This window comes from Gobio gobio (assembly GCF_949357685.1).
Source record: "Gobio gobio genome assembly, chromosome: 9".
Taxonomy (NCBI): Eukaryota; Metazoa; Chordata; class Actinopteri; order Cypriniformes; family Gobionidae; genus Gobio; species Gobio gobio.
In genome coordinates this window covers 40,568,871-40,640,959 of record NC_137115.1, presented here as the reverse complement: position 1 = coordinate 40,640,959, position 72,089 = coordinate 40,568,871, and the positions used below count along the sequence as shown (strand labels likewise).

At 39.2% G+C, this 72,089-nt stretch overlaps 2 protein-coding genes across 4 annotated transcripts in view; both read right to left on the bottom strand.

The window, feature by feature from the left end:
• Positions 1-9,284, bottom strand: part of LOC307132021 (chitin synthase chs-2-like) — a gene marked incomplete at both ends in the record, with an annotated part of 13,822 nt that extends 4,538 nt beyond the window's left edge. The window contains 7 exons of the mRNA XM_079826155.1: positions 106-280; positions 367-525; positions 609-698; positions 7,463-8,472; positions 8,572-8,760; positions 8,879-9,014; positions 9,256-9,284. Of these exons, the coding sequence (XP_079682281.1) occupies positions 106-280; positions 367-525; positions 609-698; positions 7,463-8,472; positions 8,572-8,760; positions 8,879-9,014; positions 9,256-9,284 (1,788 nt within the window). The remainder of the gene's footprint in view (positions 1-105; positions 281-366; positions 526-608; positions 699-7,462; positions 8,473-8,571; positions 8,761-8,878; positions 9,015-9,255) is intronic.
• A 36,464-nt stretch (positions 9,285-45,748) lies between these two features.
• On the bottom strand, positions 45,749-70,115 carry nr1h4 (nuclear receptor subfamily 1, group H, member 4). Of its 3 annotated transcripts, XM_079825092.1 has the most exons (11): positions 69,896-70,005; positions 65,791-65,972; positions 65,320-65,496; positions 61,642-62,019; positions 57,746-57,886; positions 57,132-57,268; positions 55,865-55,963; positions 55,539-55,638; positions 55,276-55,422; positions 51,856-51,969; positions 45,749-47,999 (listed from the first exon to the last, which is right to left on the bottom strand). In XM_079825092.1, exons 3-11 carry the CDS (start codon positions 65,345-65,347, stop codon positions 47,761-47,763), a joined length of 1,383 nt encoding a protein of 460 aa, XP_079681218.1. In that variant the 5' UTR covers positions 65,348-65,496; positions 65,791-65,972; positions 69,896-70,005; the 3' UTR covers positions 45,749-47,760. The 3 variants fall into 3 exon arrangements, with proteins under 3 accessions (XP_079681218.1, XP_079681216.1, XP_079681217.1); XM_079825090.1 differs by lacking the exon at positions 65,320-65,496 and having other exon boundaries at positions 69,896-70,115; XM_079825091.1 differs by lacking the exon at positions 65,320-65,496 and having other exon boundaries at positions 65,791-65,967; positions 69,896-70,009.
• Positions 70,116-72,089: the final 1,974 nt, after the last annotated feature.

Below are 72,089 nucleotides of genomic sequence, written 5' to 3'. Positions count from 1 at the left end.
GCTGAATGGATTCGAAAACATTAAAACTCAATTGTTTAACTCTAGGGGAGTTGGAAAAGGAGCCTATTTTAAAAAATAGTGGAGTGTTCCTTTAATGACTCTTACCTGAGACCATCTTTTTTTGTGACGGATAAGTTGCTTGTCTTTGAGGTGAACCATCATCACATTGCCTTTAGGGAGGGTGTATTCCAGCCGACCTCCATAGGGGGTGTTTATGATCTTCTGCCACGGTAGTGGTGGCGCCTGCTTGAATATACATGGATCCTCCTCACTGAAAATGCTAATGCATGTGAAGTATTAGTAGATTAGTTTTTGCATACAAATTCTCAGTACGCATAAACAGATCAAATGAAGGTGGATTCTTACGTGTAAACTTCTTTAATTACATCCACAAGAATTTCAGCGTATTCGTTCGCATGCCGCTGCCTTCCATTATCAACATCCATGAAAGCATCATCAAAATAAACATGGAATTCAAACTCGACATCGCTGTGTTTGTCGGTCTTGGGCCTGTATTTATCAAGCCTGGTAGTAAAATAAATAGCATTGCAGTTGCAATTCAATTGAGACTGAATTTTACAAGTTGAGTAAGTGTAGCCTATGTTTACCTGAACATAGAGATGATTATCTTCATCATTTCATCGTAGGTTTCATGCCACATCGTAGCACAGAGAAACACTCTGATGGTTTCTTTTGCACTGAGGATTACATATTTTAAAATTAGAATTTCTCAGAGGTTACTCTCAGATATCATTTAATTACTAACTTTGTCACATATGTAAAATTGGAAGCTAGTTATTAATCAATTGTTGACATACAGTAAGAGTATAAAGCTATAAAGGTACTGTGCGTGGCATGGTCGAGATAAATTTGGAAGAATGTGATGAGATGTGTTTGAGTTCATATTGAAATTCTATTGAAATAGAGTTTTATTGCAAACTTTGGAATTTTGGTAAATGCAAGCACAGTTTCAAATGCTGAAACTCTTTTAAAACTATAGAGGGGATACATGTGAGATTACAGCCTTTTTGTCAGACGAAACATTTGAGAAGGAAGGAGACTTTAGCAAAATCTCCATTTGCCCTCCTTTTAATCTCACTGACGTTTTGACATTAAAGAGATTTCGGCAACACTTAACAATAAGGTTTCATTTGTTAACATTAGGTAACAAACATGAACTACTCATGAGCAATACATTTGTGATAGTATTTATTGATCTTTGTTAATGTTAGTTTATAAAAATACAGCTGTTCATTGTTTGTTCATGCTAGTTCACAGAGCATTAACCAATGTTAACAAATACAACTTTTGATTTTAATTATGTATTAGTAAATGTTGAAATTAACATTAACAAAGATTAATAAATGTTGTAGAAGTGCAGTTCATGTAGTTCCCCTTCGAGGGAACTCGAACTGCGTCATCGTGACGACACCTCGGGGAACGCCCCTCGCGTAAAGCGTCTGAAGAAACTGTAAAATCAGCCCAATCCGATTGGTGTTGCGTGATGACGTCGTATGTGACGGCATACCCGGAAGATACAAAGAGACGTCTGAACGAAACAGAGATAGCTTTTTTTTGCTCTTCAGCGTTAGCGCTCTGTGTTACCAGTCTGAGAGTATTTGGTGTTGTTATCTACCAACGTTGTTTTCACAAGCATACAGGGCTCGCGAATTCCATGGCCGGTCCCGTGCTGTTGAGGCAGCACGGTTGATCTATCATGGACTCGCAGATGGGTCTGTCAGGGGAACTTGAGAGTGCTTATGCATCTTCTCCTTCCCGGTGACAGCTCCATTGTTCTCCTTCCCCGCGTGGAAGCCCGCGCTGCGGCTTCTTCCCCCGGGGTGGAGGACCCGATGCGTGAGCTGTCTGATTCTGAGGAATTAGATGGGCTCCGTATCGAGGCTCGCCTTTCCTAATGCAGATTCAACCTCGAGTTACCGAGGCGGCGCGCAGGTTTGGGTCTGTTATTAGAGTGATACAACGTGACACGGTGAGAAGGGATACTGTGGGTGCGAGGCATGCAGTCAGCTCCTGAGGGGGCGGGCTGTTTTCATTCAGAAATATCTCGACGCAGACTGCCGTGCGCCTTCGGGTGTTTCAGCCTCGCGCCCTTTGGCTTTTTTCTCGAGGGATGAAAGCCAGTTGTATTATAGCGGCTTGAACCGCGTTGCTGAGGCAACGTGTGGTTTACGAGCCGTATATAATACAATTAAGCAGTATTGTCTGATAATTGTGGCTGCGTTTTATTCTGAGGAATTAAATGAAATATGATCTGACTTTGAGGAGTTAGATATTCAGCCTATTATTCAGACCATGTTCACCGTATTTGTGAAATGTGATACTGTTTGGCTTTCTTCTCGAGGGAGGAAGGCCAATTGTATTATAACTGCTTGAGCCGCGTTGCTGAGGCAACGTGTGATTTTCGAGCCGTATATAATATAATCGAACAGTATTCGCTTTCACCTTACTATGGCTGCATTTAATTCCGAGGAATTAAATTAAAATATTATCTGACTATGAGGAGTTAGATGTATTTTTTACTCAGCCTATCATTCAGACCAGGTTGCACGGTTTGGGTGATTATGATGACATTTAATTCTGAGGAATTGAGTGTCATGTTATCTGACTTTGTTAAGTTAGATACTTAATCAGTCTGTCGCCCAAGCCTGTTTGACTTGTCTGGATATCCATCTAAGATTGGAGGTTGCGGCCCTGTTGAGCTGCTCCCTTAGATGAGGCCCCTGCTGGCCGGCCCCCTCTCCCGGGTAGGAGCGATCGAGGTCGCCTCCCCTGTGGAGCTTTTGGGAATCGATGTTGTGCTCCCGCCGTCTAGTACGTTTCGGGCCACATCGTTTCTCAGCGCACGCGCGCTGCACCAGCCGCCTCTAGCAAAGACCTGCGGCGGTCCAGCAAACGCGTACGCACACCGAAAATCTTCCTCGATTTCGCCCTGCCGGTTAGCCGCTTCAGGGGGTCGGGGAGGAGGCTCGGTTGACACCCGAGGCCGGCCTCGAGAGGCTGGTTCCCTTAGCAGATTATCTCGGCGCATGGTTATGCCTCCGAATATATCTGCATGGGCCCTGCGTACTGTAGAACGGGGTTACAGGCCGCAGTTCAGTTCCCTCCCCCGAAGTCTAACGGGGTGGTCTGGATTGTGGTCGGCCCAGAGCAGGTGCGGGTAATGGAACAGGAAGTACACTCCCTGTCGGTTAAGGAGGCTTTGAACGTATTCCTCCGCCAGTCAGGGAGTCCGGGTCCTACAGCCGGTACTTCATAGTTCCTAAGAAGGATGGCCAGTTGCGTCCAACTTTAGATCGGAGGTACTTGGATCGTTCTCCGAGGAGATTCAGATTCAAGATGCTTGAGTGTCGTGGTTCAGATCCAGTCTGAGGACTGGTCTGTCACGGTGGATCTAAAGAGGACACATACTTCCATGTTCCATCCTTCTGTGTCACGGGGGATTCCTGAGGTTCGCTTTCGGGGGCGAAGCATATCATTATCAGGTTCCTCCATTCGGGCATCACTGTACAGCAGTTTAGGACTGCTGGGACTTGCGGCAGCTGCGTCCAACAGAATTTCTCTTGGCCTGCTGCACGAGACCCCTACAGTGGTGGCTGGGAACCAGGGAGGTTTTCCTTGAGGGGAAGACCATTCTGTATGATCAGGGTAACGCGCAGATGCCTTCGTTCTCTCGTCATATGGAAGAGACCTTGGTTCCTGTCCCGGGGGCCAGTGCTGGGAGCTTCATGTTGCCGGGAAACCGTTTCAACAGACGCATCCCTCACTGGTTGGGACACGGTCATGGAAGGCCGCTTTTTCAGAGGTCTGTGGGAGACCCGGCATTCTTCCTGGCACATCTACTGCCTGGAAATGCTGGCGGTCTACGAAGCTCTGAGGAGCTTCCTCCCGGACCTCCGCGGCCACCATGTCCTGATGCAGAAGTGAACCAGGGGGTTTTCCTTGAGGGGAAATTCATTCTGTATGATCAGGGTAACGCGCAGCTGCCTTCGTTCCCTCGTCATATGGAAGAGACCTGGGTTCCTGTCCCAGGGGCCAGTGCTGGGAGCATCATGTTGCCGGGAAACCGTTTCAACAGACGCATCCCTCACTGGTTGGGACACGGTTATGGAAGGCCGCTTTTTCAGAGGTCTGTGGGAGACCCGGCATTCTTCCTGGCACATCAACTGCCTGGGAATGCTGGCGGTCTACTAAGCTCTGAGGAGCTTCCTCCCGGACCTCCGCGGCCACCATGTCCTGATGCGTAAGTGAACCAGGGGGCTTTCCTTGAGGGGAAATTCATTCTGTATGATCAGGGTAACGCGCAGATGCCTTCGTTCCCTTGTCATATGGAAGAGACCTTGGTTCCTGTCCCGGGGGCCAGTGCTGGGAGCATCATGTTGTCAGGAAACCGTTTCAACAGACACATCCCTCACTGGTTGGGACACGGTCATGGAAGGCCGCTTTTTCAGAGGTCTGTGGGAGACCCGGCATTTTTCCTGGCACATCAACTGCCTGGAAATGCTGGTGGTCTACAAAGCTCTGAGTAGCTTTCTCCCGGACCTCCGCGGCCATCATGTCCTGATACGATCCGACAATATGTCGGCAGTATCGTATCTAAACCACCAGGGGGGCCTGAGGTCGCGCCCTCTTTGCAGACTGGCGCATCAGGTTCTCCTGTGGTCCCAGGGGAGGTTGTCATCCCTCAGGGCGATGTACATCCCCGGGGACCAAAACTAGGGAGCAGACATCCTGTCGAGGCAGGGGCTGAGGCCCGGGGAATGGCGACTCCACCCCGAGGTGGTGGAGGCTATGTGCGAGCGGTTGGGCCCGGTGGAAGTGGATCTATTCGCGTCTCAAGAGACGTCCCACTGCCCGCTGTGGTTCTCCCTCACTCATCCGGCCCTGCTGGGGCTGGATGCCATGGCACAGATGTGGCCGAGGCTACGTCTGTACGCTTTTCCCCGATCACTCTGCTCCCGGGAGTACTGGAGCGTGTCCGTCGGGAGGGCATCAGCCTTCTCTTAGTAGCACCCCGGTGGCCCACTTTAGTATGGTTATCCGACATCATCTACCTGCGGGACGGTCCCCCATGGCAGGTCTCTCTGAGGAGGGACCTGCTATCTCAGGCCGAGGGCACGATTTAAGCTTACCCCCGGCCAGAGGTGTGGGGTCACTGGGTCTGGCCCTTGAGGGGGCCCAGTACCTAGTAGAGGGCCTGTCTGCGGGTGTCGTAGAGACCCTACTCAGCTCCAGAGCTCCTTCCAGCAGGAGGTTGTACAGCCTGAAGTGGAAGGTTTTCCACTTGGCGTAGAGAGCGGGAGGTGAACCCAGTTATCTGCCCGGTGGCTTCAGTGCTGGAGTTCCGTCAAGACCGCTTCTCCGCCGGTCTTTCCCCGTCCACACTTAAGGCGTATGTGGCTGCCATTTGGGCTTTCCACGCACCTCTAAGTGATGGGCCGTTGGGAAGGCACTATCTGGTTGTACGATTCCTCCGTGGGGCTCGGAGGATGAGGCCTGCGGCTCATTCCAGGGTCCCAACCTGGGACCTGGCGGTGGTGCTCGAGGGTTTGGCTGAGGCCCCCTTTGAGCCGCCGGAGTCGGCTGAGGCGAGAATACTGACCTTCAAGGTGGCTTTTTTTCCTTGCTATCACTTCTCTGAGGAGAGTGGGGGACCTCCAGGCCTTGGCTATCACGCCGACTTGCCTGGAGTTTGCCCCTGGCATGGTTAAAGCCATCTTGCATCCCAGCCAGGGCTACGTGCCCAAGGTGCCATCTAACAGGGCAAGGTCAGTGGTTCTCCAGGCATTCCATCCTCCACCTCACGTGACGGCGGAAGAGAGCAGACTTCACCTCCTCTGCCCCGTGCGGGCATTGAGGATTTATCTGGAGAAGTCTGCTCAGTGGAGAAAGTCAGACCAGCTGTTGGTGTGTTTTGGTTCACCCAAGAAAGGGCTGCCTGCGTCAAAGCAGACGATTAGTAACTGGATTGTCCAGGCTATAGCCATGGCTTATCGGGTGCGCAACCTGCCTTCACCCTTAGCCGTGGGGGCCCATTCTACCAGGAGCATGGCCTCCTCGGTAGCCCTCCTTTCTGGGGCCTCTATGCTAGACATCTGCGAGGCAGCTGGGTGGGCCACTCCTCACACCTTCATTCGTTTTTATAGTCTGCATCTCCCTGAGACGCCTGGCGCGAGAGTGCTCGCCCCCTAGTTGTGCCTGGTTCCAGCTTCACACTGGGGTGGGTATGATTGGTGCGGGATAGTTGGTACTCGTTCCCCAAAGTGTCGTCACGATGACGCAGTTCGAGTTCCCTCGAAGGGGAACGTCTCGGGTTATGACTATAACCCTTGTTCCCCGAGAAGGGGAACGAGACACTGCGTCTCGTGTCCACCCAATCATCAGAGCGCTCGCTTCATCGCAAAGAACGCTATCTCTGTTTCGTTCAGACGTCTCTTTGTATCTTCCGGGTATGCCGTCACATACGACGTCATCACGCAACACCAATCGGATTGGGCTGATTTTACAGTTTCTTCAGACGCTTTACGCGAGGGGCGTTCCCCGAAGTGTCGTCACGATGACGCAGTGTCTCGTTCCCCTTCTCGGGGAACAAGGGTTATAGTCATAACCCGAGACGTTAACTAATGTTAACTAATGAAACCTTATTATAAAGTGTTACAAAGATCTCATTTGTCATTTTTAATGGGAACACATTTAATGTAAAATGCTTTGATTAAGATAATTTTGTCTAATTTGCCTAAATATATAAAAATTAAAGCAAAATAAAAGAATATATAAAATTCTTTAAAATATAAAAAAACAAAATGAATCATTTTAAATGACACAAGTGAAATTAGCCATCGCAACATTAATGTACAGTATGTAAATGGATATTTAATTACTTTACATTTAGCAGTGTTATTAAATTATTCATGTTTTTATAGACTGACATGAAGAGTCAGATAATACACTATAAAAAAAAATCAGGTTTCTAATTGAAAATTTTCAAGTGACCGATCACATCAAAATTTTTTAGTTGGCCAAATTGAATTTCTGTGAATTAAATTGCATCAATTCACAGAAATTCAATTTGGCCAACTGAAAAATGTAGATGTGATCGGTCACTTGAAAATTTTCAATTGGAAACCTGATTTTTTTTTTACAGTGTATAAATGTAAAAAACAATGAGAATGCACCATTAAATAGTCAATATCGATACAGATAATTTAAAAAATCTCTAATATTGGCTGATGTATTAAAGGAATAGTTCCTTGCTAATTTTCCAAAAATTTAATTCTGTCATCATTTAGTCACGCTCAAGTTGTTCCAAACCTGTATACATTTCTGTATGAAAGAAATTCAAGCAGGTTTGGAACAACTTGAGGGTGAGTAAATGATGACATTTTTGGGTGAACTATCCCTTTAACAATATATGCAGCCATACTTAGAAAGTTGAAACGCTCACCCCTTTTTCTCCTTGATTCTCTTTCTGATTTCAAAACGGGTGTTCAGCAACATGGACTGCTCCAGAAACGCTCCTTCATACATGCGTCGCACAAACAGATCTTGGGTTCTCTCAATTCGATGGATCTTCAGAAACCAGATGTAAAATGTACTGAGCATGAGTCCCAACCACCAGCTCAGAGCAGAGCAGATCAAACACGCCAGTCCTCCTGTACTCCTGGTTACAACAATGTCCCTGGCGTGTAGAGTTTTTAAAGCATCAGTCAACATCAAATGCAACAATGTGTCACTGGGTTTCGCCTGAATGTTCTCAAAACAGGTAGAATGATTAGACTCTGTGAGTGTGACTGCAAGTGGGGAAAAAAACACTGCCAAAACTGAAATCGAGGCCAGGCACATGGGCAAGGCGAAGCTGCGGTGCAGGGCGTGCATCTTGCAAGCCACAACTACAAACCAGCGGCACAGCGCAGAGGATGCAATCTGGATCGCCACCAATGAAATAACAACCACTTCGAAGACGATTTTGACCGATTTCCAGTTCTGACCTGACAGAGTAATGCAAGCTCCAACCACAGCTGAAGTAATCAGGATTCTCATCAAACTGGAGATGATGCACACCACATTACGGGACTGAGCAATGTCTTTGGAAATGTCCTCTAGAGATGAGATGGAGAAGAGCGTGCTGTAGTTCTCCCACCAGTTCACAGAAACCAAGATGGTCCCCACGATGGCAAGGCCAATTGATACTTTCATCTGAGGGGAATGTTCGAATACCAGATAACTGACTGCCAAAAGGACATAACCCAGGACGATTAAGAAAATGGAGCATACGGGGAGCATTATAAGCCGTTTTCTCTCTTTGGCGAGGCACTCAGCGACAACCTGGAACACTGCTGACAGGATGCTCACGCTGTTTAGGATCATCACATTAGTGACAATGTCAAAGTGTGGCATGGCTACTATTGTTAGAATTGCAGCTCCCAATGCTACCAGGAACTCAACACACAGGACCTAGAGCAAAGGTCAAATCAAAGTCAGAAAGGTTATGGCAGTAACAATCAGGTTCATCGCCTACTATACATCTGTTAATCAAAAACTCTGTTTGCTTACCCAAAAAACTGTTTTTTTAGAGGGCATGGTCGCACTCTTGAAAATGAACTTCCATGTGCTTTTTAGCAGAAGGAGAACACTCGGCCCAACCAGAACGAAGCCAATGCCAAGTAGGGCGGTTGGCTTTTTTTCTGGACATATAATCTGAGTTTGATTGTTCCCAAATGTTATCAAAAGCAGAAATGATGTCTGTAAAGAAAGAAAAAAATTCAGTCTAACCGAGCCTTTTGTTTAATATTAAATAGATAAGTTAAATGTTATCCTATCATCCCAAAATGATTAGCCAATGATTAACAAAGCAGCTCACTTTACTGAGCAGCGCAAGGACAAAGACGAGTACACCAACAATGGCACACGAGAACCATTTCAAACACTGCACTCGTTTCTTTGGTGTCTGTTCATCTTGAATGATTGGCACTTCCCTGCACGCATCCCAAGATCGCCTGTTTTGAAGGGAAAAAAAAGGGAATAGCTTAATGGAAAATTTGAAAACACACACACGCACACGCACACACACACACACACACACACACACACACACACACACACACACACACACACACACACACACACACACACACACACACACACACACACACACACACACATTTAATGTTTGTGGCAATCTAGATTTTAATTATTTAATATAAGTTTGATAAATGAAAAAAAAAAAAAAAAGCTTACCTGAATTCATGTCTCTGCTGCTTTTCCATAGTGATGTTTGCAAAGCAACAAAAACCTCTGATTAACCATCTGTAAAACAGACCAGAGCCTTATAACCAGATGGGAGGGAGCACAACGCTATCATTCAACACGTTTTCTATTTCTACAGAAATCAACTACCTGTCCAAGTTCAGTCTAATTTACCACTCCCTTTGATGAATGAAAGGGTTTTTCACATATTTTAAGCGACTTATTTAAGTGTTTATTCAAGTATGCTATTAGTATACTGTATACATCTTTTAAATTAAAAATAAGAAAATATAGTTTCAGTGTCTTTTTATGTACTTTTCATATATATTCTTAAAATTATAGTTAAGTATACTTGACTTATACTGACAGAAAAGTCTAAGTATATTTGGCCTATCTTTTGATCGAGATATACTTAAAAGTATAATTAAGTATTCTAAGTATACTTGGCTTGATAGTTGTGTTTACTCTTTTGATGAATTAGCCTATTAAATATCTTTTTCACATAGTTTTACATACTGTCTTATAAACATTGTTTGAAAATATTGATTTATAAAAAAACAGTTATGTTCCTAATTGCTTACACAAAATGTAAAAACATGATTATCAAACATCTTATAAGCATATAAGTTCAAAGCTGCCTAACGTTACCGAATTAAAGGGTTAGTTCACCCAAAAAATGAAAATAATGTAATTTATTACTCACCCTCATGCCGTTCCACACCCGTAAGACCTCCGTTCATTTTCAGAAAACAAATGAGGAAATTTTTGTTGAAATCTGAAGGCTCAGTGAGGCCTCCATAGAGAGCAAAGCAATTTACACTCTCAAGATCCATTAATGTACTAAAAACATATTTAAAGCAGTCCATGTGAGTACAGTGGTTCAATATTAATATTATAAAGCGATGATAATATTTTTCGTGGGCCAAAAAAAACAACGAAATAACGACTTCTATACACTCTAAAAAAAAAGGCTCGTAATCATAGGGGAACCTTTTTTAGTGCTATATAGCACCAATTTTGGTGCTTCAGTGGTTCTTCAGCGGTTCTTCAGAGGTGCTATATAGCACCTTAGTCAAAGAACCGGTGAAGAACCTCTGAAGAACCGCTGAAGAACCTCTGAAGAACCGCTGAAGAACCACTGAAGCACCAAAATTGGTGCTATATAGCACTAAAAAAAGGTTCCCCTATGATTACGAGCCAAGAACCATTTTTGGTGCAATATAGAACCTTTTTTTTTTTAGAGTGTAGTGATAACCGATTTCAAAACAATGCTTCATGAAGCTTTGGAGCATATCGAATCAGTGAGTCGATTCAGGGGTTCGGAGCGCCAAAGTCACGTGATTTCAGCAGTTTTGCGGTTTGACACGCGTTATTTAGTTTTTTTTTTGGCACACCAAAAATATTCTCGTCGCTTTATAATATTAATATTGAGCCACTGTACTCACATGGGCTGCTTTAAATGTGTTTTTAGTACATTAATGGATCTTGAGAGTGTAAATTGCTTTGCTCTCTATGGAGACCTCACTGAGCCTTCGGATTTCAACAAAAATATCTTCATTTGTCTTCCGAAGATGAACGGAGGTCTTACTGGTGTGGAACGGCATGAGGGTGAGTAATAAATTACATTATTTTCATTTTTTTTGTGAACTTACCCTTTAAATGTCGACCCAGGAAGGGTTAATGATTATGAAGTTTTGGGGATGTTGATAGAGTTGATCTGTTTTGATCATCGTTCTGAATCCGATCCGGACGTAGTTTTTACAATTTTTTTGTTTAAAATGCCTTTTTATGAAACTGACCCACATTTAAGTGTTGCTAAAAAAAAGGATACATGAAGCTAAAATGTTTTTAAAATGGAAAGAGTTAAGTACAGTTAAAGCTAGCCTATAGTTCAAGTATAAACTAAATTACTAGTTTATAGGGAGTATACTTCAAAGTGTACTTTCATAAACTAAAAAATGTGCTACAAGTATTTGAGAGACGCGCGCCCGGACGCGCCACGCGCGCAGCCCTGTCCGCGCGTCTTTCAAAGTATACTACACAACGGATGCGCGCGGAGGATCGCGTTCGACACATGCGCAGTAAAAAAGTGTCTATGCTCTACCAGACATCGGAGGGCAGCACTGAGTCCTGTCATCAACGGGACATTCGCTGGGCAGAACTGTAGTACATCCACCATTGCAACATAGTTTGGAAGAAACAGAAGAATCAAAAATTCTCGCAATTCACAAGCGCGTATTGAACCGTGAAAGCCGTACCGAACGGTTCAATATTATATTGAGAATTGTGGCATCCCTAATACATATATGTTTAAGCAGGAAAAAAAAAAAAAAAAAATATATATATATATATATATATATATATATATATATATATATATATATATATATATATATATATTTTTTTTTTTTTTTTTTTTTTCCTGCTTAAACTGGATATTACCTCTCAACAACTCTCAATAAGAACCGGACAATATTTGCTCTACCTTTTCCGACGGCCACCTCTTCATTCTGGACACTATGCCATCTGAACCCAGCAAGAAACGCACCCGCGACGGGTCAACTGAGACTGAACCAGAATCACCTCCCGCTCTCGCAACTTCTACAATCACCATCGAGGTCAGTTTACTACAATCCATAAACAGCAAACTTTCTATACTGGAACATCTTCATGCAGACATTAAGGATTTAAAAGCCAGCCAATTTTCTCAATCACAGATCGACACACTCGCATTAGAAAACCGTGAGCTAAAAGGAAATGTCACAAACTTATCCAACCAGGTTAATCATCTCACCAGCGAAAACCGAATCATGAAAGAAAAATTACTATACCTCCAATGCCGCAGCATGCGCAAAAACCTAATTTTTTCAGGAATCTCTCTACCAACATCTACACCTGACGACCCGGAGAAAGCAGTTAAAGAATTCATGCAATCATCCCTGAAAATTCCACCAGAGACAGTTAACAGGATTACCTTCCACCGAGTACACCGTCTCACTTCCAAAGACAATAAAAAGCCACCTCTGATAATAGCGAAATTCTTCTAATGCTTCGAATTCGACCACTCTCCTCTCTCTTCCTATATCTCGATCTCCCCCCTGTCCACTCTTTCTCTCTTTTTCTCTCAATGTTCAGTGTTCATTATGTTTTGTCTATACATGTTGGTTTGTATGTCCTGTTTGTTTTTGTTCATTATGCCTGTTGGCTGAACTTCAATTGTGATCCTTGTGTTTTGAATGCTAAACAGGAAATGCTGACGCCACTCCAGAACCAGATTTCCTATCTATCTAGAACCCCCTATCCTGTACAACTCATTAGTGGGGTTGGATCTCAGGCAAAGAGGATCAAAGTCTTTAAACATTTGGATAATTTAAAAGCTGACATATGCCTCCTACAAGAAACTCACCTCTCAGAATCAGACTACACCCGCATCAAATCAACACAATTCAGTCACCTATTTTCAGCACCTTACAACACAAAACAAAGGGGAGTTTGTATTTTGATTAGAAAAAGTATCTCATTCACTCATAACACCACCATCACAGACCCAGAAGAACGTTTTATCATCATAAACATCTCAATTAACAGCACCCCTGTTACAATTGCTAATGTTTATGGTCCTAATACAGATGATCCAGGTTTCTTTCAGAACCTCTTTGCCTCCATCTCAACTCTATCTGACTGTCCGACTTCAATACAGTTTTAGACCCCACAATAGACAGATCTGATCACTCAAAAAACAAACGAATCTGGCAATCCACAAAAACAATAAATTTTGGCCTTGTCGATGGTTGGCGGCTTCAGCACCCGAACTCCAAAGACTACTCTTTTTTTTCTCCAGTCCACCACTCTTATTCCCGTATTGATTATTCTCTAACCAGCAACTCTATCATGCCGAATATTTCTGATTCAACAATACATCCCATAGTCATTAGTGACCATGCTCCGGTTACAACCAAATGGAGCAAAACCAACCTACAGAAACCCATTAGCAGATGGCGTTTCAACACATCTCTCTTGCAAGACCCAAAATTCATCAGTTTTATTAGGAGAGAGTGGGCATTCTTTCTAGAAATGAACGATTCCCCTGGAACCTCTCCATCCCTTCTGTGGGAAACAGGAAAAGCAGTGATTAGAGGAAGAATTATTTCATACTCTGTATATAATAAAAAGAAAGAAAAAGATCAGGAAGTAGAACTAAATAACAAAATTAAACAATTGGAAGAAATCAATGCAAGCAACCCAACAGAAGAAACACAGTCGGAACTGAGAAAATATAAATTCAAACTCAATGAAATTCTCAACAAACACACTCCATTTATGATCCATCGTTTAAGGCAAGAAAACTTCCACCATAGCAATAAATCAGGTAAATACTTAGCAAATCAAATTCGACGTAACAAAGAAAAAGCAACAATCCCAGTCATAAAGAACGCAGCAGGGAAGCCAACCAGCTCACCCGAAGAAATAAATCAGGTTTTTTACAATTTTTACAATAAACTATATTCTTCAGAAATAAACCCCAATCAGGAATCCATTGACTCATTCCTAAATAGCATTAAATTACCACAACTCAATGAAAATCAAACAAATAATTTAGAGTCACCTACAACTCAACAAGAACTGTATGCTGCTCTTAAACATATGCCTAATAATAAAGCACCAGGTCCGGATGGCTTCCCTGCTGAGTTCTACAAACAATTCTGGTCCATCTTGGCTCCACTTTTCATCAGAAAGATTAATGAATCAAAACAAAAAGGAAGACTTCCAGCTAGTTCCACCACAGCGTCAATTTCACTCTTCCTTAAGCCCAATAAGGACCCAACAATGCCATCCAGCTACCGGCCAATCTCTCTTCTCAATGTTGACAATAAAATAATCGCAAAAACATTAGCACGTAGACTAGAAGAGGTGTCTCCATCCATTATCCACCCAGACCAAACTGGCTTCATTAAAGGCAGAATTTCATCCTCCAACCCCCGCAGACTGTTTAATGTCATGTACCACTCCTCAACTCTTCAAAAAAATACCATTATAGCAACTCTTGATGCAGAAAAAGCTTTTGATAGGGTAAACTGGAATTTCCTGTTTTCCACTTTGGGGCGGTTTGGTTTCGGGGAATCGTTCATTAAATGGGTTAAACTTCTTTACACTTCATCTTCAGCCACAGTGATCACCAATGGACTAACATAAAAAAGTTTCACTCTACACCGGGGAACTAGACAGGGATGCCCACTCTCCCCTTTTCTATTTACCATCTTCATTGAACCCCTAGCAGCCGCCATCCGTCAGAACCCCCGCATCAAGGGAGTTCAGACTCCAACTATGGGTCATAAAATCAGTCTCTACGCCGACGACATCCTTCTCTTTCTTCAAGACCCCAGAGTATCAGTACAAGAAACAATTAAACTCATTGACGCATTCTCTAATATTTCTGAATACGCAATCAATTGGAATAAGTCTGCAATTCTCCCTTTACACTCGAACAGCTGGGATGTGACAGCCCACTCTTCACCGATCCCACTCTGCACTAATTATGTCACATATTTCGGGATAAAGGTCTCCGCCAGGCTGTCAGACTTACTTACTCTAAATTTCTCCCCACTGCTCAATTCAATAGTTGATGACCTGCAGCGCTGGATGAACCTCCCACTATCCATCATGGGCAGGATATCAGTCATCAAAATGACAATATTACCCAAAATAAATTATTTATTCTCAATGATTCTGACTCAGCCCACCTCACTCTGGTTTAAGACTCTCGACTCAACAATTACTAAATTCTACTGGAAAAATAAGACACCAAGAATCAAACTGACCACTCTACCAAAACCTAAAGTACTGGGAGGACTAGAGGCTCCACACTTCCAGCACTATGCCCTGGCCAACCAGCTTCAATACATCTACAAATGGTTACATCCCACCCCCTCAGACAACACCTGGTTAGACTTAGAACAAACCATCTGCAAGGATATTCAGATCTCAGACCTCCCATTCTGCAGTCAGTCAGTCAAAAAACATCCTTCCTTCAAAGCACCAACAGTATCGTCCAGTCTGAAAGCCTGGTGGAAATTCTATCACATTACTGGTTCACCTGTAGCACCATCAATTCGCACCCCAATTTGGAATAACCCCGACTTCACTGTCAACAAAAAAACACTCAACTTTCTCACATGGATAGGCAAGGGTATCACTCAACTTCACCACATCATTCAAGACAAAAATCTGGTTTCATTCTCTTATTTGGTCTAGAAGCACGGCATCGAGAGTAAACATTTCTTAGAATACCTACAAATGAAATAATCTATTCAAGCAAAAAATTATATTCAAACCGCTAACCTGGACATCCCTCCACCAATCTTGGAGCTGATCAACATCCCCTCACCCAAAAAAATTCTCTCCAAAATGTACAAAATTAAATCTCGTTCAGAAAAAAACATTAAGCCTGCCATATCACAAATGGGAATCAGACTTGTCCATTACTCCCGGTGCCGACTTCTGGACCCAAATCTGTAAAAACGTCTACCTAATGACAAAAAATAGTAATCTACAACTAATACAATACAAGGTACTTCACAGATTTCACTTCACTGCACAGAAATTGTCTAAAATGGGGTTTGGTTCTGATTTATGTTCTCACTGCATGCAAAATAACCCAGACACATACATTCATGCTGTCTGGCAATGCACTCCAGTCAGCCGTTTTTGGGTAAGTGTCACAGAATCACTCTCTTCTATCTTTGGCTGTCACATCCCAGCAACCCCTTCCCTGTGCATTCTTGGTGATACTACCACAATCAATTTAAGCACCTCATGCAATAAAACACTGCTAGTAGCACTGACTATCGCCAAGAAAACAATCCTCATGAACTGGAAAGCAAGGAACAATATACATATTACTCACTGGAAAAACTTGTTCACAGATTATATATCAATAGACAATCTATCATCTCCAAACTTAATCAACACTCGAGATACACCCTCACTTTGGTCACCTTTCATCACCTACTTACAGTCCTGACCCTCTGTGACTGAGATCCAAGTCACAACGTTTGATCCACACATTCCTCCACATCCACTAGGGCGGAGGATGGTAGCTGGAACAACTGTTATTATGATTATTATTATTAATCATTATTAGTTACATATAAATAGAATCTCCCTCTCCCCTTCCTCCCTCTTCTATCTCTTTTTTCCTAATAACTTTATTCTTTTTCCCCTCCCCTCTCTCTCTCTCTCTCTCTCTCTCTCTCTCTCTCTCTCTCTCTCTCGACTTCTCTTTACTCATCTTTATTCTGCCTGGGCCCCATGGATGGCTCGGACGGCCCGGTCCTGTCGGGTTGCCATGTTGGTTTGGTGTTGATCGATCCGGAGGGGTATCTGTGGGTTCTGGGCCTCCATGGAGCGCCCTCCTCACTCGGACATGCACACACCTCTCCCTGGTAGCACTCAACAAGCCTCACTCTCTTTTAAATGCTCTACACATTAGGCTGCACACATCATACTTCCACCAATAACAAGAACAACATAGACTAGGGTAAGTGAGGTGTGCATGTAGATGCCTTAGCAGGTGTTTCACTGCACACTTCACTTCTTTTAATGCATACATTTCAGAGAAGGCATATATCCACTAATACATAGGGGGAGTGCGTTGTGCAGGGGGGAATCTGGGTAGATATTCACCCTGCATATCCACTTCTTTTAATGCATTACATTAGAGAAAGCCCACAATTTAGCCATTCACACTCATACATAGGACGAAAGTGGTGGGTTGAGTATTGGCTCTGGGGTCGGGGTGTGGTAGGTCGTGTGTGTGTGTGTGTGTGGGGGGGGGGGGTTGTGTGCTGGGGGCCTGGGGGCCGGATGGCGGGCAGGGCCTTCCCTCTGCCGCCTCACCTTGGTATACCTTGTGGGGGGACCGGGGGACACTGTGGCTATGTATGGGTGCCCAGGCAGTCTGCTTAATCAGTCAGCCAATCAATTATTTCTATTCTCTTTTATTCCACTTATTTATGTAAAGAAAATAACTACTTTTTTTTCTTTTTCCCTCTGTAACCATCCTATGTGATCCAGCTTCCATCACCCCGGCCCAACAATAAGCCAGCATTACTCCTTATATGCACCCACCCACACACACATACACACACACACACACACACACACACACACACACACACACACACACACACACACACACACACACACACACACACACACACACACACACACACTAACACACGGACATTCCCACATACTCATTAAACCCCCCCAACCCCGCAAGGCCACCACTTCCACATTCCCAGATCCACCATACGTACTCAACTCCCAAATCCCCCCCCCACAATCCCGCCCCCTCCCTTCTGTTTCTTCACTCCTGTCATTTATTTTATTCTCGTCATTTAATTTCTGCACAGCAAATTTCAGGAGTTGAAAAATCATGAGTTAGACAAAAAAGTGTGAATGAGTTAAATTTTTGAGTTATTTTTTACATTTTGACTACCATGTGTGTTATTGGATACTCCCTGGCTGTGTTGTATTTTGGCGTTCATTCATTGGTGTTCAGGAGCGTGTTTTAACACTACATCTGGAGTTACATTTTGAGAAGTGCGTCACGACACGACCCTGGTTCTGCAGCACAAATAATGGACTTATGTGCTTCGTCGTGAGGTAGGTAAAAGTGGATATAAAAAAACCTTATTTCAACATGTTCTATATTTTCTGACAAACAAGTTGTCATAGCTGTTACGTTATATACTGTGTAACGTCAACGACATGGCAACGAACGTATAGCCTACCACTTGTTTCAACATTTGAAATGGCTATTTGCGCGGGCTTTTTGTCGATGTAAACGAGCTAACCGTCTTTCCATTTGTAACGCTTTGCAGGGAGACCGGACAGCTGGACCGATTGGCTTCAGCCAAGTGCAAGCAAAACTCACGTAGGCAGGCTGACGTTTCACATGGGGTTTATTATCAGCGCCATTCCCATGCACACATGGGGTAACGTTAGTCTGCAACACTTTACTGACAATAGCGTTACTGAACGGAAAAGTAAACGATAAAGAGCAACAGAAATATATAACGCATACATGCAGCTCACAGCTCGTGCTCCATCTAAGGATTGCCCACTCAGCGAGTGAGTAAAACAAGTGCCTTCCCCCTTAAAGGAGCAGCACCGAATTGTACTTGTTACACATTCACTGTGTTTCTGAAAATGAGTGTTTTGCCGTCAAATTGAAGTGGCGACTCAGCTCAAGTAACGTAATTCACTGTTAGCTGCCTATATGTTTTGCTGTTAGATTTTACAGTATGACAGCAATTGTTTTCAAAGTGTGTCCATGCATTGAATTTCTGAACCAAATGTATGAATTTGCTCAAATAAAGGCAGTAAATCAAGAGTATGGTGTTCAGTGTAGTCATTTCCACATAAAACATGTTAAATAAATGTTAACTCAAAGAAGTGTTAAATAAAATATGTTTTAAGTGTTAATTTTTAACACTGGTAAGGAGTTTATATTATAATGAACTACATTTCAGAGTTACAGTTACTCTCCGTAGGATTAGTATTTTAACTCTAGAAAGAGTTAAATTTTAACTCTGAAAAAGTGTTAAAAATTCAACTCCAAGAGCAGAGTTATTTTAACTCTGCGCTGGAGTTTATTTGATGGTCACGCATGTACACTCAGATTGAGTTGATTTTAACTAACAGGGAGTTTATTCCAAAAAACAGAATTTGCTGTGTGTCATTTAATTTCTGTCATTTCATTCATTTCTATAGTCAACCTGTATGCAATAACACTCAGCCTCTATATCTGTTGTTAATGTTATTTCATGTCAAGATAATATTCTGATATTATGTGTAGTACTCGTGTCTATTGTATTGTTGTAGTTTGTTTGTAACTTCATTCTTGTTTACAATAAAAAAAATAAAAAATTAAAGAAAATCTTCAACTTACTCACGCACCACCAGTTCCTCCACCAGTTACTTTCAGGCGAAACCTGCGCTCACTCTCTCCTTCTCATCTCTCCTCTGCTCTGTCATCCTCCCTTCCCTCATCCACACAATTCTCCTCTATGATGTTAACACTGCAACTGACACCTTATGCTCCACTTTAACTTCATGTCTAGACAGTATCTGTCCTCTTTCTTTTAGGCCAGCACGAGCTACTCCCTCTAACCCTTGGTTATCTGATGTTATTCGTGAACACTGGACGATACTCAGGGCAGCAGAGAGGAAATGGCATAAATCAAACCACCCATCTGATCTAGCTAAGTATCAGTCTCTGCTCTCATCCTTCTCGGATGAAATACATGCAGCTAAATATTCTTATTTCCAAAACAAGATCAGCAGCACCTCAAACTCACGTACACTTTTCAGAACATTCAACTCTCTGCTCTGTCCTCCTCCACCACCTCCCTATCTCCAGACGACTTTGCACAATTCTTCACAAAACAAAACAACAACTATCAGTAATCACTTCTCACCCCTGCACACTGTGGATTTTAGATCAGCCACATCCACAACCAAACATCATCTCTCTTCATTTTCTACACTCACTGAGGCCAAAGTATCTAAACTTCTCCTCTCCAGCCATCCTACCACCTGTCCTCTCGATCCCATTCCCTCACATCTCCTTCAAGCGATCTCTCCTACACTCCTACCAGCACTCACACACATCATCAACACATCTCTCTGCACCGGCACTTTCCCTACCACTTTCAAGCAGGCTCGGGTAACTCCACTGCTTAAGAAACCCACATTAAACTCATCACTACATAGATACTCCTACCATTCATAGCAAAAACTCTTGAACGAGTTATTTTCAACCAGGTTTCGTCCTTCCTCTCACAGAATAACCAGCTGGACGTTAACCAATCAGGTTTCAAAAGGGGCCACTCCACAGAGACTGCACTACTGTCGGTCACTGAAGCCCTGCGGATAGCTACTGCTGAGTCCAAATCATCAGTCCTCGTCCTCCTTGATCTATCAGCTGCCTTCGACATGGTCAATCATCAGATTCTTCTGTCCACCCTCTCATCACTGGGCATCACAGGGACTCCGCTCCATTGGTTTGAGTCTTCAGGTAGGTAGGTCTTTCATGGTTGCCTGGAGAGGAGAGGAATCCCAAGCACATCAACTGACCACGGGGGTTCCTCAGGGCTCAGTGCTTGGACCTCTCCTTTTCTCCATTTACACTACTTCATTGGGTCCCATCATACAGGCACATGGCTTCTCATATCACTGCTATGCTGATGACACTCAGCTCTACCTTTCATTCCAACCAGACGACCCCACAGCAGCTGCAAGAATCTCCAGCTGTCTGGCTGACATCTCTGCAAGGATGAGTAAAAATCACCTACAGCTCAACCTGGCAAAGACTGAGTTCCTCATCTTCCCTGTCAGTCCCACTATGCAACATGACTTCACCGTCCAGTTAGGTACATCCCTGATTTCCCCTTCAAAGTCAGTCAGAAATCTTGGAGTTACATTTGATGACCAGTTGTCCTTCAGAGAACACATTGCTAAGTCAGCTCGCTCGTGCAGGTTTGTGCTCTACAACATCAGGAAGATCAGACCGTTCCTAACAGAGCACGCAACACAGCTTCTTGTCCAGGCCCTGGTTATTTCTAGACTTGACTACTGCAATGCGCTTCTGGCTGGACTCCCCACTTCGAATGATCCAGAATGCAGTGGCACGTCTTGTTTTCAACGAGCCAAAAAGGACCCACGTCACACCACTCTTCATCTCTCTGCACTGGCTACCAGTCGCTGCTCGCATCAAGTTTAAGGCGCTGACGCTTGCAGAGCCACCACGCGCTCAGCTCCTGCATACTTTGACTCGATTCTACGACTCCACACCCCCACCAGAAGCCTTCGTTCAGCTAAGGAGCGAAGGCTTGTGGTACCATCACAGAGAGGCAAAAAATCCCTTTCCAGAATATTTTCATTCAACGTTCCCAGCTGGTGGAACGATCTTCCCACCGCCATCCGAAACGCTGATTCGTTGACAACATTCAAAAGTCAACTAAAAACTCATCTCTTCCGTGAGCACTTAACCTCATAAAAAATAAAAAACAAAATCCTCTTTCTTCCCTTTTCCCTCCCTACTCTAGCCTGTGCTAGACTGAGAAATGTACATGGACTAAGTATTTCAGGCACTTGTTGCGCTCACTCGACTCTTCATGACCAATCGCTTATTGTACCCCCAAGTTGTAAGTCGCTTTGGATAAAAGCGTCTGCTAAATGCATAAATGTAAATGTAAATGTAGTTTATGGTGACAATGCTCCTTCACACAATATGCATAAGGAAATGGATTCTGTGTGAAATAACTAATTGACCTACAGTACACAAAGTCCAGACCCGAACCCAACTGAGCATGTGCAAAGAACATAAACGTAATTGTATATACGCACGACATGCACTGAACAACCACATTAAATCCACTGAAATGTAAAGTGAATAACATATAGTATATCATTACAATGGCACCTGTCAAAGTGTGGGATATACTAGGCAGCACGTGAACACAGGAGGTGTTTCTCAATGTCCAGGATCCTTCCTCTGAAGGATTGGTCCTTCCAAGTCACTTCCTTCAGAGGCTAGGCGAGGCTCCTCTTTAGCATTCGGAGAACACATAAATCGAACAGGCTAGCAAGTGCACGTCAGCCTCATTACGTCAGTGAAAAGGTCCGTTAGCCATCAATAACGTAATTTGTATAATATCAATACGGTTGTAATTTGTACTGGCATTTCAAAGTTAAACTTTACTTATATTTACTACGGTTATAACAAATGTTTGGTAATGTAAATACTTACACTTGAAAGCATATTGCCCCGTTAACGCTCCGACTCCGCCAACGTCTGATATTTTGTATTTTTTTAACAAGATAGCAAAGCTGCGCGCATAGGATTGTGGGTGATTTGAGAACGCTAAGTGCGCGAAGTCTACTCGTATGCATCCTTTCCTGTATAATGCATATTTTTCGAATGAAGGACTCAGACCTTGGTTGAAATTCCGAGGATCCTTGACATTGGAACAGCCCTTCGACGGACGTCGATGATGTAGCATCCTCGGAATTCTGGCTTCCGAGGATCCTTCCTTGACATTGAGAAACGCCTACAGTCAGTTTTTAAATTTAATGTGTTGGAAGCAGGAAAAATAGGTAAGTGAAAAGATCTGATGACTTTGACAAGGCACAAAGACGACTGGGTCAGATCATCTCCAAAATGGCAAGTCTTGAGGGGTGTTCTCGGTATATGCATTGGTTAGTACCTACCAAAAGTGGTACAAGGAAGGACAACCGGTGAAATGCCATCAGGATCCAAGGCTCAGTGATGTGCATGCATGGGAAGCAAAGGCTAGCCTGTCTGGTCCGATAACACAGAAGAGCTACTGTAGCCAAAATTGCTCTGTCCATGATTAAAAATAAGGTGTCAATTATCGCAGTTTGTGGCGTATGGGACTGCGTAGCCACATACCAGTCAGAGTGCCTATGATGACCCCTATGCACAACCAATAGCGGGCAGAGGCAGAGGCACATTAATGTTGAAGCTCAGGGACCTAAACTGGGGAGAGGCCAACAGGCTGCACAAAAATAATATATATTTTTAAATAATTATTTTTATATATGGGAGTTTTTACAATGACAACTGCATTCTATGCTGCTGTGTGAACAGAACTGGACCGGACAACTAGTTTTCTGTAACCTCATACAGTGCGAGAGAGTGACACTCTTTGCTGAATGCGGGATATAATCTGCACGTCATCTGAAGGTTTTAGATCTTCCACCAGAGCTGCTTCCTTGAGTGTTATGGTCTGAGTGTTGTGATATTTAGTCACTGTTATATGGTTATAGTTGATAGATCCAGTTGCACATTCATACAGAGAGTAGTAAGGCTGATCAAGGGCTTTTCATATTGAAAAAAAAAAAGTAGAACTTTTTCGAAAGCTATGCCATTTGAATGTGTGCATACATGAGCACAAATTGAAATGTATTGACTAACTGCAGTGCCTAGTGTCATTTTTATGAACAAATATGATCTTGTTTCACAAACTTGCAGGACTTAAAGAATCTGCTGCTATAGTTTTTGTGCCAGATAGCACATAACACATTCAGAGGACTTTCGGAGTCCATGCTACGTTGCATCAGACCTGTTTTGGCATCATGAACAGGACCTACACAATATAAGGAGGGTTATTTTAATGTTGTTGTGGCTGATCAGTGTACAAGGAAGAAGGAAATGGAAATTTAAGGAGAAATCCCTTCATGATCTTGGGTTTTCATTAATATGCTATGAGTAAAACATTCACGAGACAACAAGGAAATTGGTATTTTGAAAAAAGAGTTGGCCTTTGATCAAATTATTTTCTGAAACTATGATTCTGTAACTTCACTTCATAAATGTACATTTTCATAGGACCCACCAAGAAAGGTGTTTTACTTTTTAAGTAAAAACTTTTTAAACTTTAAAAAAGTTAAAGAGCTAAATAGGCCTACGTTCTCTTTTAGTTAATCTATTATTGTCCTTGTCATATTACAGACTACGGCTATAGAGGCTAATGATGCATTAACATGGAACTTGCAGAGTGATTGGCTGCATCCGAAATCGCATAAATTACTTCTCTATACAGTAGGTGCAAAAGAGTTTAGCCCCGTTTCCACCGAAATTACCCGGAACAACCAGGAACTTTTTTTACAGGAACTTTTTTCCCCCAGACCTGCTACTGTCTGCGTTTCCACTGCAGTCTAAAGTACTGTGAAGATTAGGCAAATTAGTCCAGTGATGTAGGACTGCGCGTGACTGCTCCTCCCAGTCAGCGAGTATGGAGGAGATGCAAGCAGTGCTGCTTTTGCTGGTTATGTATTGTTTACTAAAGAGGTAATTAACAAAACGGCGGAAAAAAGACAAGCACTGATACTAAAGCGTATTCTGAAAGCTCATAAAGCTAGATTTAAAATAAGACAATATTATCATGTATTACAGGCATTGACCGTGCGATTGCTGAGACAGCGCGCGCCATCGGACAGAAAGAGCAAGACTGATATTTACTGAACGCAGAACGAACCTCGCAAAATACTTTTAAAAATGCTGGTTGAAATAAAATGCTGCGTGCACTCAACCAATCAGCATGTTCAGCGCCCAAGTCCCACCCCCGAAAGTTCCTGAACATTGAAAAGTACCACCTCATGAGCACGGACTCGTGGAGGGGGAAATATTTACCCAGAACTTCATTTAGACCCTGGTTCCTGCCGTCGAAACACACTGAGTACCCCCCCAAAGTTCCTAGTTCCTGGGGAAAGTTCCAAAAAAAGTATGTCTGAATTCAAAGTACTCAAAGCTATTTTTTTACGGTCTATGACTCAAAGAGTAGGTAAAAAGTACCCGGATGACCTACTTCTTCCGGCGAGATTCTGAAGTGTGCATATGGACACTTTACTATCCCATGAGGCCACAGGAGAAGATTTATGAATGGCAGTGAAACGATGTAACTGACACTGGTAGGTCACATGATAATAACAAAATGGCTAATAAAAAAAATAAAACTGATTCGTCAGCCGGATTCAGTAGCTCCGAATGATTCATTAAAAAACTTGAGTCATTTGTTTGGGTTAGCTATAGTTAGCTACTTTTTTAGCCACTCATATATGTGATCCATACAGTATGTGACGGTAGGTTGTCTCCTAAATGAATACAAATAAACTAGAAAAAAACTATTACAATATAAATCAAATATATTTGAATGTTTCATTAATTATGATGATAAAATCAACTGACGAAATATGTACTGCAACTGCTAAATACTAAAATCACTTCTAAACGTGACACATGATCACATAAATGCTGTTGAATGGATGTATCTATAATGTACCTGTATGACTTTCTTCTGTAGAACACGAACATTGATTTGTGAATGAATCGCTCTGTGAAGACAACTGAATGATTCAATTGATTCAGATCACAAAACCAGATAAAAAGATTTGTTCAGATTCTAACTAATCAACTTATCGCTTGTTTCACTCACTTAACAGCAGTTAAAGGGTTAGTTCACCCATAAATGAAAATTCTGCCATTAATTAAACACCCTCATGTCGTTCCAAACCCGTAAGACCTTTTTTATCTTCAGAACACCAATTAAGATTTCTATAGGCATGCAACAACATCATTGAAACTTTCAAGGCATATAAAGGTAGTAAAGACATTGTTAAATTAGTCCATGTGACTACAGTGGTTCAAACTTGTTGTTATGAAGCGACGAGAATACTTTTTGTGTGCAAAAACAAAACAAAAATAAAGAATTTACTCAACAATTCAGTCTCCTACGCTGTTCACGTTCATGTAGGTTGTGGTTCATGTAGGTTGTCTACAAACCGGAAGGTTGGTGGTTCGATCCCCAGTTCCACCTGACCAAGTGTCGAGGTGTCCATGAGCAAGACACCTAACCCCAGCTGCTCCCGACGACCTGGATGGCGCCTTGCATGGCTGACACCGCCGTCGGTGTGTGAATGGGTGAATGTGAGGCAATGTGTAAAGCGCTTTGGATGGCCATTGGTCTGTTAAAAGCGCTATATAAATGCAGTCCATTTACCATTTTTATTTTAACAGTGCAGCGCTTCCAGGTTCTGCAGCAGAACTCCGCCTCATTTTTGGCCGGCTCCTGTATCGGGATCACACGCATGCATCGTTGTACACACGTGAACAGCGTGTTCTGAAGATGAGTGAAGGTCTTATGAGTTTGGAAGGACATGAGGATGAGTAATAAATGACAGAATTTTCATTTTTGGGTGAACTAACCTTTTAAACTTGGTAGGCTATAGCTTTGAAAGCATGAGATCCCACTCTCCCTTCCGAGCACTCTCCAAAGCCACGCCTCCTCCAAAACACATGAATGCACACAGCACAGTCTGCAAAGCGCCACGAGAGGAGAGAAGGTTTTAAATTACTTTGTCTCAAAGCTCATAACATTACAATAATGAACGTAAACAACTTACAGTGCTCTAGTTGTACCACCTGACTGCTGCAGATTTATTTCGGCGTGGATAGTGTAAACGCGCGTATAGATCCGAATCTGAGGAGAGTGAACAGCTTCGGGTTAAACTTCACGTTAAGGTTATGACATGGTGTGAACGAACCAAACCGCTCATTGTTTTGATTAAAGAGGAACTGTAAAAGGCAGCTGCTGTTTGTTTGTAGCGCTCTGTTTAATATACAACTCTGCATAAATTTACAGAACGCGCTGATGACGTGTGATGACACATTTGAAGTCTGCACAAAATGCTATATTTTAAAGCGATATATGGAGGTGATTAAGAGGAGAAACGGTTAGAGATTAGGAGGAAACTGTGGCTTTACCGAGCTGAATGTGATATAAATGAAACGCTATTGGCTTAAAAAAAAACGGGAGGAACTGTTCGATATGTCTCGCCCTGTCTTCCTGTTTCCGTGGAAATTACATCAACACATTGAATAATGCTGTGCGTTTCAGTGGGCCTTTAAAGTCCCAGTGAACCGGAAGTTGCAACCGACTTTATTTCAGTGATTTGACGTATTTCAGAGAGAAACGGAATACTAAATGAGCAGAACAGAGGGCGTGTTTTTTTTTTCCTCCCTGTGAACTGATATGATATAGAAACGTAGGCGTTTCATTCAGAAAACGCACCTCCTCGCCATCTCTGTTTATTAGCTCGCGGGCAGCAGACTGTCAGTTGGATGGGCGTGTTTAATGATGGCATGACGGTGTCGAAGCCCAAGCCGTCAAACAGACGTCATCAAAAAAGGCCTACCAATGTAGAGGGGAGGAGCATTTTCAGATTTTGATTAAAGATTACGAAGCCAAATAATTTTTTGATGCGGATTGACTTGCACGGATGGATTATTCACCACAAAACTAGCAATTTGCGCTAACAAAGTAAATATGATCAATTTTGATTTCACGAGGACTTTAACTTGCATAGAAAACGTTACCATGGCAAAGATTTTCTCAGAATATTGTACTGCAGTAAAACTGTGGAAGTTTGTTCTTAGCCAGCACTGTCATAAAATGAATGATTCTGAAAGCTTCATACTTCCAATGGTTCCTTGTAAACAGTAGTAACTTCACGATTTTGGCAGCTAGCATGGTAAATATTGTGCTAGCCATGTCTTTTGTTAGACATGACTCATTAAGCTTAGTGGGCTTTTTCAAAGAAATTCTCCTAAACCCTTGCTAAATTGTATTATTTATAGTATTGACTCGGGTTAATTAGTGCTGTTAAACCGTATTGAATTTATTTCCACACAGTTTCTGCAAAGTGAAAAACATTTTCCACGTTATCAGCCGTTTCTATTTTGCCTCGGCTCTAGAGTGAGAATGCTTTGTGTTAGCACAAGGAGGAAATTATATGAAATTATTATCTAGGCCGTGGGTGTATTTGAATCATTTTTAAGCAAATACCACAGCACATTTCCTACTCTTATCTGTGAATTATTGCAACCCGTTCTCACTCCCAAGGCGTCAAAGTCTGAAGCATGCTCAAGTGCTTTCCGCGTCACAATAAAGACGCTAAAGGTACCCCTAGGCATCACTATATCGACGCTCTGAGTGCTCAATTCATTTCAATGAGAAACCTTTGGCGTCATACACAGACGTGTTGGGCATGGGAACGTTATCGTCATGATGATCATATATTGGGTTATGATTTTGCCATTATGACATGATGGACTGTGATTCTCAATTTAATCAGCCAGCCTCATTTTATTTACGCTATCTAGACACGTTTTAACATGTAACCCAACCCCATTCCATCCCTAAACCTATCCATTTGTGTGGTATATAAAACGCAGATATAACAGGCAGAGTCGACTGCATGCACAATTTATTAAAAAAGTACAAATATTCGAGGCCAAGCGATTGATTTGTGTGAAGGAAATCCACAAAAGCGATCAGCGTCTCCATCCGCAGAAGATCACGAACACATTAAATTTCAAATATTGCCGCCCGTTACGTCAGATTTCATAGTGAAATTGCATTGGCTCTCGTATGCCTCGTGACCAATTGCGTCATTACGTCAGCTTTGATTGTAAAATGTAATTGGTTCTCGTGTGTCTTGTGACCGAATGCGTCATGCTAAAGAGGCGTGTGTATTATTTGAATGAGATATGAATGAGTGCGTTCACGGAGCGGCAGGATCATAATCTCAGCGATTAAAACATTAAGATCAACTCTGTTGTTTACATAAAGACATCGTGGGACTTCAGAAGACTTGGAATGCAACATGGGTTAATACTTTTATACTGTTTTTGGTCAGTTTTTGCAATAAATAGATGTGACTGTACTTGTATTTGCCTGTTAAGTGTTTTATATTGTCTAGGAGTGGGTAGGTTTAGGGAAGGAGTTGGGTTAACAGCTCCAAAATATAAAAGTAACCTTTAAATATGAATAAAATATGAATAAAATCATGTCTGCTTTTACAAATGCAAAGAATAACATGCGTCTTGATCTGACGTATTGGGTAAACAACTGAAATGAATGGAGCACCCAGCGCGTCAATATAGTGACGTCTAGGGGCAGGGGTGTAGCACAAAATCCTGGGACCTATGCATAGGCAGTCCTGATGGGCCCCCATGTTCCATGTTAAAATATATTCAAGACTTTTCAAAGGGCCCTCTCCCTAGACGGGGCCCTGGGTAGTCAGGTCCACTCTTCCCCCACTACCACACCCATGTCTAGGGGTGACTTTAGCGTCTTCGATGTGACGCGGAAGGCACTTGACCATGCTTCGGATTTTAACGCCTTGGGAGTGAGAATGGGTTGCAACATTATAGTAGTGTTTACATAAAACCCACCACAGCATAAAGGGCTCTGGAAACATTTTGAGTGTGTATGTGATTTGGATTAAAGCATGTGTGCAAATTTGGATCTGAAAAAATTAAGCGTAGCTATAATTTTTCTAGTATTCATCAGCAGAGAGATTGTTTTATTCTTAGCTATATTGTCAGGCACGGCGTCATACAAAGTGCATGATTATTCAAAACAAATTCTACAGCCATTGTGTACTTTTTGAACTCTTTATGAATGATGATGCATCAATGAGCCTTGGCAGCCCATGACCCTGTCGCCGGTTCACCACTGTTCCTTCCTTGGACCACTTTTGATAGATACTGACCACTGCAGACCAGAACATTTACATAATTTAAATAATAATACGTAAATGTAAGTAAAATAAAAAAGATGGATGGAAGGAAGGAAGGAAGGAAGAAGGAAGGAAGGAAGGAAGGAAGGAAGGAAGGAAGGAAGGAAGGAAGGAAGGAAGGAAGGAAGGAAGGAAGGAAGGAAGGAAGGAAGGAAGGAAGGAAGGAAGGAAGGAAGGAAGGAAGGAAGGAAGGAAGGAAGGAAGGAAGGAAGGAAGGAAGGAAGGAAGGAAGGAAGGAAGGAAGGAAGGAAGGAAGGATACATAACCCCGCCGAGAACAGCCTTTCCTCGGCCAGTCCTTCTGACGTCTGCCGCTGGTTCTGATGTCTCTGTTGTGGTTCTTCTTGTGTAGATCTAACGGTCGATCTTTGCTCTCATGAATCTATAATTTGTTGTCTGCCAAATCGTTTTGACTGAGGGCAAAGAGAAGTTTCATAACTTTATATTTTAAGGATATTTAAATATACATGCAGTGAAGATAATGTAGGAGATGCCTGGACCACATTTGTGTAGCTATTAATGCTTAATATATATGTTTAATGAAAATGAAAAGAGGTAGAGTGGTGTTTTATGACATATTTCTCCTGGAGTGCCTTGAACGCGCATCAATTTCGCTTCCAACTAGTGCTGGGCGGTATACCGGTTCATACCGAATACCGGTATTTATTTATTTTATGATATGAATTTTGATGATACCGCAAAACCGGTATACTAAACAACATTCGGAACGCGGCTCAGCGCGTCATTGTTTGAGAGAGGACCCATTTCATTGATGCACTGTAGAAAGAGCAGTCAGAGCACAGTTGAGATCGCATTACAGCCTGTGGCTGAATCCTATTCTCTCATTCACTGTTCCCTACGTTATCACTTTATTTGAAGGAGTGAATGAAAACGTGCGTGAAGTCGGATAACGTTGTGTGTTCAGCGGCTGTACACTCGTTATTGCGGTGCAATGGAATAGAATGAGTGCACTCAATAACGTCCACTATGGTTTCGGGCACCACTACAAAGCGCTGTCCCCTCCAAATAATGCACTATTTGAGGTTATGGGGGGCGATTTCGGATTCAGCCCTTGATTACAATGGAAATTTCAAACTACACGCGGCGCGCGAGAGAGAACGGTTTCTGCGCGGAGCGCCGTGATGGGTTTAAAGGGTAACTAAACCCTAAACCAACTTTTTTTAGTTAATGATCTGTAATACTGGGGCTTTATTAATGCTGTTCATTGATTCGAGTAAATGTTTTGACATTTGAGTATAAAGTGTTAATTCTATAAAATATGGTGTAAAACCGCCAAAGTGCTTCCCTCTTAAGGTTGAACGGTGGCTACTGCAGTTGAATTTTCCTATTGGACGTTGTGGTACATCGTGACGTAGGATGGTACCTCACTATTCGCGCCCCTAGCACGAGCTCACCACGCCCTCAGAAATCTCTCCCCCAAATACATGATGAGAACGGCTTCACTCCAGTAAGAACTGTCATATTACATGAAGTAGAAACATTTTGAATGAAACTGACTTGACACTTGCTTTAACATTGTATTGAAGAAAATACGGTTAAATAATGCAGTTGTCAGTACACGTCAGGCTTTTCTTGCGATATTATTACAGCCCGTCATGTGTACAGATAAGTTTCATACATGAGACGTGCTTTAAACCCTGACACGCAAGTGGTTGCCGTGGACGCAGATAGATTAGGTCAGTTCTCTTGCGCGGCTGCTTCACTAGCATCGTCTGCATCTGGAGTTAACGCAGTTTGAGCAGCAGCTCGCATTGATAAGGCTCCGGGTTTGTGTCTACAGACAGTTCACCCTCCTCCACTTCAGGTGAATGTAGGAGAATGACCGCTCTGTTGCAAAGCTGGCGTCACTCCAGTCATTCTCCATCTTTGCGACTCGCAAGTCTGACAGCTGTCAATCAATCCGTCACTGCGGGTCTCAGGTGCACACCCTCCGCTCAGCCCCGCCCTCGGTTCATCCCCTCTGTGTCCGCTGGGCTCTGCCCACTTTTCCAGCATTTTTCAAAATTTGCCAGTGGATGGAGTTAAGCTCTGAGCAGGGGTTTACCCTTTAACAACGCTCACCACATGGATCACATATCAGATATAGACCGGAGCGAGCACGTTTACATTTTTTATGGACATATTTCATAAACTCTAGTGCTCTAGACATGAACCAGAAGCGTATGCGCGCATATTTCATCACGTCTTATTAAAATGAAATGTATGCACTGATTACACTGATACTACCGTATGTCTGATCACGAACACGCTGACACGATTGCTGCTACACAAAAGACAATGATGTAAATTAATAAATAAACTGACAATTCAAAGAAGAATGGGCAAAAAAGTAACTGCTTTATTCTTTCTGTGTTAAACTGATGTGTGTCATTAGTTCAGAGAGTGCTCTTAAATGTATTGCAAATATCCGCGTTTCTCTTCGTTTTGGCAGTTTTTCGTTATAGGGTTAGATTTTTTAAATGCTTAAGGTGCCCTTAACTCAACTTAATATTCAGGTGTCTGTAAGTATGACTCTGAGCGTGTTGCAGGTCTGTGTTTTATTGGTTGTTGTCTCTCCACAGCATAATTTTGTGAGTTTTTGTAAACCTGTAGGCCTATTAACTCTAGTGTGGAATTTTTCTACAATATTCACTCGTCATGACAGTAAAACGCATTCTAGTCAATCTACTGCAGTATTTCCTCTCTTAATCAGTGGAAAATGTGATTAACACCCGGTCATGCATAGGGGAAAAAATACCGTCATATACCGTGAAACCGATATAATTTAGAAAAATACCGTGATATAAATTTTTGGTCATACCGCCCAGCACTACTTCCAACGCTCGATTTCTACGAATGCATTCAAAATGTTCACGCGTGAAACTAGACGCGGTAGACGCGATTTTGACGCTCTATTCGCGTTTGGTGTGAACGCAGCATCAGACGACCACATCTTTGTCCTTTGTTGGCCACCGTAGCTTCTCTATGTGCTTCGAAAAAGAGGGGTGAGCGGAGGGCAGTTGCAATTCACAACCTCACCGCTAGATGCCGCTAAAAAACACACTGCACCTTTAATGAATGGCTGTGCTCTTTTTAATTTTGTAATTTCATCTGAATATCAGCATTTGTGAGATTTAGTCATTCGAAACAGTTTTGTTAATTTATCAAATTTGTGTCTCTGGAAAATAGCAATCTATGACATTGTAATATGCTGAATAGGTTTTTGTTAATGAGGGATTTGTGGACACATTAATGTTTTTGGATTTGATTTGTGGAAAATGCCAAGAACTGGCACAGAAGACAAAGTAGCATGTTAATACTTGTTTTTATTTTAAAATGTATAATACAGAGTGCATTAGTGACCACCCCCTTTTTCAGAAATGCTGGGTTCTGGAAGTATTTTTTCCACTCATTTAAAAAAAGCCATGAACCAAGCTAACATCACAATACAAACTACAAAAAAACATATTTGAAAGACAAAAATACATTTATATATTGCAAAATATGCACATACATACAAACATTTACAGTAGTTATTTTGTGAGCGTAGGCAGATCAACTCAATTACGTAATTTGCAGTGCTTTATGGGAGAGGGCAGAGCTAAAGAGCTATTTTGTTACCTTTTTATACTCTCTGATTGATGGAATTTTCTGCTAATTTTACTGTTGTAATGTGAGCGGATGGCTTCCGGAACTCACTGTGTTGTAGTTCATGGGGTTATTTAAATAATTCAATAAGAAAGTTGTACATTACAGATATCTTAGCTACATATTCATTAAAACCTCTAGGCTACTTGAGTAAAATCATTCAATTTGAATCGCTGTTGCTGTTATTACATATCTCCAATTAAAGTATGGGTATTTAAAAATGGGCATAAATGGAGTAAACAGAATAGTTCTTCAATGTTATTTATTATTTTAATTAATACTTCCACTTAATACATTGGCTGATGATGCAGCATCATCATCTACATGCTAAACTTAAAACTTACAATTTAAATGTAAATGGGGGAGGAGATGAGCTTTATTCGCCAAGTCTTTACAAATACACCAAGGAATTTGTTGTGGTTTTCAGGAGCTCAGGGTATATATATGCACAGTGGCAGATCCAGAGATTTTCTGTTGCAGGTGCTATGGGGATGCTCAACACTTAAGAGAAGGTGCTTTGAATTTTGCGGCGTCATTATGGCATTATGGAGTCGCATTGGACCACCCTGGTATAAATTAATGCGTATACGTCAGAATTAATTATATTCGTTCCGCAACTTATATATATATATATATATACATATACATATATATATATTTTTTTTGTAATAGGCCTAAGTATTCAACGCAAGGGCTATAGATACAACATACATAAGCCAATGTAAACGTGTAAATGTAAACAAGTAAATGATGACAGAATTTTCATTTTGGGTGAATTATCCCTTTAAAGTGCACCAAATAGGCTCTAAAGAGTTCTTTAGAAATAAATGAATGGGTGTCCCTTAATAAGGGACACCCATTCATTTATTTCTAAAGAACTCTTTAGAGCCTATTAGAAATAAATGAATGGGTGTCCCTTATTTGAAATAAGGGACACCCATTCATTTATTTCTTAAGAACTCTTTAGAGCCTATTTGGTGCACTTTAAAGGGATAGTTCACCCAAAATGAAAATTCTGTCATCATTTACTCGCCCTCATGATGTCCAAACCTGTATGAGTTTCTTTGTTCTGCTGAACATAAAAGAAGATATTTAGAAGAAAGTTTGTAACCAGGCTGCTTTGGGGGCACCATTGACTTCCATATTAATCTTCCTGTGTGTTCAACATAACAAAGAAATGAATACATGTTTGGAACAACTTGAGGGTGAGTAAATGATGACAGAATTTTCATTTTTGGGTGAACTGTCCCTTTAACTGTCCCTTTATTTCAAAAATGTTTTTTTTTTAAATTAATTTACTTAAATTATGACTATATTATCATGTAATTATTTGTCCAATTTTTATCTAAATATGTTTTAAATGTCATAAACTTTATATGACAGGATTATTTATTATGTATGATTAATATAGCCTAGCTAAATTATAAATTAATAATAACATTTATTAGGCTATAATCTATTAATTACCCTGTCTAAAAAATTAATAATTCTGTCTGCCAAGCTCTGATAATGTATGGAATATTATATTATATATTATCCATTAAAAAACTATAGGCCCCTTTAGAAGCACGGAGGTGTGTGTCACATAGACCGGTCTGTCACTGCTGTTGCTTTAAGTCAGTCAGTCTGAGACACTGAAATGCTTCTCATAAAGTGTGCAGTTGGCTTGAAGAATTTTTCATCATTACTCTAGTCTTCAGTGTCACATGATCCTTCACAAATCATTATGAGGATATGATTTGAAAACAGTTGTTCATTTTATTAAAACATTAAATAGAAATGTTTTGTAATAATGTCACTTGTGATCAATTTAATGCATGTTTGAATAATGTATTTTTTTAATCTTGCCACAAATGTTTGAATAGTATTGAGGTTTCCACAAATGAAGCAGCACAGCTGTTTTCAACACTAATAATCATAAATGTTTGTTAATAATCAAATCCTCATATTATAATTTCTGAAGGATCATGTGACACTGAAGACTGGAGTAATGATGATAATTTCAGCTCATCACAGGAATAAATTATAAATATTTTAACTCTTCACATAGATAACAGCTGCTTTACATTCGGATATTTCAGTTTTACTTTTTACTGCATTTTTTTTGTTGCACCTTGCGGACTTTTAAAAATGTATTGACAAATACTGATTCAATCCAATAATGAAACAAAGTCTTGATGAATAAGACGTTAACTTATTCAATTCAAATTGAATTTCAATTTCAAATTAATATCTTTTAAATGGACTAAATCAATGACGATTTCTTTTTTTCCTCAGGTAATCTTGCTTTTGTTGTTCCATTTTAACAAACACTTCTAAGGTAAGAATGGCTGATCAAATACATTCTTTCAAATCTAATCTGAGACGCAAGGCAGTTAAATCTGTGTCTAACTTGCTGCAAGGTATTGATAATCTTGTTGATGATGATCTGACTGATGACAACACTGTACATGACTTAGACGTTGTTGTAAACTGTGATGACAGTGAAGACACTTTGGTATATGTGTGATGAGATTAAAAAATAGTTTTCTTCTTTTAGCACACCCCACCTGTACATGGCACACAGGACAGGTCTTGTGAGGAGGCTGTGCCCAAAGTTAGAAATTCTGTAGGTCTGTGGGCTTCTCCCCCTTCAGCGAACATCCCAGCAGCTAGTCCACCACCGTGGTCTTCAGTCTCCACTACCAAATACCCTAGTCAATGGGCTACACTTCCTACTGACACCCCAACCCATGCAGCAGCTGGCAGAAGTCAGTCATCAGGCCAAAATGGATATCAAGTAAGAGGGGCAAGAAAGCTATTCTATAGCTCATGACAAAAATTCACTTTGGTATATGTGTGATGAGATTAAAACATCTTTTTCTTTTCTTTTAGAACACCCCACAAGTACATGACGCACACAACAGGGCTGCGTTCAGCCCCGACAAAACGTTGCAAAACGTTTTTTAAACGGTAACGGTGCTGCGTTGAACACCCTGTTCTGTTGACGCAAGAGTTGTAACTATGGCAGCCGAGAAGGCCATTCTTTGTGTTCTTTTTGTGGAATTTTCGGAGCCTGATGAAATCGATATAAATACGTGTTTAATACTGCAAAATACATGCAATCACTGCCCTTGCCGTCCAGAATAAAAGACAACATCCCAATCCCATTTAATGAACCTTTTTCATCTCCTGGTAATCAATTCTAACTTAAATCATTTTATTTCTAGTTCTTACTTTTTTAATAGCTTGTATTTTCTTTCTCACTTTATGTCAAGCAATTACCATATATGAAATTTGGTATATAAATAAACTTGCCTTGCAATTAAGCTAAAGATATAAATAAATACATCATCATGTTGATTATATATATATATATATAAATATATATATATAAATATATATATATATATATATATATATATATATATATATATATATATATATATATATATATATATATATATATATATATATACATATATATATATATATATATATATATATATATATATATATATATATATATATATATATATATATATATATATATATATATATATATATATATATATATATATATATATATTAAACTCTTACGACAATCATGTCTTCTAATACCAGCGGACACATTAAACAACTTTACTTCCATTGTGTGAGCTGTCTCTTTAATACTGCGTGGTTTATATACATTTTGCCGCTGATTGGGCTGTCATTTTTGACACACCCACCAAACGAGATCAAACGCATCTCAAACCCGTTGCACACCGTTTCCAGGAAACATGACGTTCAACCGGAAACCGTAGCAAAACGTTGCGCACCGGTTTGAGCTTTGAACGTGCCCCAGGGCTGCGTTCAGCCCCGACAAAACGTTGCAAAACGTTTTTTAAACGGAAACGGTGCTGCGTTGAACACCCTGTTCTGTTGACGCAAGAGTTGTAACTATGGCAGCCGAGAAGGCCATTCTTTGTGTTCTTTTTGAGGAATTTTCGGAGCCTGATAAAATCGATATAAACGTGTTTAATACTGCAAAATACATGCAATCACTTCCCTTGCCATCCAGAATAAATGACAACACCCCAATCACATTTATTTAACTTTTTAATCTCCTGGTAATCAATTCTAATTTAAATCATTTTATTTCTAGTTCTTACTTTTTTAATAGCTTGTATTTTCTTTCTCACTTTATATCAAGCAATTACCATATATGAAATTTGGTATATAAATAAACTTGCCTTGCAATGAAGCTAAATATATAAATAAATACATCATCATGTTGAATATATATATATATATATATATATATATATATATATATATATATATATATATATATATATATATATATATATATATATATATATATATATATATATATATATATATATATCTTACGACAATCATGTCTTCTAATATCTTCAATTGTTGTGTATACTGAGCTGCAGCGGACACATTTGTAAACATCTTCACTTGGACCCATTGTGTGAGCTATCTCTTTAATACCGCGTGGTTTATATACATGTTGCTGCTGATTGGACTGACATATTTGACACACCCACCAAACGAGAAAAAACGCATCTCAAACCCGTTGCACACCGGTGCGCACCGTTTCCAGGAAACATGACGTTCAACCGGAAACCGTAGCAAAACGTTGCGCACCGGTTTGAGCGTTGAACGTGCCCCAGGTCTTCTCGGGAGGCTGTGCCTACAGGTAGGAATTCTACAAAGTGATCTTTTTCAGTTTACTCTTGACATATCTACGTACAATGTTTTGCTACTAATTTGATATGCCTGCTTTTTCTTGTTTTACAGCAATTGCCAAGGAGATCCTCATACAGAAAAAAAAAAAAATTCCAGCAGTCAAGCGGTTCCAGACATCATGCCAGACCCAACACATTTTGGGCTCCCACTTTCAACTATTGAGGAGCTACAACGTTTGGAAGAGACATTAAAAAATCCAGAGGAGAAGAAGAATTTGGTGAGTTAAATTATGCATTAATCAGAATTTCGTCATTAGAATCGTTTATAAATATGTTGGTATTAACAAAGTTTGTCACATGATCTTTCAGAAATCATTCTCGTATGCTGATTTGATGCTCAAACATTTACTATTTATTATCAGTGTTAAAAAAACATTTTTTGCTGCTTAATTTGTGGAAACAATGATAGACTAACAATCAAACATTTGTAGAAAGATTTAAAAGAGAGAAATTAATACTTTAATTCATCATTCGTTAAAGTGATAAGTGACTTTAAAATGTTACAAAATGTATATTTAATCAATGCTTTAATACATGTAATATTTTTGATACATACAAGTAAATGCTGTTCATTGAATTTTTTCCCCCCAAAGAATCCTGAACAATAATATACATCCAAATTAAGTTTAGGTGGTTGCTGAGTAACATCATGGTCATGCTGCCCTCTTCTGTCTTTTGTTTTTCTCAGATGCAGTCCGCCGGAATGCCCTGACCAAAGACTCTACTGAAAAGAAAATTGAGCTCCTCATCACCAGGTGGCTGCAGCTAGCCTCTGATCGGGATGGTGGCCGAAGCCAGAGGGCGAACACAGGCAGACCACAACTCAAACGGAATGTGCCAGAATTAAATGTTTTAAAGTTAAATATTGTAAAATAGTAGCTATTTGAACTCCATGTTGAATTTACAATAATTCTGTGATTATCTCAATGTTATAAAAAAAAATGCTAGCATCCTCAATGGAAACCGCCGCCGCCGATTCTCCGTCTTCAAGTTCATCCCCAGGATTTTCTTGTTCCTGAGGCTCTGTGACGACGAGTGTTGTGTCTGCACCTTCACACCCAGCAAACACAGCAAAGTTGTAAAAACGTTTTTTTTCACGTTGTGAAAAGGTCGTGATAACGTTTTTATCCTACGTATTTAATACGACAGATGTCGGGTTTTTTTCACGGTATAAAAACGTTTTTTCACAACGTTGCAGAAACGTATTTATAACGTTTTTATCACGTTACCACGTCTCCTTTCAACGTTGCAGAAACGTATTTATCACGTCCAAACTGTTCTTCACTTCACACATGTAATCAAAATGTTTTTACTGTTATCTTTGAAAAATGACTTTAATATAAAACAATATTATAACTACAGTAAGAGAAATAGATTAAGTGGTATTTATAGATCTCGATGCCAGCTGATGAAACAATTGTGGCTATTTCCTCCCACGCCTGTTTAACCGACGCTATTTTGGGTGGGTTTCTCCCATCCCCATACAACACAACTTCTCTGTCTTTCACTGCTCTTACAAGAACATCAGTCTCCTCAGCTGTGAACCGCTCCTGGCGTGCGCCTGGTAAATACGCCATAATAGCAATCCATAATGGAACTTGCGCACCTGCTTTTACAGGGAATGTTGGATGACGCTCTGATTGGTTAATTCACGTTACGCCCAAACCACACCTATGAATAATGAAGCTACTTCAGACCAACCCATTTTAGATTTGCACCGGGCGCAAGAGCCATTTATCCCGCCGGGAAAATAGCAACAGCGCCGAGACCCGCCCACAAAGTTACTTGCGCTTCCCGCTTTGACACTTGCGTTTCAGATCGTTAAAATAGGGCCCTCTAATTGTATTCATATAGTGTAGGAAGCAAATAAAAGGGCTGCTGCTCGCTAGTCTTTCTGAATATGCAGATAAACATATCTAGAAAACCCAAATATTATATTTTTAAATGTATAACTACGTGAATGTAGTATAATAACTTATAACCACAATTTAAGTGAAGCCAAAAGTGTGGTCCTGCTTCATTTCATATGATAGCATATTGTAATACTAGTCATGTGATTTTTTTATGTGGAAACGCAGATAGTTGCAGGTCTGGGGGAGAAAAAGTTCCTGGGAAAAAAGTTCCTGGTACAAATAGTTCCGGGTAATTTCGGTGGAAACGCGTGTTTTGTTTTACAACATCTTGTGTAAAGCCTGGTCATACAATATAGTATTTGTCTTGATGTACATTGTGTTGATGTTGTATTGCACAACACGTTTGCCGCTATTGAAGTGGGAAACTGGTAAAGTCAGAGACAGGTTTGGTGATATAGTAAGGTTTAAGGTTGGGTAAAGGTTGGGGGGAAGGGTCAAATTATACAACCCCAAATCAGAAAAAGTTGGGACAGTATGGAAAACGCAAAAAGAAAAAAAAGAAAAAAAGAAGTGATTTCTAAATTTACTTTGACTTGTATTTCATTGCAGACAATATGAACACAAAATCTTTCATGTTTTGTCTGGTCAACTTTGTACCACTTTGTTTACCACTTTGTAATGTTGCCATTCCTTTTCACAACACTTAAAAGACGTTTAGGGACTGAAGACACCAAGTTATGAAGTGTTTCGGGTGTAATTTTGTCCCATTCTTCCTGCAAACAAGTCTTAAGGTGGGCAACAGTACGGGGTCTTCGTTGACGCATTTTGCGCTTCAAAATGCGCCACACATTCTCTATTGGAGACAGGTCGGGACCAGTCAGGTACCCGTATCCTCTTCCTCCGCAGCCAGGACTTTGTAATGTGTGCAGAATGTGGTTTTGCATGGTCTTGTTGAAATATGCATGGACGTCACTGGAAAAGATGTCTTCTTGAAGGCAGCATATTATGCTCCAAAATCTCTATGTTCTTTTCAGCATTAATGGTGCCTTCACAGAAGTGCAAGTTACCTTTGCCAAGGGCACTGACACAACCCCATACCATGACAGACCCTGGCTTTTGGACTTGTTGCATTTGCTGGTAACAGTCTGGATGATCCTTTTCTTCTTTGGTCCGGAGCACACAGCGTCCATTCCTCCCAAAAAATACCTGAAATACTGATTCATCTGACCACAGTACAGTGTGATGGTCCATCCCAGATGCCTCCGAGCCCAGAGAAGTCGACGGCGCTTCTGGACACTGTTAACATAGGGATTCCTTTAGGCACAGTACAGTTTTAACTGGCATTTGTGGATGTAACTACGTATTGTGGTACTTGACAAAGGTTTGCCAAAGTAGTCCTGAGCCCATGTGGTGATATCGCTTATAGATGAATGACGATTTTTGATGCAGTGCCGCCTGAGGGATCGGAGATGACGGTTGTTCAGCTTAGGCTTGCGCCCTTGTCTTTTACGCACTGAAATTCCTCCAGATTCCTTGAATCTTTTAATTATGTTATGCACTGTTGAATGTGAAATATCCAAATCTCTTCCTATCTTTCTTTGAGGAACATTGTTTTTAAACATTTCAATAATTTTCTCACGTATTTGTTGGCAAACTGGCGATCCTCGGCCCATCTTTGCTCCTAAAGGATTAGACCTTTCTTGGATGCTGCTTTTGTACCAAATCATAATTACAATCACCTGTTGACATCACCTGTTTCAAATCACATCATTATTTAACCATTTTACCTCATTACTAGCCCTAAATTGCTCCTGTCCCAACTTTTTTTTAAATGTGTTGCAGGTCTGAATGACAGGAAAGGATGTATATTTACAAATGACATGAAGTTGACCAGACAAAACATGAAATATTTTGTGTTCATATTGTCTGCAATGAAATACAAGTCAAAGTAAATTTAGAAATCACTTCTTTTTTTATTTATTTGCGTTTTCCATACTGTCCCAACTTTTTCTGATTTGGGGTTGTAGATTAATTAGATAAATTAATTACAGCTGTAATTAGATGCCGATATTTTTTTTTAAATATGAGTACAATGAAAACAAAAACAAATGATTAACTTACTAGTGCATAGTTAAAGACACTTAAGGGCGTTTTAAGACCAGATTGTTTGCTTTTTTTCCCGAAACAGGGACTTTTGTTGACTTTTGTGACTTTTGTTTTTGTTACAATGTTAGTTCCTGGATTGGTTCGCTTTCACAAAGCAACATTTCAAAGAGTACCAAAATGTGTTTATACAAGTCACGTGAGTAAAGCTGTCCTATTATGGTAAGCCGTTTTAACATTTAATCCTTAAAAGGTACTAGTATCTATTTTCATGCTACAGTACTTTTTTTTTTATTCTATTCCATTAGGTGATAGTATGTCACAGGGTGTTTTGGTGACGGTTCATGTTCATGTTTCATGTTTTCAGTTTGTCATGTTCACAGTCATGTTTTGTCTGGTCATGCACTTCCTGGTCTTGTCATGTGATTCCCTTGCCCTCATGTGATCCTGCCATGTGTTGTGTCATGTCATTGGTTCATTGTTTAATCACTGTTCACAGGTGTCACTTGTCTAGTCATTTGTCTCAGTGTATTTAGCCCTCATGTTTGCCATGCGCCCTTGTCTGTTATTATATATGTAACCCGCTGTGTTGGTGAGTGTGTGTCAAGTCAAGTCAAGTCAAGTCAAGTCAAGTCAAGTCAAGTCAAGTCAAGTCTTTGTTTTATGTTAAGATTTAAGTTATAATAAACTGCACTTGGGTTCAGCGACTTGCCTCGTCAGTGGACATATGTTACATAGTACTTATTCATTATCTAATATAGTGCTTATTCTTTAGGTACTAGTGCTTATCCTTTAGATACCTTTTTGAAAAAGAAACTTACTTATTCATTACATAACAGTATCTATTAAATAAATACTAGTACTTATTCATACTAATACTTATTTCGATAGTGACTATTTTATTGTTACTAGTAACACATTTCAAATGTTTGTCATTGACTATTATGGGGTTCTGTCATTCAGATATCAACTATTCAATTTTGATTAGTATTCCAATTGTGACTAGTACATATTTTGTATTTACTAGTATAGTTATTCATTAGGTACTAGTTCTTATTCATTAGACACTCATACCTATTAAATAGATAGTAGTATGTATTCATTAGATACTGGTACTTATTGATTAGCTACTAGTACTTATTCAATATATACTAGTACACATTTAGGCTATTAGATAGCTGGTATTTATTCCAAATGTTACTTGTAAGATTTTTAATTGTGGCTATTCTGACTAGTCCTTACATAAGAAGAGCAAATATTTGTTACTAACAATTACAAAAGATACTAGTGCCTAATAATAAATAAGTACTTACCTAACCCACTTTAACTAGTAGTATCTATTAAATAGGTACTAGTATCTTATGAAAAGTAATTGTATTTAATAAATAAGTACTAGTATGAATACTACTAGTAATATTTAAAGAGATATGTAATATTTAAAGATAAACTGCTAATAAGTAACTGGATTTGTATGTTAGCTTATCTTGCTAATTGGTTAGCATGAAAACACAAGGAAAGATATATGTTTAATATGACATTTATTGTTTTGTTTTTTATTATTGGCAGTTAGCCTAAGTAGATCCAGAAACCCGACCAAGCACACCAGCCATAACACCCACCCAAACAACCATCCACCACAGGATATTGTGCCTTTTTGGAGAGTATTTATAGTTCCTTAACATAACAAAAATAATAAATATTTATCTGCATCTGAGAATGCAATGCATGTCAAAATAAGAGTCCTTCACTCTGTGAAATAGGCCTACTCAAAATATGTTTAAGCTATTTGAAGTCTAAAAATTGCTTCAGTTTGTGTGTTTATATATAGATTTATATATAGATAATATATAAATCTATATTGTTTATATAATGTTTATATATAGATAATAGATAGATTTTTGATAATAAAAAGGTTATTTGTTATCAGCCAAATTTCCATCTTGACAAGTGGATGTTTTGAAAAGTGCTATGGCAAGTTTTTGTGCCATCTAGAGGAAAATAAAATCAAAGGTGCCTTTTATCCTGGGGAACCTTTAGTATGGCAGGCTGTTTTATCATTTTATCCTTAAAACGTACTAGTATCTATTTTCATGCTACTAGTACTTATTTTTTTATTGAATAAGTACTAGTATCTATTTAATAGGTACTAGTATCTAATGAATAAGTACTAGTCTCTATTCAATAAGTACTAGTATCTATTGAATAAGTACTAGTGTCTAGTAATAGATACCAGTATCTAAAAATAAGGAATAGTACCTAATAAATAACTACTAGTATCTCATAAATACGTACTAGTCACAACTGGAATACATACTAGTCAGAACTGAATAGTTGATATCTGAATGACAGATCCCCATAGAAGTCAATGGCAAAAAATTTAAATGTGTTACTAGTAACAAAAGAGTAGTTACTATTCACTATCGAAATAAGTACTAGTATCTAATTAATAAGTTCTAGTGTCTATTTAATTGGTACTAGTATCTAATGAATAAGTGTCTATTTAATAGGCACTAGAATCTAATGTATAACTACTAGTATATTTTAAAAAGGTACTAGTATCTAAATGATAGGCACTAGTACCTAAATAATAAGCCCTAGTAGCTAATAAATAAGTACTAGTACTTAATGGAATAGATACTAGTATCTAAAAAAAAAAGTACTAGTAGCATGAAAATAGATACTAGTTCGTTGTAAGGATTAAATGTTAAACCGGCTTGCCATACTTTTAGCGCTGTTGTACCCTACTTATTTTTTTAGATAATAGTATCTATTCAATTAGGTACAAGTACTTATTCATTAGCTACTAGTGCTTATTCTTTAGGTTCTTGTGCTAATTAAAGGGTTAGTTCACCCAAAAATGAAAATTATGTCAGTAATTACTCACCCTCATGTCGTTCGACACCCGTAAGATCTCCTTTCATCTTCGGAACACAAATGAAGATATTTTTGTTGAAAGCCGATGGCTGAGAAAGGCTTCAGATAGGCCTCCATTGGCATTCAGTACATTTACACTCCCAAGACCCATAAAAGGCACTTAAAACGTCGTTACAAAGTCCATCTCACCACAGTGACTCTACAATAATTTTACGATGCGACGACAATAGTTTTTGTGCGCAAAAAAAAATAAAATTAACACCTTTATCCAACTTGTTCTTGTCGTCCGTGTGTGCCTCCACGACGCATGCGCGAGAATATTACGCAGATCCGGCTATTATTGAAACTATTATTTTAATTAAAACAGAAATGACAGAAATTAAGCCAATCTGGTTAGTAATGTGTGAAGCTGGTAATGCTGTTTGTGGAGTTGTTTAATCCTCCTCTGCTGAGATCTTCAGAGATTTAATGTCTTCTTTTATCTTCAGTTGATTTAATCTAAGGCTGTGGCTGAAGTCAATTGTAGTTGTTGTGTATAGGCTTGTTTGAGATGAGCAAAATCTGCGCAGAACCGATCACCGGTGATCAGCGCGAGATACATGCCGGTTAGAAATGTGTCCGAGGGCGGTCCGCCTTGCTCTGATGCCATGCCGACGTATGTCAAAAAACTCTCGCGAGCGAAAGGCGGATGTGTCGGATTCTGCAGTTGAGCGCAGTTGCTCTCCACCGACTGCGCTGAGCAAAAGCATGATGGGAAACGACTTGCTGACGACACAGCTTAATGCTTATTGGTTTAAACAACCGTGATGTATGGTTCTTTTTAAAAATGTTTGATTTTAAAACTCTGATATCATGTTTTTATGTGTGAATATTCCCAAACTCTCTAACAAAGGCAATCTCTCTGTGGGTTATGTGATTGTTGTTATATTTATAAAATATATATATATATATATATATATATATATATATATATATATATATATATATATATATATGTATGTATAAAAACATGTATGTAGGCCTAACTAAAGTCAAAATGATTGATAAACACGTCTTTCGAATGGAAATAAATAACAAAAACTTTGGGTGTCTTGTTCATAATATTTATTTTCATATAAAAGTAACAGAACTTAAATTACATCCAGTTTATCAGCAACAAAGCGCACGAGTGTGAATCCCGCGATATCCGCCTTTGATCTCGCAGGTGTCTGATTCACTACGAGAAGAGAGAATTGTCCGGCTTGCCTGCACTTTTTTCACTCCTCCCCTCACTGCAGCTGCCTAGTCTCGGCTGAACTGCAGGCAAGGCGAGGCGCATCTCAAACAAGCCTTTTCTCTTTCCTTCAGTGATTCTGCTCTTATCATCAGGTGTTCATCACTAATGGTTAATCATCACTTAATTATCTCATTAACATCAGCACTGTTTCAATGGTACTTTAACTCAGTAATGAGCACACGCATGAACACAAGGAAGTGTTAATTTACCATGGGCGTTTTGCTGACTATTACATAAAACTTACCAGTTTCATTTACATATGACTGGCATTTATGAATCACATTAAGTTTATTAATGTGTTTATGTAAAAACTATGTAATCCAAATGCATGGAAAATGTATATGCAATTCAAATACATAAATCTTATGTTTAGACATTTTTTTGAGTGTAGGTAATTATAATAATAAAAAATATTATTGCTTTGCATTAACAGGCTTGATTTATGCTGCTGTTGTTGTCATTGTTATTTAGTTGTCATATGGTTCAGAGTTCATATTTTTATTGAACTACATGTTGATCATCACCATGTTTGAGATTTGTGTTGAGGTGTTGAGCTAGCTGTGCTTCTCATTGCAACTTTGCGACTTATTTGCCTAAGTGAAATGGGTAAACTGTGTGCCTCTAAAAGGCAGATGTTATTCATGTTGTGTAGCTAACTTTAAAAAACAAACATGAAGATGAAAACACAAGGCTTGTAACTGTGTGCATTGCTAAATATTGTTTAGTTGCCTTTACAATAAGTTTTACGTTAAAAGATTACCTGGTACTCATTAGCTGAACAAAAGTATTTAAGTTGATTTTGACTGGAGCGAATCAATTGAGCTAACTTAAAAAGTTTAGTGTGATAGGTTCACTTATTTTTTCAAGTTGGCTCAACTTGTTCCTTTTTTAATTGTCTTGACAAAGAAGTTTTAAGTTCAAAAGACTACCTGGTACTCATTAGATGAACACAAGTATTTAAGTTAATTTTAACTGGAATGGATTAGTTGAGATAACTTTAAAAGTTGAGTGCGATAAGTTGCCTTTTTTTTTAAGTTAGCTCAACTTTATTTTTTTACAGTGTACTTGTACCTTTTTAGTGTACTTGTACCTTTTTAAAGATACTAGTTCTTATTAAAGTGGGACCTAAAGCTTACCCAGAAGAATAAAAAATGTATTGAAGGACTAATCCCCTATTAATAAAGTTTTGAAATTACCATTAAAAAAGCACATAATGGGTGTATTCATGTGCCCATGTACTTTTGGCCATATAGTATTTAACATCAACTTTATTGTATTGCCTATCATCACATTAACACTTACCCCTCACTTTTTTCACTTGCTCATGAATGTATGATGAAAAAGTATTTTGATTACTCGCACACTGAAAAAAGATACAGACCAAAACGGAATGGTTGGAAGGCGCATTGTCATTATTAATGCATATGGTTTTGTGACCCTAGGTCAGGAAGTACAGATTTTGAGAACCTTAAAATATTTAGATGAATTACACAATACACAAACAGACATAAAGTGTAAAAAGCCATGTAATCCTCAGATGAAGCAGATTTTAAACAAATCAAGGATAGCAAAGGCCTGGTAAACATTTACAAAAGCATTACAATATCAAAATGCGTCCATCAATCTTTTCTTGAAGAGCTGATAATGTCTTAAAATCATTATTACTTTCTGTTTTATTTGACATTTGGCAATGTATAACGTTTACATTTCATACTTTAACAGTCAACTTCTCTCAAAAGTGTGTAAACTCCTCTCTTTGGCGGTTTAGTAAAAGTCTTTGGCATTTCTCCTTAACCCACCCACCCATTTTTGTTGTTTTTGTGCATTTTCTGTCATTGAACGTCCCAGATCTCACAGAGGAGGGGGGTGAACTTGTGGTCACTCATGCGCCATGACTCTAGCATTTCGGCGTGGTGGTGGTTGAGTGTGCGAAGCTCAGTTAGACGGCCGAGAAGCCTTGCAAAGTGCTGGGGCTCCTGAGGGTGCTGTAGCTTACAGACCTTCCTCAGCACCTCCAACATGGGCTCCTGCAGACGCTCCACTGCCTGCTGGTCTTTTACATATGGTCTGTCTGTGGTTAGATAGAACAGTTTCAGTCAAATGGAACACATTTTATTGAGGCCTTCCGAAGCTTAAAACAATGACAGAAATGCGTTAGCTTCTCTATTGTGACCTTATAAATCAATAACCATTTAACTTATTAGTTTGAACAATACATATTGATTCCATAATAACCAAAAGTGGGTTTTAAAGGTGCAGTAAGCAATTTCCAGGAAACACTGTTGATATATGAAACCAATCCAAACAAATACAGCCCTCCCTTCCAGGGCCATGCAGAGAGTTCTTCAGGGGCAGGGGCTCAAATGTAAAAAAGGGGCAATATATATATATATATATATATATATATATATATATATATATATATATATATATATATATATATATATATATATATATATATATATATATATATATATATATATATATATATATATATATATATATATATATATATATATATATATATATGCTCATCAAGCCTGCATTTATTTAATAAAAAATACAGAAAAAACAGAAAACAGTGGCCTACTATTGTGAAATATTATTACATTATGTTCTTTTTAACTTTGTATTAATCCAACAATCTTGAAAAGAGTATCACAGTTTCCAGCATTGACATTAAATCCTCATATTAGAATGATTTCTGAAAGATCATGTGACACTGAAGAGTGGAGTAATGATGCTGAAAATACAGCTGTGATCACAGGAATAAATTATATTTTATATCAAATAAAGGCTTGATGAACATAAGAGACTTCTTTCATAATGCTGCATAATATTCAAAAATGGTAACATTAAATAAAGTACTTTCATGTAGCCTAACCATTTCGCCAGCCTACACTTCACATAATAGGCCTGTGGCACTTGGGTTTTGATAGTTTAATTAAATAGTAAAACGTGTATCAATATACATAAATACAAGTGAATTTAACACTACTTACCATTAATGCGACTTTTGCTGCTGTGGTTTTGTGCAGGGATTTGTTTGTTGTCAGTTAAAATCCATTTTGTCAGTGATGCAATTTATAAAATGAGACAAACCGCAGGAAATCGTTCCACAAACGTTAGTTCGTCTTTCCATGTCATTTTCTACCGATTTATGAATAAGAACAGAAAATGACCGCTTCACATCGCCCAACGGAATTTGAACTTGCTTTGCCAGATCACGATTGGTTGGTGTATATACATGACAAACGGGCATTGGTGAATTGTGTAATACTTTAAAATATATAATATATAGATTTGTAATTAAATCAACACATTAGCTCTGATTATGGATGAAAAAAAAAATATTGGTTTACTTTTTTCCCGCGAGGCCACACACTCTCTGAAAGGACCATATTTGGCTCGAGAGCCGCTTCCGAACAGTGGAAAATCAGCTGTCAATCAAAACACACGCAACCCATAGCAACGCGTTACGGCAACGCCTCAACAGAAATTGTCCGACTTTTCCATTTGGTACGACTTTTGAGCCGTCCGTTACTATTGTAAACATTGTCATGTTATAACAATCACATTTATTTAGTTTTATTGACCACGATATTATCCTTGATATTTGTCTGAGAGGGGCACTTTTGATTCATTTTGAAAAAGGGCAGGGGCTCGAGCACCCAACGCCCCCCCCTCTGCACGTGCCTGCTCCCTTCGTTGCCCCGGCCCCAAAATGCAAGAAGGCACAATGCAAGAGTAGATGTCTCTTTATTATAGCTCCAGACAAACAATGACACTTGGCTCTGTGAAACATAGCATTATACCATTGTCACCCGCATATGGAGCAGAAACAGTGCAAACTTCAGGCCTTCCTACTTAGGTCAGTACTTCCGACTACATCTACCGCAACCTTTTCGGCGTGATTGCGCAATCAGTGGCACGTTGCAGAGCAGCGCAAGATGAGCAATTTAGGTTAAAAAGTATATTCATTTTTATTTATTTTTTGTTGAAAATGACCGATGTTTTGGCTAGATAAGACCCTATTCCTCGTCTGGGATCGCGCAGAGCCTCTGAAGCCCTTCAAAGCCCTTTGAAACTGCATTGATTTGGACCTTTAACATTTTGGTTGCCATGGAAGTCTATGATCTGGAGAAAAATCTTGGAAAGTAATCCTCAAGAAACGTAATTTCTTTTCGACCGAAGAAAAAAAGACATGAACATCTTGGATGAGATGGGGGTCAGAACATTTTCATTTTGAAGTAGGGATGCACCGAATCCAGATTTTTGGGGTTCGGCCGAATACCGAATCCACTGGTTAAGATTCGGCCGAATCCGAAGCCGAATCCTACTCCCATCCGCAGTCCATTATCACAGTAAAGACCTTAATGAAGTAAACCACGTCCACAGCAGTGTAGGGATGCTATTGACCATTTAACCGTTAACCGAAAGTAAGAACTTTGACCGATTAATACTATCAGTTAAATTGTTTAAAAGTTTTTAACAATTTTTTGTTTGTTTTTTTGATGGTTAAGAATTATGCTGTATAGCATCATTTGTTCTCTCACGGAGCGCGTCGACATGTGCAACCACAAACCAGATATATCTCGCAAAATGAAACAATGGAAAAGCTTACTGTGTGGGACCATTTCGACAGAAAAATACAGCAGCAGTACAAGCTCCTGACTGGTGGAAAGCAAATGAAAGGCGCTTTCCGAGGCTGGTCATTCTAGCGAGGCGTTATCTCTGTATTCCCGGGACATCAGTGCCATCTGAAGCCTTGTTTAAGGCTTTTAACAGTGTGGTTTTGGAATCGCTTTCTTTTGACTTGAAGTACTGCCACATTTTCTCTTCATGAGTTTCATTTTCACTTTCAACGGCGGCGTCATTACGTTCGACCAGGAGCGCGCATAGTGCAAGCCTAGGGTTCGGTTCGGGTTTTGAGGTTCTGCAGAAACCAAGTTTCTGAAAATTCTGAGGTTCGGCAGAAACCAAGCAACCTCCCGCAGTATCTCTTGAAGCCAATACGGAAGTGACATATACTGCAATTCATCGACTGGCCACTAGGCCACAGGCTCCAGAAGGGAGCAGAATCTCATTGAGCCCCATGTTAAAATGCCCAACTTTATAGCAGATTAAAACATGTTTATAGCCTGGTACAAATTGTGGTTTTGGTCTATACGGCTAATTTTGCCCTTCATGACAACTAAGTGAGGTCAAATATGAGCCTGATCATAGATATATCGATCATAGATGCCTCATTCTACTGATCCGTGCAAGCACTAATGAGGCATCTACATATACATCTATATTTTGACCTCACTTAGCGGAAGTTATGGCGGAGCTCAGAGATGATCACGTTCGTCTGATAAGAGGTAAAATACTAGCATAAATACTGCTCGGTTTCTCGCAGAAACGGATCGTTTCGCTAGATAAGACCCTTATTCATTGTTTGGTATCGCTTAAAGCCCTTTGAAGCTGTACTGAAACTGTCATTTGGACCTTGAACCGTTTGGAGCCCATTGAAGTCCATTATATGGAGAACGATCCTGGAATGTTTTCATCAAAAAGCTTAATTTCTTTTCGACTGCAGAAAGAAAGACATGGACATCTTGGATGACATGGGGGTGAGTAAATTATCAGCAAAAGTTTATTTAAAAGTGAACTAATCCTTTAACTTCCCCCATCATGAGTGTATACACCCTCTACTTCTGATTGGCTACAAGTGTGTTGTGGTGCTCGGGCCCATCCACTTTCAAAAGCATTTTTCTGAAATTGCTTACTGCACCTATAAAAGTTTTTTTTTGGTAGGGGTGCCAAAACTGAACTTTTCCATAACATGATGCTTATGCGTTAACAAGTAGTAAAGCAAACTAAACAAATTAATCTGCATTCTGCAACTTTTTATTTAGAACATTAGTTGACCGATATCAGCTCACCTGGTGAGAGGATTGTGATAGCAGTAAGTAAAGCATGTTCCTCTTGCATCATCTGCAGCTCCCCGATGCTTTTATAGAAGTTAAACATGGGTGTCATAAACTCTTCAGATATTCCTGAGGAAATAAAGCTATTCATGAAGATATACACCAAGCTTTGCAATTATTTTCTAAATCACTATTGAAAGTCAACATGAAAACAGCAGTCAATTTATTACATCAGCCATCTGTAACCACTCCCAAACATATTTCTTAGAAGCTATAACTACATTTAAAAATAACCTGCTCTGCCCAATGCACATATTTACATACTGGCTATGATCTAAAGTTATGAAGGCCATGCTTTCTTTCCTGGACTAAAGATCACATTAAGTACATACTACACTCAGCCGTGGCACTGTAATCATACCTCCATATATTTTGTGTTTGTTTGAGCTTCAATAAAGAAATCTAAGTCACACTTTTAAGTATTCAATAGTAAAACTGTCTTTGCTGAATGTACAAAATGAATTGTATGTAATGTTTTATAAATGGCCTGTTTCATTCTGGGGCCTCAGGGTGGCAGTGTTGCCCATATTTAAAAGCAACAGTGAGTCTCCTAAGGATTTACTGAATCACATAATTTCCTTTTAGACAGAATCCACCCATCCATTATTATAAAAAGTCATGCCTAAGACATTTCATCTTATGCACTTTTAACGAAATTGTCTTCTTTAAAAATATGTAAACATTGTTAAAACATGATACATGAAGCAGAATTGTATAATAAGACTTAATTGTTTTCAAATATTATGGCTACATCTTGATTTTTAAGCAATAATTTCACTCAGTTTGATTTAAATTATTCATTAGATATACTATTTGCCTGTGAGGTATAAGGCAAAGAAAAATAATTTGAAATACATTTTTAAAGGGATAGTCCACCCCTCAAAAAAATTCTGTCATTTAATCACTCTCGTGCCGTTCCAAATCCGTAAGACTTTCGTTCATCTTCGGAACATAAATTAAGATAATTTTAATGAAATCTAAGAGGTTTCTGTCCCTCCCTACTGACGCTTCAAAAAGTTCATAAAGTTGTAAAACTAATCCATATGAATGTAGCGGTTTAGTCCAAATTTTCTGATTGAAATGGACTTTTCACACATATAAACATTGATCAGAGGACTTATGGTCATCGCTAGACTAAGATTGGGGCATTGTGCATTGAAAAATGGGCTGGCAATAGTTGGAAAGCTCTCAGATGGCAGATGCAAGTGTGGAGAAGCAGAAACTAAAATCTCATTTATTCAGAGCTGTTGGAATCTGGAGTTACAAAGTATTCATTAAAATCAATTCTTAGTACTAAGGACTTTGAGACAACAAAAGTTATCAACTTTTTGCATCGAACTGGAGTTACGGGACTATAATGATATAAAATAAAAAAATAAAATAAAATAAAATAAAATAAAAGCCTAAATTAAATCTGTTCATCTTATAAAGTGATCATGTCTCTTCAGAAATATTGGACTAAACCACTCAATTCACATGGATTAGTGTTAGGATCTCTTTATGAATTTTCGAAGCTTCAAATTGGTAGTTGCGTAGCTGTCATTGGAGGGAAAGTCTTACGGTTTTGGAACGGCAGGAGGGTGAGTAGCCTAATTGATATATAATATATATATATTTTTTTTTTGGGGGCGAACTAACCCTTTAAAATAAATATTCATATGTTTTGATAGTAAGTTTTCAAAAATGATATCTCTGGTTGGGGATATTCCCTCCTTCTATATGTAAAGCGAGTACCCCGAAAAGTGCTATATAAATGTTACGAATTATTATTATTATTATTATTATTATTATTATTATTATTATTATTAATAAGATATTTTAAAGAGTGTTGGTAACCAGACAGTTGACGGCACCCATTGACTTCCATAGTAGGATTTCAACTGTCTGGATACCAACATTCTTTAAAATATTTTATTCTGTGTTCAACAGAAGAAAGAAACCCATGCATACAGGTTTGGAGCAAAATGAGGGTGAGTAAATGATGACAGAATTTTCATTTTTGGGTGAACTATCCCTTTAAGAAAATGATTTTGCTGTCTGCTTTGGAAGAGACTCTCGGGGCCGTGACCTTGTTGCTTTGTATTGTCTGTTAGGTCAGAGCTGATCTGAATCTGGCCTCGGATCCCCACAGCTGTGCGTTTCCACATTCAGCGGGATTCTCGGTAACAGCAGTTCATTTGAAGCCTGTATTTGAAGGGCTTTCCTGTTTTGTGCGAGGTCTTTGTCTTTATCATTATCATCGATATAATTATCATTCTTTGCTGGCTATGCAAGCCGAGAGCTCTTTTCTGATGTAAAGCATTCAGTGTGAAGAGCCATAAGGGTTTGGTTTACAGACTGACCAATCAGGGGAACCCTCAGTGGGAGCTGACACACCGAAGACACACTGATGCAGCTGGGACATTTAAAACCTGACTTAACAATTCCGCTTACCAAAATGTTAATATGAAAGAAAAACAGTGCTGGAGTGTAACGAACTCAGTATATACAAACAGTCGTCACCCTGGAGAGATGAAATGATCACAGCACGCAGACTCCTTTCACGGTTTCATTCATTTCCCTTCAGATGAAAGGATAACCTTTGTCATAACTTTCCAAAAAAAGGAGAGAGCAAAAAAAAAAAAAACCTGATACATCACTGCAGCTTCACGCCAGAGAAATGTCAGAGGCGCTGAGAGCCAGAGAGTGGGACAATAGGCCTCTCGATGTTTAGATAGAGAACAATAGTCTCTTTAGACAGTGCGTCTATTTCTCCCCCGCTGGCCTTTTGCGTGAATATTCCCGAGCCCATGCTGGAGGACTCAAACAGTCTACGCCACTCTGCATTCATCTGTCTGTTCAGAAATATCACTAACTGGACGGTTCGTTACAGCTTTTCAAATTCTGAGAGGCTGAGAGCAACCACCTTTGAAATAAAGGTGATTCAGCGTGGAGCAACATTAAGATGCTTTTTTTAATGGATTGTGCATCCTACTAGAACACAAATAAGTGTTCTACAAAATACGATGAGGTGATATAAGGCACATGCTAAATGAGGGCTTTCCTCTTTGTGCTGTTCCTGGCAGTCATCCAGTGCTTAGACTTCTGTGAAACCGAAACCAGTTGGACTTTAGTGTTCTTTTACACGTGTAACATACACCACACGATTATCAAGACGGCAAATTTCCTGACGTTATTTAGGGCGGACGGATACATTATTAATATAACATGCCCAGTGAACTTTATGGACTTTGTTCTGGGCTTTGAGGGGCTCAACAAGTATGTGGCGTACTAGTTTGAAACCCAATCCCAGAGTCATGATTCCTTTGAACACCCCATAGAAGCAGTTCGCGAATTGTGCTGTAAATTATGCTGCAATCCAAATAATGAGCTTACCGCTCCTTCTGATCCTGTCCTCCAGCACCTCAGTGTGTCCGTTGGGCAGTTTCTTAGTAAAGACCTGGGCCGAACGCAGGAACATCGCCTCTACGGCTGAACCTTTCAATAAAGCGATCTGATCTTCGTGATCCAGAGACTGAAAACCTGCTCGGAAAACAAGAACCTGAGTATGTTTGCTTAGAACTGCTGGAGTTTATTGCATTCCTCTTGGGCATGCAAATTGGTATAGAAACCAATTTTAGAATTTGAAATAACAGTACCTGGTATGTTTTTTGTGAACTCAACCAACACCTGGACGTGACTAGTTGCCATTTCGGTCAGCAGAAGGAAGTTTTCTTCTGCGTTAAATTGCTCTTGTAGCTGTCGACAGGTTAGAAGTGGGAAAAATATCTGTTTTATGACATTGGGGTTGTAATAACCTTGGTTACATAATGATTTAACAGAGATAAGAAGAGGCAAAGTTGTTTACTGATTTTAACAGTAGCATTTGGCTGCTTTGTACATTTAATGAATCATAAAAAGATAAAAGAAGGTGAAGTAAAGGAAGATAAGGATGATGTTTTTTTTCTTCTTCTAGAAGACATACCAGTTTTTTTGCCATATCCTGAGGGATGCGATGTTTGTTGTGAGCGTCAACTATATAACTTATTAAAGCCTGCTGGTCTTGGCTCAGTTCTATATTTTCCTGAAATGAGAAAATGTGCCCAAAAAATCAAAAATGTATAAACCTTTTTTTCCCTGCATTTGGATCAAGGGGAATCCAGCTACGTGGACTAATGAATAAATATTGGTGGTGTCATATTTTAACATAAGCCAACTTTTGAACCTGCACAACCATTTTACAACCCTTTATCATATAATCTTTCAGAAGTAACCGTATATGTGGGCAAAAGTGAGAAGAATGAGAATCATTGAGGTTGCCCTTTAACCTTTTATAGCACTTCAATAAAAGTTGCCATAGAACACCCTTAACTTTAGTTTGCAATTATACCTAAGAAGTTATACTATAGCAAGCATGGTGCCAAGAAAACTGTATCTCAAAAACTTAAACTTGAACAAATCAAAAAGTGACATTTTTGCATCATTGTTTTTTCTTGAAAATCACCACTGATTATAGTAATAACCAGTGTTGGGGAAAGTTACTTAAGTAATGCATCACATTATTGCGTTACTCCCTAAAAAGTAACTAGTTGCGTTACTTAGTTACTTTTTATGGCAAGTAATGCGTTACATTATTGCGTTACTTTTTCTCACCGGCTTGCTTGTTTGTTTTTTAATAACAACCAAAAAAGTTATATTTTTTGCAAATGTAAAGGCCCTTTCACACCAAAAATGAAATGAATAAGCCTCAGGCTGAAAGAAATTTAAATGTATGCCTGTACAGTAGAGGGCACCGTTCAAACAAAATATGGTTTAAGTGGGTCATTGAAGGTCAGCAGCAAAGACTTTGGTTAATAAAGTGAGATTAAATACAAAAGTATATTTGTGTAATTCAATATATTTAATTATTGCAGGTTTGCGTAATATGTTTTTATCCATTTTAAATAATACCACATTTTTGTGCAAGTGAGATGAGTAAATGCTCACATTTGGTCTAGAACTACAACCATCTTGTTCACACACAACGCTTCTGCACTTACGCTTATCTCAACATGGGGACAGGATAGCTGTCAGTCAATAAATGGAAAAACAAAGTAACTCAGATATTTAGTTTTAAATTTAAAAGCAATGCTTTGCCTTACTAGTTACTTGAAAAAAGTAATCTGATTACAAGTAACTCAACAAGTTACTTGTAATGCGTTAGCCCCAACACTGATAATAATAACCCAATCAGACAGTACCTGCGGTCTTACCTTGGAGGGTTTTGTGGTAGATACAACCTGTTTAGCATCTCTACTATCACCAACATCGTCCCCTATACTTTCGTCAGATGAGGCTTTTGTGTTTTTCCTCAGCCTTTTGGATTTGCACTGGATTTCGGTTAATAAGCCTGAGGTTGCAAATATAAAATGGATACATAAATTAAATAGACATACTGGATACAAGCAGTCTGTTTCTCATCAAGGTTTATGTACAAAATCTTTTGAACTATAGAGAGACTTTGTTGTATGCTAATTAAAACGAGTGATTCTAGGAAACAATTCAGTATTTTTTTTATCCATTTTCTTCCGTCCTATTCACGGTAAGCTTAGAAAATACAGCTTCTGTTCTTCCACAAACTAATAATATTTTATTTTAAGTTATCCAATATTATTTGAACTCAAACCATCTCGTATCAGAACACGAGGCTCTCTCTTTGGAAAATAAATGAAGTTGCTTTTGACTATTCCAATGAATAATATTTATTGAAAACTGCTGTTTTAGAGATCAAAGTGTCTCATCTGATTTCACATTGTGCGTGACTTTCAGGCTGATGTATTAGTTGAACAGGAACAAGTTTTACACCGTTTACAGTGCTCTTACTCACATTCTGCGAGCATGCCCATCTCTTTGCACTTCCTGAGTCGACACTCTTGGCATTTCCTGCGCATGTACATGTCCATCTCACAGTTTCTTCCACTCTTACATTTATATACAGCATTCTTTGTGATACTCCTTCGGAAGAAACCTGGAAGAAATACCTTTGCATCAATAACTACTGATATGATCAATAATGTTCAATTTCTCTTTCATACTATCAGTTATCTGACACACAGATGGCAAGAATAGACATACAAAAGCATTCAGGTGCTGAAAATTTTTCTCTATAACCATTCTGTTATTCTGAAAACCATAGTAAAAACACTGGAAGCAACAGTGGCTACCCTACAAGCCTAAACTATTAGGAGAGACAAGAAGGTCACTTTGTAAACACAGATCAAAGAATAGGTTCATTGCAGCCCAGTACATGTAATGTATATGGCGTAATGTTTTAGACATTACGTTCAGTCCTGTAATACCGATACTCTGGGATGCTGGATTTTCAGTTCTAGGCAGCAGACAAACATGTGCAGTTGTTTTTGGAACAGGTAATTATTCCAGCATGAGCCCATGAGCACAATGACACGCATTAACTTTGCATGGCGGCGTGTGGCTCTGGTTGCCTACATCATTATTCAGCAGAAAGCTGAGAGGGAACCCAATCCAAACTGAACGTGAAGGTGCAAACCCAGCCAAGCCTGTGGGACTCGGGACACATAGCCCAGAATCTGCCCTTTGGGCATTGTCCATGCACAGGTGGAATTACACTTGCAGTCATTCAGCCAATGATTTTCCAAAGAGCTAAAATTGGCGCATGGGGTTCCATGTCATTTATTACGTCCTTCATAAGTTATGTAGCCATGGCTACACTGTAAGACCAGGCACACTGCAATATCTATGACTGTTTAAAGAGGTCACAGAACAAAGGGTGCAAATGTACATGTTATATATCAAATAAAATAAAAATGGCAAAGCTATGTTTGTTAAAGGATACATGTGCAATTTCTAGGCCTCTTGCATGGAATTATATTGCAAAAATAATTGTTTTCAAACAACTTTCCATGTATATATATATATATATATATATATATATATATATATATATATATATATATATATATATATATATATATATATATATATATATATATATATAAAATACAATTGAATTGCCAAATGATGAGAATAGTTAAAGGTACACTATTACACTTTTTTGTTCAAAATGAACATAACATCCTCAATCTTTCTTGCCAAATGTGTTTTTGTCTTAACCTGATTTACTATGGTATGCCTGTACACACCGGGACGAATATCGCGCGCTTATTGCCAGCGTTTTTCGTGACGTTTTTCGGCACGTCTTGAGTGTTCACACCCAAGCGATTTTCACTGGCGATGCGCCGAGTGAACGTGCACATTCAGTAGATGATGGAGCTCCCGGTACACAAGGTGGCGCTGCGGCACTTTACGCTTCTGAAACTCGCTTGTCACACAGAAGAAGAAGAGAGACAGTATTTACGTTCTGCCAAAACCACAGATATATTATGTCTATGGCCAAAACCATTCACACACTTTTTGCTAACTGGCAAGCAACATTAGCAGCTCATCTTCTTCTTTGTCTACTTGCTACTTCTTCGTCGTATCAATGTGTGCTCGGCAAGACCGTTTTGTGCTTGAGCGCCACCAAGTCGTGTTTTACTGTCACTTCAGCAGCTCCAGGCACGTGAACAAAAGTGCTGATCTCATTGGTCGGCCAGTTTTTAATGCGCCGCGTCAAAATAAAAAAACGAACCCGAGGCATTTTTTTTTAAAAAATGATGCTTTTACGCCTGCCGTTTTGCGCGTCGGTGTGCACACTCACATTGGCGCCCTTTGTTTAGTCATGAGGCGTTAAACGTCGGCGATAAACGCGCGCGAAAATCGTCCCGTGTGAACAGGCCTTAAGGCCTGTACACACCGGAACGAATATCGCGCGCGCTTATCGACAGCGTTTTTTCGTGATGTTTTTCGGCGCGTCTTGAGTGTTCACACCCAAGCGATTTCCACTGGCGTGCGCCGAGTGAACGTGCACATTCAGTAGATAGCGCTCCCGGTACACAAGGTGGTGCTGCGGCACATTACGCTTCTGATACTCGCTTGTCACACAGAAAAAGAAGAGAGACAGTATTTACGTGATTGCCAAAACCACAGACACAATATGTCTGTGACCAAAACTATTCACATACACTTTGTGTACACCGAGGCATTTTTTTTTAAATGACGCTTTTACGCCTGGCGTTTTGCGCATCGGTGTGCACACTCACATTGGCGCCCTTTGTTTAGTCATGAGGCGTTAAACGTCGGCGATAAACGCGCGCGAAAATCGTCTCGGTGTGAACAGGCCTTTAAGTGTTTATTTTATACCAGTTGGGATGGTTTTCATGGGAAATTGTTACTCGAGTGTGTGTGCTATTCGTAAACTGAGAAAAGTTGCTCCAGTACTGTCTAGGTTAGTTGTCACAACCAGTGAAAACGGTTTACATGGAGCACGCTAAATCTCGAACCTCTGGGGAATCACCAGTTTAAAAAAACGCAGAACAGAGCCTGCTGGCAAAAAGAGAAAGTCAGAGCTGGTAATAAAATGAGAAACAAAATTGGCTTGGCTTTTCGGAGATGGTGAGAACTGAGGGATTTGAAATGTTGTTAAAGCATTGTGGAGACAGCGTTTTATTACTCAGGTGAGTATTGAATTTAATTGAGCAGATAAATTGCCATATGTAGCTCTCTAACAGTGTTGATTGTAAAGCATTATCAATTGTGAAGGGTCATTTCATTATGGGTTACTGTAGCAATGTGCTGGAATTTATTTTCAAGGAAGTACCGTGTCTATTTCTAAACTGGTTATATCTTTAAAGTCTAGTAGTGAATTTTTTATGAGCAGTAGGATAATATTTCTCCATTTTAGTTATAAGAAAGAATCATCATTCGCACAGTCACGCAGAGCCGAAGCACAACCAAAACACTGTTCTTCCGCAAAAGGCATGCAGTTTGTTTTATAACTGCTAGAGGGCCAAAAGTTACATAGTGTACCTTTAATAATAAATTATGGTTAAAAAAGATGCAATCCAATAATAGGCGGATTGTATTATACAACATCACAAACCAAACATTAATATTTCAACATATTTAATTGATTTATATTTATATAAACTATTACTGAGAATCTCTATTATGTGTATCTTTATCTACATATGAACAGCCTGTAACTAAAAAGATCTCAGTATAGCCTTTATAGTTGTAAGTAGTATAGCCTGATAGTTGTACCTCGAGGGCCACAGCAGAGTTTAGTCCTTCAGGCTTATTTGAAAATTTTATAGTGTGAGAAAGAGTAGTCTGATTTCAGAACCTATGAATCTTATGCTGTATATTTTTAGTAAAGCAAAACCATACAGCTAGGCCATTCTAGTCAGGTTCCCAAACTAATGACTTTAATGAGTAATTTTTTAGAAAATCAAAAACATGCAGCGTGACCAGTGTAGTCAAATTCCTGGAAAAAATGTATCTAACAACTGTGTTTTTTTTTTAAAGTGAATCAAACATACAGGTTAACAGGGGTGTCAAACTCAGTTCCTGGAGGGCCACAGTCATTCATAGTTTAGTTCCAACCCTGCTCCAACACACACCTGTAGTTTTGATTCACTTAAAAGAACCGGCATAAAAGATTAGATTGGGAATAGGACAGATCGAGCTGTCTACTTCGCACTGTTGATTCAGTAGCGGTGTTCAGTGGATGTGGGAGAACCATTAACAGAACCAAATGGAACCATTTTTTAAACCAAATCTGAATAAGAACTCAGCCCTGTGCATGCCAAATAATGCTTTTTGAGTGAAAACAGCAGCAAAAATACAATAAATGATGGGCTTCACCTTTACATCCTTCACATGTGAGTGCATTGTAGTGATACCCTGATGCTTTATCTCCACAGACAACACACAGTTCTTCGCCTTTGCTCTTTCCAGAGTGGACTGCGTTTCTGGATCTTCTATACACCGTCGGGACTACAGGGCAAGACTCGTCCAGCTCATTATCAAAGCCGCCCTCCATTGGTCCTTTTCTCATCTCAAACACGTTGGATGTAGAATACCACTCCTCCCCGCTGTACTGTGAGTAGCAGTGTTGATTGGAGTAGTATGATGGTGATGACATGGAGGGCTCCACTGAGGTGTACTGCATGCTGGGATAGCTGGTGAAGGGCATGACCTCCTGGTCATGTAGCAAAGGACTGTTCTGCTCTGCCAGAATATCTAAGGAGAAGATGGCAGGAGTGAGTAGTGCTCGTCAGTTTACATGTCATGGAGAAGCAAAGATCAAGTTAACCTTACTGATTTAGCCCAGCACGGAGTGCTAATAGTTCTTATGCCAACAGGACAATTAGTGAAACTACAACACACTGAGGTACTGTTACCTTGCAGACTCCCTCAGAGCCATTGCAATCTCCACTAACTGATAAGTGAATATTAAAAACTATCTAGGAACATAACCAGCCTCTATCCAAATAGTAGCAATAGATTATGTGAAATGTACATAATACAGAAGTCAAACACACCCAGAAATAAAACAAGAAATCATTAACCAAGGACTTTTTTTCTTACACAATATCACTGTCTGAGGGATTTGATTATAGATTTTTTTTTGAGTGCGGGTTGTAGGTTTAATAGCATTCACTTGCAGACTTTTTTTGGCTCTATTAATAAACAAGACAAGTAACATTTTTATGCATGTACACAAGCGCATATGGAAGCGCTGAGCCAAATGTGTTGGTCTGTACTCCAGGGGGCGCTAGAGTTCATTTCAAATATCTAGTCTGCATAAAATGAAAACTCTCCCTATCCATTTTCTAAATTAACGTTAAAGATCTTATTCTTAACGATTCATCAATGCATACGTTTCATTTTTCTTTTTAATGTGAGCTCGTAATTGTTAACCCTTTCACACGCAAGTTCAAAGTAGTCTAGCTGACCACCCCAGTGTGAGTTTTTTAAGGCAAAGACACCTTATTATTATAAACCTTTATTATGAACATGTTGGCTGATCTATAACGCGCGATGGGCGGCGCCACGTTAGTTTGCACCACAATTCATAGAATCGTATAAAGCCCTATTCGCACGGGATTAGTATTACCTGGTGACCTCTAGTAATTTGTAATAATTGCGGAGGTTGTCTGTGATCTTAATCCCGTGCGATTGTAAAGTAAAAATTCCCCCGCAAATGACCTACCATATTTCGCCGAACACAGAGATCCTGTGATAATATTAGTCCCGTGCGAATTGGCATCTCTGTGATTTGGAGGGTCATATATAATTTTAGCAAAGTTTTTGTTTCTTGTGCGCATTTTTATCCATATTTCGCATTCAATTCCTGTTGCTGGTCTGTGCTCAGTTCAGTTTTTAATTGTAACGTCTGTTCTCTAACTGAACGAAATTATTTTTATTACTATAAAAAATCTAAACGACGTGAGAAAGTGATGTAACCGGTGTAACACCGACTATCGCAACAATATAGCTGCACGCGGAAAGGAACTGTTGTTTATGATATATCATACAGCTATATCTACACTCACCTAAAGGATTATTAGGAACACCTGTTCAATTTCTCATTAAAGCAATTATCTAATCAACCAATCACATGGCAGTTGCTTCAATGCATTTAGGGGTGTGGTTCTGGTCAAGACAATCTCCTGAACTCCAAACTGAATGTCAGAATTGGAAAGAAAGGTGATTTAAGCAATTTTGAGCCTGGCATGGTTGTTGGTGCCAGACGGGCTGGTCTGAGTATTTCACAATCTGCTCAGTTACTGGGATTTTCACGCACAACCATTTCTAGGGTTTAGAAAGAATGGTGTGAAAAGGGACAAACATCCAGTATGCGGCAGTCCTGTGGGCGAAAATGCCTTGTTGATGCTAGAGGTCAGAGGAGAATGGGCAGACTGATTCAAGCTGATAGAAGAGCAACTTTGACTGAAATAACCCAATAGAGCATCTTTGGGATGTGGTGGAACGGGAGCTTCGTGCCCTGGATGTGCATCCCACAAATCTCCATCAACTGCAAGATGCTATCCTATCAATATGGGCCAGCATTTCTAAAGAATGCTTTCAGCACCTTGTTGAATCAATGCCACATAGAATTAAGGCAGTTCTGAAGGTGAAAGGGGGTCAAACACAGTATTAGTATGGTGTTCCAAATAATCCTTTAGGTGAGTGTATAATGAAAAAACATGTACAAGACATTATATCCAGGAGATAAGTCAGTAAATATGAGTAAAATCACAGGCTTTGCTTATCTGTGTGAATGCGCCATGCGAAATTCAGATGTGGGGAGGTCATTTCTAAATCTCACAGATAATACTAATCCAGTGCGAATAGGGCTTATGTCGAATTTACAACACGTCAATTTATCCACTTCTCCTGAAATACATGAGTGTCTGTGAAGTGGAAGAAAAAAGTATAGAATAAATATTATCGCTTCCTAAAACCTACACAAGGTGTATGTGATGTGAATAAAACATGTCGTCAATTTATATAGTCTGTATGATGCGTTGAACGTTCTAATCACACCGGTGTGATTGTACACACCAGACTTATCTCTAATGTCGTATGGCGTACTTCTCCAATCATTTAGTCATTTTAAGCACCGCCCCTTTCTTATAATCAACTACAAGCTGCCATTAAGATCTGCCTCCATCCTATCAACAACTGATGGATATAACCCCACCCTAAATGTTTTTCATTTTCGATAATTAACACATAAGTACAGATTTTTTGCAACTTCTGTTACATTGCGACTTTTAACCGCATTGCAACTTTTAACTGTTATTATTTAGGTTTGTTAAACATGTCGACTTTAACTAATTCACTTACCAAGATTTGCTTTAAATTGCGCACCATGAGAGTAGTTGGCCTACACTAAAAAAAATGCTGTAAAAATAGGGAATAATGTACTGTATTAATTTGATTTTTTTACAGGTGTTTTTACCTGTATTTAGAATTTTGAACTTCATTGAGTTCTATGTTAGGGTCAACAAAAATGTCCGTAAAATTACTGGATAATGTCCAGGTTATAAGCTGCCAGTACTTTTTCCGTTATTTTACGGATTAATGTTTTACAGTACATAAGAGAAAACTGATTATAAAAGAAGACTTTATCCTAATACAGCACCTCTTGTGGCAGCATTGAGTATTTTACAAGCACTTTCTGTTACGTATTGCGCTATAAATTGTGGTCTGTGCTATAAATTGTGGTCTGACCCATTTCAGAACACAATGATGCTGGAAATAAATTTAGAATACCTAAAAGTTTCAAGCCTAACTCTTTCAGTCATCAGGTCATCTGCTCTTTTCCTTTTTTGCATTCATTATTAACAAATATGAAAAATAAACTGCCCAAATGTAGTTTAGTTACCAACAATGACAATATTTTTTTCACAACAAACTCTTTGCAACCTGGCAATTCAATAACTTAGGCATCTAAAAAGTTTGTACTATATTCACATTTCTTCAACAACACATACTATGAGCACTGTGTCAGTATCATGAGACGGTACTGACCTGAAGCCTTCTCCTGAATAATGGCCATTTCAGTGTGACCCTGTTAGGGTCCTGATGATCATTAGCTGTATTGATTCCTGACCATCCATCTATGTTACTTCAACTCCTCAGCATGTGTCTTTGTGTCTCTTTTCACAAAGTATTACTGTTCCTGAACACTTGAACACCTCAGAAGTGCTAGTGTGAACAAAGGTTGCTTTAGTTGCTCATTAACCTGACAGTCACATTTCCCTGTCTCATTACAGGTAGGACCGATCTAGTTTTATAAATATCATCTAGGACAAAACATGCTGACGTGTGGTGTAAAATTTAAGGTGACATTTTCACTTTTTGGCTTCTGATAATAACAGAAATTTGCTTCAGTTCGTTTTGTAGTTTCTGACTCATAGTTTTATTTTATCACCAATGGCAAAATATATAGGATTAGCAAAACGCAAGAAAGAAATCAGAGTGAATTTTCAATATACTCACCAAAAAAGTGTGAGCCCTCTGATAAGGGGAACGCATCGCTGGGTGGGATCTGTAAAGGTCCCACCACATTGACGTCATGGCCCACCCACTCATTCATTCAGAAGCCTGTGTGTTGAGTTTTGGCGTCCAAAGATCCCTCAGTCCAGAATGGAAATGATGGGGTTAATCCTGTTTCTTCTAGACTTAAACATATGGAGGAAGTGACTTCTTTACTTACTTCTTTTATTGCAAATTAAGGTATTTACGCAATATAGTAAAACACTTTACATAAATTGTTACACTTTGATTTAGGTGCTGCTGCTCAGGACAAAAAACAGTGATTAACCTTTTATACTACGGCAATTTCATTCAGAGTCCCTTGCGAAACCATTGAGGAGGACAATGTCCTGTGAATCTTATGGTTTAACTGTTAAAAGTAATTTCAGTTATGCTTGTTTTGTTTTGTTGTATGAAATGCAACAAATGATTGCAGTGACCTTTACTCCAGTTTTAGCTCTGGTCATTTTATCTAGAACACCTGAACAATCTTGCACTAAATTACCTATCGTCATCATTGTGTTTTGATAGCACAGCACACGCCCTTTATTGGAGCGTCTATTTACACCAAGTGCAAATAACGTGCCCCAATTTCAAATAGCGTGCCTTGTTGGCAAGGGCTATTCGCACTAGCTCTGCCTAACAATGCCTGGTTGGGCCAAACAAGATAAAAATTTCAACGTCTTCAGTGGCGTAGTCAGTAGCGCGTAAGGCTTAAGGATCTTGGTTTTGACCATAGACTGTAAAAAATATGGACGTAGTGTCTGTGACGTCACCCGTAGGTTTCCGAAGAGTAGTTTTGAAGCCTAAAAGTCGGCCGTTGCCATCTTGTCATGACAAATCAGGTCCTACTGTAAAATAGTGTCCGCTTAGGACCCCAGAGCGATTCTATTGGCTGAAAGAACTTTCAATGGCTAATCTGTTCAGAGCCTGATTACAATTCTTAAAAAAATCACGTTTTGATTTTTGTCGTTTGAATTGTGTTAAAATAGTCTTTAACGTCTTGCAAATCATGTTTCATATACTAGTAGATAACCGAAGCTATAAGTTGTGAAATCAAGGATATCTCGTTCTTAATGTTTTTATTTAGTTCGCTTACGTTCTAGCATAGCATACAGCTACCTGATTAGCTTAGTTTATATACCACGGCTGCACGTACCCTAGATTTTAAAAGCCCTAGCCCCACTTTAATGTTTATACAATTAAAAAAAAAAATAATAATATATATATATATATATATAGTATATATATATATATATATATATATATATATATATATATATATATATATATATATATATATATATATATATATATATATATATATATATATATTGTGCTCCTGATCTGTATATTAGTGTTTTTTTTATTCTTTATTATTTACATTATTGAACAGAGCATTGAGCTTGCTAGAATAGGCTACAGCAGCTCGATTTGCCATCAAACAGCTTTTGATCAGGCATTTAAAACAGCTACCACGTTGGGTCCTTAGCGGACACTATTTCACAGAAGGACCCGATTTGTCATGACACCGGATTACAGAAAATGGGCAAAGAGGCGGGACGTGGCTGAAGCTGAGGTGACTGGCTGCTGAAACAATGCCCACCTAGCTCGACCATAGCGGCAATCCACCTGTCTCTCCAGTGGCCATGCCCTTAATTATGCAGAACTTAATTAAGGCTTAAAGGGTTAGTTCACCCAAAAATGAAAATTCTGTCATTAATTACTTACCCTCATGTCGTTCGACACCCGTAAGACCTCCGTTCATCTTCGGAACACAAATTAAGATATTTTTGTTGAAATCCGATGGCTCAGAAAGCCTCCATTGGCAGCAATGTATTTTGCACTCACAAGACCCATAAAAGGTACTAAAGTCCATCTCACTACAGTGGTTCTACAATAATTTTATGAAGTGACGAGAATTGTTTTTGTGCAAAAAAAAAAAAAACGACTGTATTCATCAAGTGCTTGTCTTCCGTCTAGGGCTCAGACGTGAACTCACGAAGCACCACGACGCATTCGCGAGAATAGAGCCAGCATTCTGGCATGACCCGGAAGCGAGGAGCTTTGTTTACAAGCAGAGGAAAACTCGTGTATCTAAGCTTTTGAATTCTACATTGATAGTGCTTTAGGTCTCAGCGTAGTGGTCAAAATGGGGCTAAAGTGTGCCTTTCTTGGATGCCCGAACGCCGGCTCTACGTCATATTCTCGCGCATGCGTCGTGGTGCTTCGTGAGTTCACGTCTGAGGCCTAGATGGAAGACAAGCCCTTGTTGAATAAAGTCGTTATTTTGTTTAGTTTTTTGCGCACAAAAACTATTCTCATCTCTTCATAAAGTTATTGTAGAACCACTGTAGTGAGATGGACTTTGTAACGACATCTTTAGTACCTTTTATGGGTCTTGTGAGTGCAAAATACATTACTGCCAATGGAGGCTTTCTGAGCCATAGGATTTCAACTAAAATATCTTCATTTGTGTTCCGAAGATGAACAAAGGTCTTACGGGTGTCGAACGACATGAGGGTCAGTAATTAATGACAGAATTTTCATTTTTGGGTGAACTAACCCTTTAATATAATTTTAATGGATGAGTTATAAAAAAAATTCACCCCCCTCACAGTTATCATGAAGGGAAAAATTAGCTATATAGACCAAAACCACAATTTGTACCAGGCTGTAAACATGTTTTAATATTTTTCTCTACAGGCCAGGTTAGACCAGAACACTTTATAGGGCCCTATTTTAACGATCTGGTCGCATGGTCTGAAGCACATGGCGCAGGTGCACTTAGGGTATGTCCGAATCAACTTTTGCTAGTTTAACGACGGAAAACCGCTTGACGCACCAGGCGCACGGTCCAAAATGGTTGTACCTAGTCTCTTAATGAGTCATGGATGTGTTTTGGACATAACGTACAATAAACCAATCAGAGTGTCATCTCCCATTCCCTTTAAAAGCCATTTGCGCTTGCACCATGGCGTATTTGCTATTTACATGGCAGATTTTGTGCCTGGAAAGACTGAACTCTTTTCCAGAGAGAAATCCTTTTATTTTTAATATTTAAAAAAAAAAATGTTTATGTGTGCTGTTGCGTGTCACTATGTGTGATAAGCAGAGTGTATGTGCGTTGTGCACCCGCCAATATCGCATATTACTAACGCGCCCTTTAAATTTCCAACAATGCACCTGAACACACCTTGTTTGCCCATGGCCGAACAGATGGGCGGGAGTGCATTTGTTATTTAAACAACGTGCCGCTGGAAGTGAAAATGATAACTGCGTCGGGCTGAAACTAGCAAAAAACACTTGCTTCGCACCTGACGTCGCATTGTGCCGGGTGTATGATAGGGCCCTCAGTGTTTATAAAAACCTTTTATAATCCTGTCAGGTAGAATGGGATAATTTAGTGTTCGCCTACCTTATGTGACTAAAATGAAATCTAATATTAGATTAGTGTTCAGAAGTTTATCTACATTGGGACTTTAAATGAGGTTTTAATTACTTTAACTTTTAGCACTATGAAATTAGGTTTTAATTACTTTACTTCACAGTGATATTACTTAAGAAGCCATCAAATGAACAAAAGGAACTTGTCCAGGAAGTAAAAGGTTGTGTGTGCTTAAATGTTCTTAAAATATCAATATTAGCCTGTCTGCTTATGCTCATTTGAAACCGCAATTCTGGCGACATTTCTTTGTGTTCCATCATCAGAGCAGTTGTTCACACCTTACTTGTAAACAATACAAGATGAAACACTGGTTCTTTTAAGAAAAGTAACAGTGCTGTGATTTAGGATGTGTGGACAAGTCCACAGTGTCACAAGCTACTATGAGACCAGGCCTCAACCATTAGCGAATAGCGATACATCAGTTCACAACAACCAGTTCCCCATTTTTATATGTTATTAATCCAGTCTATAATTTCCCATGAGCTTACATGCTCGTACACACGGAGGGTCTCCATAACATAGTGCAATTTCAAATCAGTAAATCTCCACACCCCAAAGTTATATAAGCTATCATAGCTGATTTATTTTTAGTAGCAAATATCAGAAATGTTATTTTCTTACCTATTGCTTTGACAGACGTGGTGTGCTCTGTGGTCCCGTTTTGATATTCAAAGCCATCAGTATTTGGGAAAGAGGCATCAAGCTGATTCTGTGTAACTAGACAGTTCTCTGAGCGGATGGGGTCATAGGGACAGTGGTTATTAATTAAACTATCTCTCTGTTTCTCCTCATGAGTACTAGCAGTCCCTCCCTCTCCCATCAGCTCCAAACTTTGGCTGACAGGCCTACAAATGCAGCATTACCTCCTTAATAGAGAGAGATAACCAGTACAGGACACCCTTCTTCCCAACACATTCCCCAGTGATGCACCCCCACACACCACTCATGTAAACACAATTATTACTGAATAACGCTAGTCTCTCATGCAATTCAAAGCATTTGGATAGAAACACTTCAGCTCTATTTTGGCTCATCTCTGAAAACTTTGATATCCGATACTCGTCTTTAAATTATGGTGGTTTGATGGTTTGGCTCTAAAGAGTCTACTTCAGGATCTGACGAAATGTTCAATAAGCAACTACTGTAACTTGGCTCGTGATGTTCTAAATGGGCATGATGACACGTTTGGCAACACATGGCAGGCTGACACTAGTGTCAGTTGCTGGAATTAAGCTTCAGACGATCTGTTTCATAGAGTGCTTCTCAAAGACAGTTCCGTAATATACACTGAAATGCACATTTGGCCTACAAGATACATTTGCGTCATTTGTGTTCCTAACTTTGAGATTATTCAAATGTTTTCAATCTTCCATGGAATTTTTAGAAATACTTCATAATTTTCATTAATATATATTTTCATCAAAATTTGTAAAAAAAAATTTTTTATTAAAAAGTAACCTTATTATGATTATTAAACTATAATTTTCGAAAACATTTCAATTGGACATTTCTAAAATGTTTGCACTTTTTGTACTATGTTGGGTCCTCTAAATAAATGAAAATAAGTGATTTATGACAAAAAATTACAAATATAAAATAATAATAATAAAATAAAACAATTCCTACTTGAGTGCAAAGTTAATAGTAACACATTTTAAAAATGTAATGAAAAATTGATATCTGTTTTATTTATCTGTTCGCAGAACCCTCAATATTCTTTCTCGAAATAAATAAAACAATTTCAATAGTTTTATTTTGTTGAGGCAATCACCACAATACACTGTAAATTATTTTTTGACGTTGTAAATAAAACAAAAATTATTCGAGTATGTTTTGCAAGAAAACACTACTTCAAAATTTCACATTTCATTTATAAATGTGTTACTTGCCGTTATTTTACTAGCAATTTAATACCAATACTAGCAGTTAAAATTGTTTCAAATTAAATCCTACACCAGTTTTTTTCCAGTGTACTAATGCGTAGATAGTGTCAGTTTTAACGTGGTTCTAAAACCAGGGTTTTGAAAGGGTTCTTTCTCAATTTTGAAGAAACCTTTATGCCAAAAAGAAATGATTGCATATTACTTTCAAGTTTAACAGGTTATTCCTATTTCTTTCTAGTGATAAAGTATGTTTAATGCATACAATTTAATAATGTTAAAAATGAATTAAAGCTAAATGAATTCAATAAAAGTACATAAAATAATCCTATGATGGGAACCCTTAAAAGGTTCTATTTAATAAAAAAAAAAACAAGAGTATATCATTTTATTCTCTATGCCATGACATTTACATGAGTCACACCCTACTTGTGAGATGTAATTTGACCAAAACGTGATGAAGTCCAGCGTCTCGGTATAATTGCAAATGTATCTAAAAACAAGCTCTTAATCATTTACCGGCTGTTGCTCCATCCAAAGAGGTCCCTTCTGAGTCAACAGACAGCACTCTGAAATAAACAAAACCTTTGCCATAGGGTGGCAGTCGGGCGGGGGAGGTATGGATGGCCTTGTGTGAAGGACACGCTCATGGCTCCATTAAAAAACTCTTAACGCTATCATCAAACACTTCAGCTATTTTCTGAGTCACACGGTGACGGCACAGCCATTTTTTTTTTTAAACAATCCATTTTAACAGATTTAAATGCATTTTATTTGAATGAAATTTCACATCAAAAATACTTTTTGCTGTCATATCAAGGTGTCCAAGTGAATGTAGTGAACACTTAATCTTTCTCTATGTGTGTGGTTTGATAAACTCAAGCCAAAGCAAACTAAAACGTCTGAAATGCAAGAATGTGCTATCATTCGTTTCA

What these genes read in the sequence shown, in the direction of transcription:
- nr1h4 (XM_079825090.1), bottom strand. Translation starts at nt 65,887, where the DNA reads ATGAATGAGTGGGTGGGCCATGACGTCAATGTGGTGGGACCTTTACAG. An exon ending in AGAGGGCTCACACTTTTTTG is followed by an intron (nt 62,020 to 65,790) that starts GTGAGTATATTG and finishes TCTTCTCCTTAG; the next exon opens with ATATTCTGGCAGAGCAGAAC. An exon ending in AGGATATGGCAAAAAAACTG is followed by an intron (nt 55,639 to 55,864) that starts GTATGTCTTCTA and finishes ACCTGTCGACAG; the next exon opens with CTACAAGAGCAATTTAACGC.